The 72,089-nt window shown below is 34.0% G+C and overlaps 2 protein-coding genes and 1 pseudogene across 2 annotated transcripts; 1 reads left to right on the forward strand and 2 right to left on the reverse strand.

The window, feature by feature from the left end:
- Window positions 1–30,272: 30,272 nt before the first annotated feature.
- LOC105780699 (uncharacterized) lies at window positions 30,273–33,672 on the forward strand. The gene is made up of 5 exons (XM_012605178.2): window positions 30,273–30,482; window positions 30,586–30,670; window positions 31,482–31,647; window positions 32,637–32,910; window positions 33,042–33,672. The coding sequence occupies exons 1-5, from the start codon at window positions 30,426–30,428 to the stop codon at window positions 33,234–33,236; spliced, it is 777 nt and encodes a 258-aa protein (XP_012460632.1). The 5' UTR covers window positions 30,273–30,425; the 3' UTR covers window positions 33,237–33,672.
- An 824-nt stretch (window positions 33,673–34,496) lies between these two features.
- Window positions 34,497–36,072, reverse strand: LOC105780511 (hypothetical protein). The gene is made up of 3 exons (XM_012604893.2): window positions 35,746–36,072; window positions 35,034–35,371; window positions 34,497–34,956 (listed from the first exon to the last, which is right to left on the reverse strand). The coding sequence occupies exons 1-3, from the start codon at window positions 36,016–36,018 to the stop codon at window positions 34,797–34,799; spliced, it is 771 nt and encodes a 256-aa protein (XP_012460347.1). The 5' UTR covers window positions 36,019–36,072; the 3' UTR covers window positions 34,497–34,796.
- A 2,609-nt stretch (window positions 36,073–38,681) lies between these two features.
- LOC105780675 (probable mannose-1-phosphate guanylyltransferase 3) lies at window positions 38,682–42,073 on the reverse strand (annotated as a pseudogene).
- Window positions 42,074–72,089: the final 30,016 nt, after the last annotated feature.

Below are 72,089 nucleotides of genomic sequence, written 5' to 3' on the forward strand. Positions count from 1 at the left end.
ATATGTCTGCTTCAGTGGTTATGTGTTCTAGGAGTGTCTAAGAAGTCTTGGGTTCAAGCCTTGACTTGGGCAGAATTTTTTTGTTTAAATTAAATAAAGCCTTAACTGGGTTCAAGAGGCTTATATTTTAAAGTTTGTAAATTTATATCAGAATGGGCCTATTGGTCTAGTGGTTAAGTAGAGTGTCAGTGTCTTGAGGGTCTTGATTCGAATACCCGTGCAAACACGGGGTGTTATTTTGCTACTTGTGTCGTGTGCGAGTTTGTGTTGGACTAAAATTCTAATAGTGGAGAGGTTGATGGAGATAATTAAGGAGATTTGGATGGGGGAGTTTTGGAGTGATTTTAGGAGAAAATTTGGGGTTGGACTAAAATTCGGATAGTAGAGAGGTTGTTGGAGATAATTAAAGAGATTTGGATGGCGAGTGTTGGAGTGATTTTAGGAGAAAATTTGGGATTGTGGAGTTATCCCGATTTGGTGGACTGAAGATTTCGGCTTTCTCTCCTCTCACTCTCCCATTTTCGGTCATTTTGGTATTGCCCTTTTCTTTCTTTTCAAATTTTTGCTGCCGCTCTTTCCTTCTGTGCACTCTGCCAAATTTTTTATTCCTTATTTCTCCTTCTGACTTTTTTCTTCATCCTTGCTGCCTTTTCTCCTCTGTTGCTTCTTTTTTTTCCATTCATTTTTCCCCTCCTTATTGTGCTGTAATCTATCTCTTCCTACTTCACTCTCTGTCGATTTCTTTTGTTTTCCCTTATGTCTCTTTCTTTTTGCTTCTGTGTTGAATACCAACTCCGTAGCTTCGTCCTTCCTTTTTGTTCTTGTGTTATCGGTAAGTTGGTGAGTTTTGACTTTATGGTTTTAAACGTTTTCTGATTAAGTGATTAAAGAGGGTTTTTTGCATTTGGTGCTAGGAATTAATCAAAGGGCTATTGATCGTACATCGATGTTCTAGTCATGCGAAATTCCTGTGCTTGTTCAAGGGTAAGATTTCTGTCGGCTAATGGTTGAATAACTCGTGGTAATTTTGTTTAAGGTCCATTAGTATCTCTAATCGGGCTTTGGTTTATCGATTTTAGGTTCGAGAGTACTTGTGGTGGAGTTAGCAGTGATATCGTATCAGGTGTGTAAACATAACTTTGGAAGCAGAAACTGGCGAAAAGCTGAAAATAAGTGATTGTCGATGCCACACCGATATACGGTCACCCATGTAAACGAACATAGGTGTGTGATCGACGAGGCTGACCGTGAGTAATTCATAGGCCGTGCGTGTGAGATTATTGGGCCAGGCCGTGTGATCCACCTAGCTAAGACCATTTTGGCCCTTGTGAGCCGCACTGGCGTGCGGGCCCACTTGGGCATACAACATGGGCTTATGGGCCCATTTTTACTATTTGATTGCTAAGGTTGCACGGGTCGCCCAAGTCGACTGTGAACCTATTTGTAGGGTCGGTAAGTTTATCTAGAACCCTTAATTGACTGAAAAGATGGAAAGCTTGTTGTATGCCATATGAGATAGATGTGTATGCCTGTATGTTGAGCATGATATTTATACTAGTTTGATTATGCATGGCACCATGACATGATTGTATGATGCATTACATTGGGTTGGGGATTGATATTGATTGGAGAAAGTGTACTGAAAGGCTTTTAGCCTAACTTACTAGCAGCTCAGCTGCAACTACTGTCTTGTGCCGTATTCGGTACTATTTGGAGTGTAGGGATGGGTGGGTTGATTATATCCCCACATGGAGTGTAGGGTTGGACAGAGTTGGAGCGTAGAGGCTGGCTGCGTAGGATTTCATACTGTATATCTATTACTGTACTGAATATTGATACTATAATGGGCCAAGGCCCAAAGGCATTCTTGTTTCTGTATTATAATAGGCTAAGGCCTAATTGAAACTGAAACTGTTACTGAAATGGGGTCAGGCCCAGATTGTGATTGCCTTCTGTCTGTTTGCTTTTTATGGGATTACACACTGAGTTTTCGTAATCTCACCCTTCAGATTTGACTCTACAGGTAATCCCCCTGACATTGGCAGATCGGTGCGACGGAGGACTCAGCGGTGGCCACATGATCTATTTAATTCGATTTAGTACTTGAATAAAATTTTTATTTAATTTGTAGGATATTTTATTGTAATTATGACCTCTTTGGATTTCTACTTTTAATTTGGGATTTTTATTGTTTGATTTACAACTGCTAGTCGTAGGAATATTCAAGTTTTCAAAACGAAACAAAAGTTTTAACAAAATACGCCCAAAAATGCAATATGTTTTAAAAGCTTCCACATAGAATAAACATTTTGAAAACTTTCAACTGGTTAATTAATACGACTTTAGAATTAACAAGTAAAAATGAAAAGTTACTAACTGAAAAATGTTTTAAAAAGGGTTACAGTTTTCCAACACAACCTACGGTTTTCAAACACACTACCATGTGACATCGTCAAATTCGGCCATAACGTCTAGGCTGAGTTTAAGGCGTTACATTTAGTGGTATCAGAGCCAGGTTGCAAAACTCGACTGTGGATTTGGGTTTTTGAGATTTGAATTTCTAAGAACTTATTTTTAAATAACGTGAAATGTTTTTACTAAATGTGTGGCACATTAAGTCTCTGGCACCGATCCTGTATGTCCTCTGAACTGATATCTGTTTAAAAACTGAAAGTGCTATAGATAATATATACTGAGACTACTATAGATGGCCTATACTGAAACCACTCAGGTTAGTGTATACTGATACTATAGTAAAATCGATAAACACTGGTAGACACTGCGTCGTACGAAAACAAACTCTGAACTACTGAAACTGTTTCCATAAAGCATATGCTAATAACTATTAAACTGTAAACTGATTCATAAAGCTTTTAATACAGATAAGCACGACTAGACGATGAGCGCACGAGGTACTCGCGAACAGGGTACTAAAGGCCAAGGTAGAGGCCGTAGAGGGGCTCGAGCTGAGTCCTCTTCACTGGGCAGTATGCCAAATCTAGACACTAGCGAGACGCCGGTATCGTCTGTCACGAAATGACTCCGGGCCAATAGAGCCAAGATTTGTAGAGGTATCATTAGTGTTGCCCCTAATGTGGCTGAGTACTGGATAAAGACAACAGAGAGAGTTATGGATGACCTCGACTGCACCCCCGAGCAAAAATTAAATGGGGCTGTATCGCTGCTACGTGACGAGGCATATCAGTGGTGGCTCACTGTGAAGGAAGGCACTCAGCCCGACCAACTGACCTGGGAATTCTTTAAGACCGCCTTCTAGGGGAAATATGTGAGGCCAGTTACGTGAATTCCCGTAGGAGAGATTTTTTTAATTTGACCCAAGGTGATAGATCAGTGGCTAAGTATGAGTCAGAGCCCTCGAGTTCCATTCAGTGGCCTAAGAAAAAGGCCACAGCTGATGGGTCGATTAGAGTTGGGGCCCCTATTGCTGCTACTGGACAGCCGCTGTGTATTGACTGTGGTGGACGCCATCAGGGAAACTGTTGGACTGGGGCTTGTTTGAGGTGTGGTTCTTTAGAGCACCGTATTAGAGATTGCCTGCGGAGGTCTAATTAGATACAAGCTTCTGGCATGGGTACTACACCACCGAGAGTAGTACAGCAGCCACCGAGAGGCCGTGGTCAGGTCAGAGTTGGTAATGGTTTGGGACATGGACAGGGAGTCCCGAGTAGAGGTGTTAATCAAACTAAGGTGAGACAGACGAATTTAGTTTATGCTGCACATCGTTGAGAGGATGAGGATGCTCCAGATGTCATCACGGGTACGTTCTTTATCCATAATGTACCTTATACTGCATTGATAGATATAGGATCCACCCATTCTTATGTTGCCTGTTCTGTTACTGAAAATTTGAGGATTCTAGTTGAGAATACATCGAGTGAAATTACTGTATTGAGTCCATTTGGGCAGTCCGTCTAGGTTCACAAGTTATTTAGAGATGTCCCTTTAGAGGTACAAGGGGTTATCTTTCTTGCTGATCTTATGGAACTGCCGTTTGGAGAATTTGATTTGATACTGGGCATGGACTGGCTAGTTAAACACCGAGTGAGCTTGGATTGTGCCACTAAATGAGTTGTACTGAGAATTGAGGAGGACAGCGAGGTAGTTGTAATTAGGGAATGTCAGAACTACTTATCGAATATGATTTCTGCATTGAGGGCTAAAAAGTTGGTTCATAAGGGATGTGAGGCGTACCTGGCTTACATCAGTAATTCAGATTTTGGGAATTCTTCTGTCATGGATATCAAAACGATTATAGAGTTTCCGGATGTTTTTTCTGAAGAGTTACCTGGGTTACCTCCGAATCGTGAAGTAGAGTTTGGGATTGAGCTCCTTCCTAGTACAGCTCCGGTGTCTATCACTACTTATAGAATGGCACCGAAAGAGCTTGTTGAGCTTAAGGCTCAAATTCAAGAGCTACTAGATTGTGGGTTCATCCGCCCTAGTGTGTCTCCGTAGGGAGCACCAGTTCTATTCGTAAAAAAGAAGGATGGATCCATACATATGTGTATTGACTACCGGCAACTGAATAAGTTCACCATTAAGGATAAGTACCCCCTACCGAGGATAGATGATCTGTTTGATCAGTTTCAAGGTACTTCAATTTTCTCTAAGATTGATCTACGGTCAGGGTATCACTAGGTAAGAGTTAAAGAGGCTGACGTGCATAAGATGGCATTTAGGACTCGCTATGGTCATTACGAGTTCCTAGTGATGCCGTTTGGACTGACGAATGCACTGGCAGCTTTTATGAATCTGATGAACTGAGTGTTCCAACCCTATCTAGATCAGTTCGTAGTGGTATTTATTGATGATATATTGGTGTAATCAAAAATTGAGGATGAACACAATGAACACCTCAGAGTGGTTCTACAGATTTTACAAGAGAAATAACTGTACGCCAAGTTCAGTAAATGTGAGTTCTAGTTACAGAAGGTAACATTTTTAGGCCATGTGGTTTCTGCTGAGGGGATTAGGGTCGATCCTCGAAAGATTGAGGCTGTGTTGGATTGGAAACAACCTAAGACTGTATCTGAGATTCGTAGTTTTCTAGGACTGGCAGGGTATTATCAATAATTTGTAGAGGTTTTCTCACTAATTGTAGCACCCTTAACTAAGCTGTTACGTAAGGGTATGCCGTTTAACTAGACTAATGCGTAGTAAGAGCACTTTGTGAAGCTTATAATTGTGTTGACTGAGGCCCCTGTTTTGATACAGTTAGAGTCTGGAAAAGAGTTTACTGTTTATAGCGATGCATAACATGTCGGTTTGGGATGTGTGTTGATGCAAGAGGGTAAGGTGGTAGCGTATGCATCTCATCAGCTTAATACTCATAAGGCGAACTATCGGACGCATGACTTGGAGTTGGCCGTAGTGGTATTCGCACTGAAAATCTGGAGACGTTACTCGTATGGTGAGAAGTGTACCATTTACACCAATCACAAGAGCTTCAAGTACCTCCTCACTCAGAAGAAGCTGAATCTTAGGCAGCGTAGATGGATTGAACCGCTTAAAGACTACGACTGTACTATTGAATACCACATTAGTAAGGCTAATGTAGTGGCCGACGCACTAAGCCATAGAGCTATGACTGACCTGAGGGCAATGTTTGCTCGTCTCAGTTTATTTGATGATGGTAGTCTATTGGCCAAACTTCAAGTTAAACCGACATGGATAGAGCAGATTAAGGGTAAACAGATAGAGGATGAGTCATTGGGTCTTCGTTTCTGACAGGTTGAGAGTGGGAATACCGAGGATTTTAGACTAAATAGCAAAGGGGTGCTCTATTTCCGTAAGAGAATTTGTGTACCGAAAGATACTAAATTGAGGCAGCCGATACTGAAAGAGGCACATAGTAGCCCTTATGCTATGCATCCTGGCAGAAACAAGATGTACTGAGACCTTCATGAGTTATACTGGTGGCCAGGTCTTAAGTGAGAGGTTACTAAATTTGTGGCTAAGTGTCTGACTTGCCAGCAGGTTAAGGCTGAGCATCAGCTACTTTCGGGTTTGTTGCAGCCAGTCAAGATTTCGCTTTGGAAGTAGGAGAGAGTGACTATGGACTTCATTAGCGGTTACCCCTCACACCTACTAAGAACGATTATGTATGGTTCATCGTGGATCGATTGACCAAGTTTGCCCATTTTATACCGGTTCGTACTAACTACCCTCTACAGAAGCTGGCTAAATTGTATGTGTCTGAGATAGTGAAAGTGCATGGGGTACCAATTTCGATAATATCTAATAGGGATCCTTGCTTCATATCTCGGTTCTGGAAGAAGCTACATGAAGCTGTGGGTACAAGATTGGACTTCAGTACTGCGATCCATCCTCAGACGGACGGTCAGCCAGAGAGCGTGATTCAGATAATAGAGGATATGTTGAGAAGTTGTGTGATTGATTTTCGAGGTAGTTGGGAGGATTACTTCCCACTAGCAGGATCTACTTATAACAATAGCTATCAGTCTAGCATTCAAATGGCATCTTACGAGGTTTTATATGATCGTAGGTGTCACACACTTTCATGTTGGACTGAGTTGGGCGAGCGGCGTGTTCTGGGGCCTTGAGCTAGTTTCTGATACCAAGGATAAAGTTAGGTTGATTCGAGACTGACTGAAATCCCTTAAATATTTATTTTTGTGTGTTATGACACAAATATATGTCTACTTTATTGGTTATGTGTTCTAGGAGTGTCTGAGAAGTCTTGGGTTCAAGCCTTGACTTGGGCAGAATTTTATTGTTTTAATTAAATAAAGCCTTAACTGGGTTCAAGAGGATTATATTTTAAAATTTGTACATTTATATCAGAATGGACCTATTAGTCTAGTGGTTAAGTGGAGTGTCAGTGTGTTGGGGGTCTTGAGTTCGAATACCTGTGCAAACAAGGGGTGTTATTTTACTTCTTGAACCATGTGTGAGTTTGAGTTGGACTAAAATTCCGATAGTGGAGAGGTTGATAGAGATAATTAAGGAGATTTGGATGGAGGAGTGTTGGAGTGATTTTAGGAGAAAATTTGGGGTTGGACTAAAATTCGGATAGTGGAAAGGTTGTTGGAGATAATTAAGGAGATTTGGATGGGGGAGTGTTGAAATGATTTTAGGAAAAAATTTGAAATTGTGGAGTCCTCTGGATTTGGTGGATTGAAGATTTCGGCTTTCTCTCCTCGCACTTTCCCATTTTCGTTCATTTTGGTATTGCTCTTTTCTTTCTTTTCAAAATTTTGCTGCCGCTCTCTCCTTCTGTGCCCTTTGCCAAATTTTTTATTCCTTATTTCTCCTTCTGACATTTCTTTTCTTCATCCTTGCTGCCTTTTCTCCTCTGTTGCTACCATTCTTTTCATTTGTTTTTCCCCCTCTTTATTGTGTTGTAATCTATCTCTTCCTACTCCACTCTCTTTCGATTTCTTTTGTTTTACTTTTCGTCTCCTTCTTTTTGCTTCTGTGTTGAATACCAACTTCGTAGCTTCGTCCTTCCTTTTTGTTCTTGTGTTATCGGTAAGTTGGTGAATTTCAGCCTTATGGTTTTAAATGTTTTCTGATTAAGTGATTAAAGAGGGTTTTTTTTGTTTTTGGTGCTAGGAATTAATTAAGGGGCTGTTGATCGTCCATCGATGTTCTAGGCGTATGAAATTCATGTGATTGTTCAAGGGTAAGATTTCTATTGACTAATGGTTGAATAACTCGTGGTAATTTCGTTTAAATTATTATCTCTAATCGGGCTTTGGTTTATCGATTTTAGGTTCTGGAGTACTTGTGGTAGAGTTAGCAGTGATATCGTATCCGGTGTGTAAACACAAATTTGGAAGCAGAAACTGGTGAAAAGTCGAAAAGAAGTGATTGTCGATGCCACACCGGCATGCGGCCACTCGTGTGAACGAACATGGGTGTGTGATCGATGGGGCTGGCCGTGAGCGATTCATGGGTCGAGCCGAAATGGACCCTGTGGGCCCCACACGGTGAACCGCACAGGCGTGTGAGATTATTGGGCCAGACCGTGTGATCCACCTAGCCAAGACCATTTCGGCCCGTGTGGGCCGCACTGGCGTGTGGGCCCACTTCGGCATACAACATAGGCCTATGGGCCCATTTTCACTGTTTGATTGCTAAGGTTGCACGAGTCGCCCAAGTCGACTGTGAACCTACTATAGGGTCGATAAGTTTACCTAGAACCCATAATTGACTGAAAGGATGGAAAGATTGTTGTATGCCATATGAGATAGATGTGTATGCCTGTATGTTGAGCATGATATATATACTAGTTTGATTATGCATGGTACCATGACATGATTGTATGATGCATTGCATTGGGTTGGGGATTGATATTGATTGGAGAAAGTGTACTGAAAGGCTTTTAGCCTAACTTACTAGCAGCTCAGCTGCAACTACTGTCTAGTGCCGTATTCGGTACTATTTGGAGTGTAGGGATGGGTGGGTGGATTATATCCCCACATGGAGTGTAGGGTTGGACGGAGTTGGAGTGTAGAGGCTGGCTGCGTAGGATTTGATACTGTATATCTATTATTGTACTGAATATTGATACTGTAATAGGCCAAGGCCCAAATGCATGATTGTTTCTGTATTGTAATGGGTTAAGGCCCTAATTGAAACTGAAATTGTTACTGAAATAGGGTCAGGCCCATATTGTGATTGCCTTCTGTCTGTTTGCTTTTTATGGGATTACAGACTGAGTTTTCGTAAACTCACCCTTTAGATTTGACTGTACAGGTAATCCCCTGACATAGGCAGATTGGTGCAACGGAGGACTCAGCGGTGGCCACACGATCTATTTAATTCGATTTAGTACTTAAATAAAATTTTTATTTAATTTGTAGGGTATTTTATTGTAATTGTGGCCTCTTTGGATTTGTACTTTTAATTTGGGATTTCTATTGTTTGATTTACAACTACTAGTCGTAGGAATATTCGAGTTTTCAAAACGAAACAAAAGTTTTAAAAAAATATGCCCAACTATGCAATTTGTTTTAAAAGCTTCCGCATAGAATAAATGTTTTGAAAACTTTCGACTGATTAATTAATACGACTTTAGAATTAACAAGTAAAAATGAAAAGTTACAAAGTGGAAACGATTTTTAAACACACTACCATGTGACATCGCCAGATTCGACCATAACATCTAGGTCGGGTTTGGGGCATTACATCGTACCTCTGATTATCGTTTCAAGGTTCTTGTACATAAACTGTGATTCTTGTCTTGGATAATTGTTTTTGAAACCTCGTCTTTTACCGTTTGTTTACGTTTCAGACTCATATTGAGCTCGCGTAGCTCATCCCCTTAGTTTCTCTCTTTCAATTAAATTTCTTGTTTGAAGATTTGAATTAATCAAATGAAGTATTTCATTTCATTTCTTAGTTTTATCAAGCTGTTTTGGGCTGTAAATGTTTTGTATGAACTATGGTATCAAATTGATTTATGTGTTGTATGCATCAAGCCAATAAGTTATAAATACTGTCCATTACAATTGGTTTTTAGTCAAAAGCTAAATATTTCTCATCTTTGAATTTTTGTATGTGCATATATGTTCCAATTACTCCACCACAACGCACAAAGATGAGTGAATCCTCAAAGAAAGTGGGAATATATATTTATTACAAGTCTCATTGTATTATTAGTTGTTTTGAATGTATTGGAGATTCAATTATGACATGATCTCGTAATTATGAAAATATATAATATTCTTTTGTGTTGGATGCAATAACTTTTAGATATATTATCAAACCGATAGTTCATAAAAGATTTAATTTATGTCTAATGGTTGTTGTTACAACCTTTATGAATTACTCTATAGTGAAGTTTATGTTAAAATCCTTGAATGATTTAGAATGCTAGAAGCATATTTAAATTATCGGAAATTGTTCATTTATATGAATTGAAATAATTGAGCATATGTGGTAAATTTGACTTAGTCAATAGTAGTTGAAAGAGGATTATAAAAGTTACAAAATACCTATTTGTATTTTTATAGAGTGATCATATTATGCGTATTATAGATATGTGTACTCTTTTTCCTTCACTAGAATTTTTTTCCCATGTGGTTTTTATCATGGTAAGGTTTTAACGAAACACATTATTTACCAATAGACATCCAAGGGAAGTGTTATGAATATTTTATTATTAAGTGGATGTTCATCAAGATCAAGATAAGTTTTGATGTACTTTAAATTATAATAGTCATTAGAATTAGATCTCTACTTCATTTATACTTCTTATGCCTATAAATAGAGACTTTGGGGAAGTTTTGTAAATATTATGATTGATCAATAAAATACGTTCTCTTTTGCTCTCCCATTTTCTTTGTTCTTTACTCTCTGTCTATTTATTTTATAATAAAAATAAAGTTTTGGTTGAGAGGTAAATTTAAGGTTTTCCTAATGCAATTAGTATGGATTCAAATCTCATCATATGTATATTATTATTATTTTTAAAATAAAAATACTAAAATACCCTCGAATAATATAACTTATTTTAAATATGAAAGGACATTTTAATAAATTTCCTAACCGAGTGGGTGTCCGGTTAACTTCTGACACCAACTCAGTTAGGGGTTTAAATAATAGTATAGATTATTATTTGTTTTATTGTATTTTCATTGATTAAGCCAATGTCACTTGACTCGTGATACTTAGTCAAACACATTATTATTTGTATAGATTAGAATTCGTCTTACCCACAATATAGGTGAAAAAAATAATATTTTATTTTTTATTTAAAAAATAATTGAATTATTGAGTTTCTTGTGAAGTCTGACTTAGAGAGTAATCCCTTTTTGTCAAGCCCTAAAATATAGAGGGTTAATTGAAATAATTAACCATTAAATGAATTAGGCTTGATAGTTAAGTAGTTAGTGCACTACCTAGAGGTCTTAGATTCAAGCCACTCATCTCCCATTTTTTTTCCTTTTATTTTCAACAAATTAGGATGAAAACCACATTAAAACAAATATGGTATGGAGTAAAAACTAAACAAGAACTAGACCTTAGGCCTAATGGTTAACATGCTTGCCCCTTTGCTTACCCAAGTTTGAGTCACCCCTTACCCAATTGCAATTTTATTATTTCGGTAGAATTGGGTAAACTACCATGCCACCCCTAGGGTGTCCAAAACCTAGGTATTTAGTCCCCCTTTTCCTAAATACATTTGAATTTTTGCTTTCTTTTCCAATCCAAACAAAATTTTGCCTTTTTTCCCTATTTCTTCTTCTTCTTTTTTTGTCATCTTCTTCTTTGCATAATATTTTCTTTCCATTGCTGAAATTATTTTTGCTTCCCGAATCAAAACTAGTCCCCGCACAAATCGTTTTTCCTACTGATTTTTTATTTCACCATAGAATAAATCGTTTTGCATCTGTTTCTCTTCTTCCAAGATCGGTAAGTACACCTTGTTTCAATGATCGAATCCCATAATTTTTGTAGTAGTAATGAACGAAATAAATCTTTTGTTTGATCAAATGATCTTTTGCGACTCATACCGAAATCTTCCATTAATCTTGATTGAATCTTGATACCCAATGTTAACTTATATATAAATAACATTTGAATGAAACATTTTAGGTGCATTGAACCAAATTTGATCGTAAGGGACATCGCTTGGCCTTTTGGTGAAAGGTTTGTGTTCTTTTATGAGTGATTCAGGGTAAACCGGGTCTAGGTTTAGGGCCACACGGTCTTTCACACAGGCGTGTGGACCATACAGCCTCCCACACGACCATGTGCCCTGCAAACCCTAGGCTAGTTTGTGAACCACACGGCCAAGACCCTTCCACACAGTCTGCCACATAGCCGTGTCTCCCCTATAGGTTAATTTAACGTTTACTACACAACTATAGCCTAGTCATACGGTCGTGTAAACCCTCCACACGGCCTATGACATCCCATATGGTCGTGTGACCTATATTTTACAATTTTTCCCATAATTTCATTAATTGTTTAGTTTAGTCCCTAAATAGTCCCCAAACTATTTTTAGTATTTTATTTTATTTTATTGAGTATGAATAATGTTGGAATCCATGATCTGATTGACTGAATTGTTACTGTTTATACATGATATGTAATTGTTACATTCCTATGGTTACTATATTTCTGATGAACTAACAATGTTATTCATACCACAGTGATACTGATTTCATATTATACATGCTTACTACTACCGTTAAACCAAATACATGTAAATAGCATGATTATTGCTACCATAATGATTTGCTATAAGCATAATAATTGCTACTATATTTGTAACACCCCAAACCCAGCCTAGACATTATGGTCGAATCTGGTGAGGTCACATGGTAGTGTGTTTAAAAATCATAGCTTCTGTTGGATAAATCGTAACTTCACTTAATTCATTTTTCGTTTAGAGTTTAACTTTTATTAATTCTAAAATCGTGATTTTTAGCTAATCGTTAGTTTTCAGGATATTATACGTTGCGAAAGTTTTTCTTTTAAATAAAAAATCCAAATTTTAAGCGAAAGTCCATAGAGACCCTTATTACAGTAAAATACCCACAATAAAAGTTTAAAAACTTAATTAAATACGAAACAGTAAAAAGGGGTTGTGTGGCCACCGTTGAGTCCACTACTGCTCCGATCCGCCTAAGTCTGAGGATCACCTATACCGAAAAACAGAAGGGTGAGTTTATGAAAACTCAGTGTGTAATCTCCATATAAACAAGCAGTTAGACATAGTCTGGGCCTAAGCCCATTTCAGTTTCAATTTCAGTTAGGGCCTTAGCCCATTATAGTATCAATATTCAGTACAGTGACAGTTATGCAGTATCAATTCCTACCCAGCCAGCCTCTACACTCCAACTCCATCCAACCCCACACTCCATGTGGGGATATAATCAACCCACCCATCCTTACACTCCAAAAAGTACCGGATGGGGCACTAGACAGTAGGTTGCAGCTGAGCTGCCAGTAAAATAGGCTCGAGGCCTTTCATTACACTTCCTTCGAACATTAAAATCCCCCAACCCAATGCAATGCAATATACAAATATGACATGCTATACATAATATCATGCATGTAAACTGGGCATACAATATCAAATCAATGGGACATCATCATGCTTAATCATATCATTCATACAATCATTTTAGTCAATTAGGGGTCTAGGTAAACTTACCGACCCTACAGTAGGTCTACAGCCGACTCGGGTGACCCGTGCAACCTTAGCAATAAAACAGTAAAAATAGGCCTACAGGCCCATGATGTTTGGCCGTGTGGCCCACATGACCAAAATTGGCCTTGGCCGTGTAGATCCCATGGCCTGGCCCAAAAATCCCGCACACCCATGTACTTCACCCGTGTGGGCCCACACGCCCGGGTGACCCACACAGCCCAATTCGATCTAGCCCATGAATCACACAAGGCCAGCCTCGTCGATTACACGGCCTACCACACAAACGGCCACGCGTCCGTGCAAAATCGACAGCCTCACTTTTTCAGCTTTTTGTCATTTTTTGTTTATAGTGTTACGGTTACACACCTGTAGTTTTTTCGATACCTAAGCCCTCCTAAGTACTTCAATACCTACAATTGACCAATCCAACACCATAATTAATCCTTCTTTATGACTAAACAACAAGTCCCCAAACCAACAGACCTCTACCGCTCCGTTGAGTCCTCTACCGCTCCGATCCGCCTAAGTCTAGGGATCACCTATACAGAAAAATAGAAGGGTGAGTTTACGAAAACTCAGTGTGTAATCCCCATATGAGTGTAATCCCCATATAAACAAGCAGTTAGAATGCAATCATAGTCTGGGCCTAAGCCCATTTCAGTAACAGTTTCAATTTTAGTTAGGGCCTTAACCCATTATAGTATCAATATTCAGTACAGTAACAGTTATGTAGTATCAATTCCTACCTAGCCAGCCTCTACACTCTAACTCCATCCAACCCCACACTCATGTGGGGATATAATCAACCCACCCATCCCTACACTCCAAAAAGTACCTGATGTGGCACTAGACAGTAGGTTGCAGCTGAGCTGCCAGTAAATTAGGATCGATGCCTTACAGTACACTTTCTCCGAACATTATAATCCCCCAACCCAATGGAATGCAATATACAAATATGACATGCTATACATAATATCATGCATGTAAACCGTGCATACAGTATCAAATTAATGGGACATCATCATGCTTAATCATATCATTCATACAATCATTTCAGTCAATTAAGGGTTTAGGTAAGCTTACCGACACTACAGTAGGTCCACAGTCGACTCGGGTGACCCGTGCAACCTTAGCAATAAAACAGTGAAAATGGGCCTACAACCCATGACGTTTGCCCGTGTGGCCCACATGACCCAAATTGGTCTTGGCCGTGCAGATCACATAGCCTGGCCCAAAAATCCTGCACGCTCATGTAGTTCACCCTGTGGGCCCACAAGCCCGTATGACCCACACGGCCCAATTCGATTCGGCCCATGTATCACACACTCCCAGCCTCATCGATTACACGGCCTACCACACAGACGGCCACGCGCCCATGTCGCGTCAACAGCCTCATTTTTTGACTTTTTGTCATTTTTTGTTTACAGTGTTACGGTTATACACCTATAGTCTTTTGGATACCTAAGCCCTCTTAAGCACTTCAATACCTACAATTGACCAATCTAACACCATAATCAATCCTTCTTTACAATTAAACAATAAATCCCCAAACCAACAGACTTATCTAAAAAGCAATGAACACTTACTACAAGGTTTCAATTGGACTTGCTAAGAAACAGTACAAAGGGGACTCAATCCACATGATATGCTGCCACTAGAACCCCATAGTTGGTTTACTGAAAATTACTCAATCAAAAAAATGTTAACAATTTACCACTTACCGCACGAGTGGCTAACGTTTGCACAAAAGAGAAGAATGAAATGCACTCAGGAGTAAAGGAAGAGAAACGGCAGCAAGTGGAGAATTTCAGCTGCAAACAACAACAAAAAGACGGATAGGGAAAAATAATCAACAGAAAGTCGAATAGCAAAAATTGACACCAAAGAACTAAGAATTGTCGATCGAAAATTAAGAGAAACAAAAGCCAGAACCGAAATTGGACTTACCGCGTCTGTAAGACTCAATGTCGCGTCGAAGAACTATATGAATAAAGAGAACGAAAGGGAGAGTGGTACAAGAAGAACAAAAATTCGGCAGCAAGGTAGGGAATAAAGAAAATACAGATCAAAATGGAAAGAAATTCACAATATTTCGGCAAGGAGAAGGTAGAATAGCCGTCAGAAGAAAGAGGAATACTTTGGGGATTTTCGAAATAGCAAAAAAAAATGAAATCAGATTTGGATAATCCCCAACCTCCCCTAATTCGCTCCTAAAAACTCTCCTACTATCCCTCTACAAACCGTCCACTTCCCACTACACCTCAAATTCCTTATTTTCCTCCACCAATTCCACAACTACCGAAACCCCCCATTATCCTCCTAAAAAATTAGCCACAACATCCCCACACTACTCAAATACTCAGAATTTCGATCAAACTACAACACTCATACGACTCAAACAATAAAAATAAATCCCCTTAATCATGGTGAGATTCGAACCTCAAACCTCTAGTCACTTAACACTCCACCTAACCACCAGACAAGCAGGCCCATTCTGACATACTTTACCAACATTTATTTATAAGCCTACTAATTAGCAATAGGGCTTTGTTCAGAAAAATACAAAAATTTTCCCAAGACAATGCTTGAACTCAAGACCTCTCACACACACCCAAAGCACTTAACCAGTGAAGCAGATACACATTGTGTCATAAATACACGGGAACAAATATACAAACTTTGGGGCATTACATTATCGACTTGTTATAAGCATGTTGTTGTTATTGTATTGATCTATTGTAAGCATGTCATGTTGCATTTCACGGGGCGGGACGATATGAATGATGGAAGTAGTCGGTAGTTTATCTTCACGACCAGTGGTTCATCCACAACGTATTTTAGTTGGCAGTCTATCTACATGACCAATGGTTCGTCCATAATGTATTTTAGTCAGTAGTTTGTCGTGCCCAATGGTTCATTCACAACGTATTTCCCCATTATGGTGTGTAGCAGCGGGATAGGATCTGTTCAAATAAATTAAAATTGCATCACCATTCATGAGCATGTGCATACATAAATTGTGGATTCTGAAATATTATGGTATTGATGTGTTGATCTAAAGAATTGATAATTTGAATTGTTATATGAGTGTGATTGTTCTGAAACTTGCTATTTTGTATGAGTCATCTATTGTTTGTACTGATTTTACTTGTGATTTAACTCACACTGAGCTTCATAAGCTCAACCCCCCTTTAATTTCACTCTTCATAGTTAACCCACCAGGTTAGGACGTGGACATGACATCCGACAGACCTCAACTTGGGTTCGTTTTTATATAAAAAAATTTTAGATTTATCATTTGAAATTTCAATTATTCAAATATTGTATTGTTTTATTTTTAAACTGTGGCATGGGACTTAAGCTTTGGGTTATATGGCATGCATGACATTTAATTTAATTTAATTTTAAGATATTGTGAAAGCTCGATGAAGGAAACCGAAAATGCCAAGAGGGGGTGAATTGGCCTTTAAAAATTTTGGTGAAAGCAAGGGCAAGAATGAAATAAAGAACACAAAACATTTAGAGTGGTTCGGCCCCATTGCCTATCTCCACTACTTTAGCTTTCCACCACTAAGGATTTATCCCAAATTCACTAATTTGTTCAACCTTTGAGGACAAGGTTTAACCTTACAACTCCTTAAGATTTCTACCCCAAATCTTAAGTTTCAAAACCTCTCAAAGAGATACAAATGAGCAAATAAAGAAACAATCCTTACAAGATTTTGTTTTCAAATTAAGGCACAAATACAATGAAATACACTTGAGCAAAATAAAGGAGATAAAGCTCTCAAGTGTATGTAAGAAGAATATGAAAATTTAAGCTCTAAGATTGTTTGATTGATGATTTTTGCTTGAAGTATTTTTCTTGGATGTTGTAGGACTTTAAAAGATGGTATTTATACTCCCTAATAGATTTCCAGCTGTTGAGGATGTTGGAGAAGTTAATATGGCCGTTGGGGATGTAAAACCAGACCATTTATTTCACCTGCAACTTCAAGTATCGATACCTCCAAAAAGGGTATCGATATTTTTTGTCATAAATGCTAATTCAGTGATAGTTGGAATGAAAAATCGATACTTCAAAAATATTTTATCGATACTTCCTGATATAGGTATCGATACCGGATCGATACCTTGTAGGGTTTATGAGAAACAGAATACAAGTTTGATATTGTTTTTAAGAAAGGTATCGATTATTTTCCAAAAGTACCGATACCGAAAACATGGTATCGATAATTTTTAGGGTTTTGACAAAATACCTTTTTGGTCTCGATTTTACTAAGGGTATCGATTATTTTCAAAAATTATCAATACTTAGCCAAATGGTATTGATACTTTTTGGCCTGGAGCAATTCTGACTTGTTTGAAAATCAAATTTAAAAATTATTAAAAATTTTAACTTAATTGAGAAGTATTAAAAATTTTATTTCTTAAAATTCAAATTTAAAAATTATTTTGTCATTTTTAGCTTATATTCAAAAACACTTTTAATTTGTTACATCAAATTTTATTAAATAAATCTTAGTTTAACATGTTGAAATATGGATTTTAATTATTTATGCATGAATTATGATTTTTATTAAAACTATGATTAGGTATCACTTTTTGGCTGCTTTGAAAAAGATACACATATATTTATATATCTAGTATCCAACTTTTACAAGGTCAACTAATTTTTTAAACTAAATCATAATATTTTAGGAAACACGCTAAGTTTAATTTAGAAGTTAAAGCAAATGGTTTAATCAACTATTTTTAAACTCCGATGGTTCTGCAAGGTCATTTTAGAGGCCAACGTAATCTTTCGAATTCAGGCTTAACGTCTAAGTCAGGTTTGGGAGGTTAAAATTATATTTTCATGGTACAATAGATTATTTAAGTTCAACCTTACTCATGCTCATTATATCCCCATTCCCATACAATTATAATGGAGAAACTTTCCACTAAAGTATTTCCTAATGAAAGCTCAACACAAACTGTTACAATAGTTTTCTTGCAAATAAATTATAATCGATATGTTCCTCTTATGAACAAAATTGAGTTATACTAATTCTACACTTAAAACCATAAGTTTTGTCTACAATATAAATATATGTAATTCTTGTAAACTAAGCTAGTGGGATTAGGATAGGCTTCTTTCACCTCAATTAAATCATATAATATGAAATAGAATAATGTAGAAATATTTATTCATCAAACCACACAATCGCGTATCTCATAAATAAGGTAAGATAATCACATTAAGCTCTTTCGAGTTTTCTTACTTAACAAAAAGTCATTCTCAATTATACCACAAATTTTGCTACACAAGATTCCTTAAAAAGTTGCATAAAATAGTAAAAAAAAAAGCCAACAAAAACTAAACAAGACTCAATACCTCAATTGTTAAAGTGAGTTACAACTAATTATTACAATTTGTTGCACCAGATAGCTTCTTCTTTTTTATCCGAGAAGTGAATAATAGTGAGTTTTTCTTTAGACTATTAGAGAGATAGTTCTTAGGAGTGAATAAATTTAAAGAATATTTTATAAATATTTTAAATAAGATAATTATCATTATATTCTTTTTATTTTAGTTTAATGACTTAGTTTTTTCATATTTTTATCAACTGAGTTGCACTATAAGAAAAACGGGTATTACCAATGTTAAAAGGTGTTACTAAATGTTGTATTGTTGTTGTTAAAATTTTATTGTAATGGCAAAAAGTCGTTGCGAGGTCATTGCGTATACCTCCGTTGAATAAAATATACATAACAACTTTGCAAATTAAAAAAGTCGTTTTAATTATAAATATTGCAACAACTTTTGTTGTTTTCAAATATAATTCTTTTAGCAATGACTTAATTTATTTGTGTAAAATGTTTTAGTTACAATAAAATTGGTTATGAAATCTATAATTCAGCAATAGTATTTCAGTTACAAAAATTATCACGTAAAAACAATATATTGGTTGCAAAATAGAATTCATAACAAAGTAAATTTAGATGCTAAATCTTTTACATGACAATAATATAGTGGTTGTCAAATAATATTTTGTGACGTCATTTTAGTTGGTTGTGTATTATGTTATGCAACAATTAAATGTCATTTCTAAAAAATATGTTTTAACAACCATGAAATATGGCTTCCAAATTGTTTACATAACAATAATACTATTGGTTGCCAAATATTATATTTTTGCAACGATATTTTTATTAGTTGTGTATCACATTACACAACAACAGTATGTTATTGCCAAAATTTTATTTTAACAACTATAGAATGTGGTTGTCAAATACTTTACTTAATAATAATATGTTTGTTAATATTTTTACATAATGAGACTTATATAGCTGTGGAATATTAATTTTCAATGATATAATAATTAGATACCTTTTATGTTACACAACGACATTTAGTCATTGTGTAAAGTTAATTTAGCAACAATAATATTTGGTTTCAAAAGTTTATACGTAATGATATTATTATGGTTGTTTAGTTTTATTTTGTAGTAAAATATAATCTAGTTGGTAATAAAAATAGGCATTGGTAATCTTAAAGATACTAGTTATTTATTTAGAAACAATATTATTTAGTTGCAATTAAATTAAAATAACAATCTAATAAAATTAAAGAAATTTATAAGAAATGTTGTAATAAAAATAGTTTCATAACTAAAATTGATATGACCTGTAAAAAGTATGAAAATTGTAAACTCATATATATTGTATCATAATAATAATATAACAAAAGTTTATATAAATCGTTACTAAAATCATTATCAAGTAACGTATGAGTACAAATTGATGATGCAAAATTAAAAGTTTACATCACCTAAACAATAACAAAGTTTGAAATTTGAAGTAATGAATATGCAAATACCTTTGTCCATAGTTAAACTTTATCTTGCAATTGACAAATTATACAATAAAGTATAGAATTTCCATAAATGTTATATTGTTTTTTATAATAAATATTAGGTTTTTAAATTTTAATATGAAGTTATAAATATAACTAAAAATTAATCTTATTAAAGGAATATTTACCACTAATTTTTTTTTTACCTAGACACAAATTAACATAAGCATTAGATCATTGTCATAAGAAACAACCAAAACATCATTGACTTTATACATTTAATTAATAACAAAGTACTATGTTAAATATCATCACTTTTAACTAAGTTGCAACCTTTTTCTTAAGGGACAAGCTGAGGCATATCTATTTGAAGGCTATTGGAAGCACATATGGAGCATTATAAAATTTTACAAACCAAATAAGAAATGCATAAAGAGACTAACCATTGGACATAAAAAAGTACTTTACTTACCTATGGAGCCATGTAGAAATAATGTTAAAATTGCATCATTAAACTGAATTTTTCACTTAAAATAATGAATATGTGGGCTAATTTTCACAACCTAACATGAAGTTTATATCAATATATACTTTGGTAACATCTTCTGTAATAATGATTCTCCAATTTATATATAAGCAATAGAGAAAAAAAGAAGAAGGAAAGACCATTTATTAAAATAAAATAAACCTATATCCAGAGCATTGATTTCAAACAAGTCATTTGATAAGTTGTATTCATCTTCTTCAATTTCCCAAGTATCATCTAGTGGTTGAGTTTCATCTTCACCAACAAGAGTCCTTTCTATAAAATTCCTTCTAGATATGTGATTTCTTCTTGAAAAATCATCATGAACCCCTTGAAATTTACCTTTTCCTCTACCTCGACTGGCCATCCTATACAATAACATAAAAAATACAAAAGTAATAGTGTATATAAATTCGTTATAATCTTAACAGATACCTATATTTTAATATAACTTTCTCCTTCATAAAGAAAAAAAAGAAAAAGAAAAGACAATTAAGAGAATAAACTTGCAAAACAATTTACAACACTTCTTTACAAAAGGGTTTTAACTTAGTGGTGAAAATTTTTTGTGCCAAAGTGGTATGCAATTGCCTCCAATTTCCCACATCAAATTTTCAAAAAGTTTTTAAATTTTGGGTTAACTCATAAAAGGAAGGAACAATGTAAGGTAATTATTAAAACCTTACCTATTTTATTTTAAAGTTTATGGAATTTACTAGGGTTAATAAAATCAAATATAATGTTTTCTTTTCACAAATTACTAATTCTTGTCAATTATAAAATCCTAATAATTAAATCTACCCTAAGAAGATAGAAAAGGTTAAGTTAAATATGACATTATTAAACCCATTGTAACACCAAAAGTAATCCCCAATGGTCTATATGACTTTCAAAATCATATAGGTAAAAAAAAACCTTTCAATTTTACAAACTTCGTCTTTGTGATTAGTATTTTAAAAACTAAATTTAGCAAAGATATCTACAAACCGTTGGAAATATTCCAATTTTACTCAACAACATTTAATGTCATTATATTACATAATGACAGAATGTCATGGCAAAATTTGGTTGCTAATGCCTATTTTTTCAACCCGACATAGACGTTAGACCCAAATCTGAAAAACTACATCAGCCACCGAGATGGCCTAATACGACCGAAGATTTTAAAATGGTCAAATTAAAACATTTTTTTAATTTAGAAGAAAACTTAGTGAGATTTTCAAAAAAAAACTCACGAGTTAATAAAAATCAGTTTAGATAAGTTTCCATTTTGAAGACTTAATTAATTACCAATTTATTTATTACTAAAAAACTCTATTTATAGTTTAGCATGGGAAAAGTGATATAGATTTATGTTTTTGATGAAAACCGGGGGTTCATGCATAACTAATTAATATTCATAATTTGATATCCTAAAGTCAAATTAATAGCATGCAAGCTACATAAATAAAAACTCAAATCCTATGTCCCATGTCACTTTTCAAAATAAAATAATATAGTCTCTAAATAATAAAAATATCAAATAATGGACCTAAAATATTTTAGATTAAAACCGAGCTGAGACCCTCTGGATGTCGCGTTCACGTCCTAACCTGATGGGTTATCTATAGATATGGAAATAAAAGGAGAGTGAGCTATGAAGCTCAGTGTGAATTCAATACAAGAAAACTAGTGCAAACAGTAGACAAGTCATTCGAAATCTTAACTCATAGAATAAATCACAATTGAATAGTAATGCAAAATATTGATAATTCATATCAATTTATCAATACAATATCTTGGTGTTCATATCCATGTCTATGCTCATGAATGCAATTCAAATTCAATTTATTAGCAAATGTCCTACCTCACCGCTACACTCCACAATATGAGTTCCCCAGAACTCCTCTACCTTTACACCACGTTGTGGATAAACCACTCATCATTGTGGATGAACCACTTGTTGTGGATAAACCACTAGTAATAAAAAAAAGGTGGATGAACCACCAGGGTTTTGTTTTTTAATAAAAAGTTTTTACAAACAAGTTGTTAGTAGATTGTGGATGTACAACATATTTGTAGATAAAAGCTGCTAGTACAGTGTGGATAAACCACTTAATGGTGCAGATAAACTACTCACACTTCCTCCATTCATATCGTGCCACCCCATGTAATGCAACATGACATGCTTACAACAGATCAATACAGTAGCAATAACATGCTTATAACAAATTGATATAGTAACAGTATTCATGCTTATAACGAATCATCACAGTAGCAATAAACTTGCTTAACATGAGTTCGATTTAACGGTAATAGTAGGCATGTATGTCATACAATAGTAACATAGTGGTATAGAAAATAGTATCAATTCATCAAAATTACAATGACAGTAAACATGTAATATTTTCATATCATGTGTATACAGTAATAATTTAGTCAATCAAATCATGGATTCAAGCATTATTCATATTATCAGGGACTCAATTGAATGAAATAAAGCACTAAAAATAGTTCGGGGACTATTCTAGGACTATACTAAACAATTCAAAGAATTCCAGGCAAAACTGTAAATCAAGGGTCACACAGTCGTGTGGCCAAGCCATGTAACAGGCTGTGGCCATGTGGCAAATTGCAAAAATTAACCTACAATAGGGACACACAGCCATGTGGCAGGCCGTGTGGTTCACATACTACCCTAGGGTTTCTAGGGCACATAGTCGTGTAAGGGGCCGTGTGGTCCACATGCCCGTGTAAAAGGTTATGTAGTCCTAAACCTAAGCTCAGTTTGCCCTAATTCACTTGTAAAAGAACACACACATTTCATAGGAAACTCGATTGATGTCCCTTGTGAACAAGTCTGATCCAATGCACCTAAAACGGTTCCTTCAAACAATATTTACACAAGAATTAATGGTTGGTTTCAAGATAAATCAAGATTTTCAAAAGATCTATAACACCCTAAAACTGACCTAGACGTTTTGATCAGATTTTGATGGTCACATTGACCACCGAAGTGGCCCAAAACCAAAACACTATTCGAAATTTTTAGAAAACTTTTTCAAAAACCATTTTTGCTCATATTTCACCGACCAATAGTGGACTACACCTAGGTTTTGTAAACATTAGTTTATTGTTGCCAAAATTAGTTTAAGGCCTAAATTTTATTACTTCCTTAATAATTTTTCAAACATTTCAGGTTAGCAATTTGTTAACCAAAATTTCAAAACATGTGTTGCAGTGGAAAATCTAACATTTTATTTTAAGTGAAAATCCATAAGTTGAAAATTAACACTTGGTCAATTATTAAAGAAAATAGTTTAGTTGACTAATGTCCACGCATGAAATCTCTAAACTGTCCCAAAATAGAAAACCTATATCACAGTTCTCATAAAATACTTACAAATCTGATTGAATATAAATTAATAAATCTTAAGAAAACTTTGTTCAAATCAAAATGAAATGAGAAACTTGAGACCTCCGATTGCTGAGTCCAAGACCTAACCTCACGGATTACCTGAAAAAGGTAAACTAAGGATGTGAGCTACGAAGCTTAGTGTGAGTCAGAAAAAATGTAAGCAATGCAGTAATAATCAGACAACCAAACATGCAATAACCATAATCAAAACATAACCAATAGATACATCATATTAGAGTATCATATTACTTTATCACTGCAACATATATGCATGACATGCTCAAACGTATGACAGAACAAAAATCCTACACATCTAACCACTACACACCAACTTCGTCCATCCAAAACACACTAAATATAGGGTAATGGTAGACTCATCCATCCACTGCACACCAATTAGGATTATAGTAGACCTATCCATCCAACACACACCAAATAAGTAGTCGTATGCCACTCAAATGTCATGTAGTCGATCTGCCAAAAATATTGTGGAGTTATTGCCAAATATAGTCAATGCAGTTTAACTGCCAAATCAAACTTCCTTCACTTCATGTCCATATCCCAACCCCAACACTAATGCAAATAATTTAATAAATTCAAACTTATCAAATCAAACATGCTCATATTCAATTCTCAGTAAAGCATAAACATACTTGCAACCAACACCAATAACAGAATCAAAAGTGCATATATATATTCAGTCAATATTATATCAATCACTATTATTCAGTATTCAGTAATAATATCTTAATCATACCTACAGAAACTCTAACATGCAAAGGATCACTCAGGGCAAAAAACGAATCAAGCTGTAAAAAAGTGGTAAAAATAGTAAAATATGAAAACATTACTGTGTGGAATGGTTCAAATTGTGTTATAAGGATACACATTTGTATGGATAAGGTACACGGCCATGTGGCCGAGGTACATGGTCGTGTGGACAAATCTTGTAACTCTTTGTGCCCGTGTGGCAATCTCAACATAAACTTGTAGGAGAGACATGGCCGTGTCTCAAGCTGTGTGAAGGGCTCTCGGCCGTGTCAAAATTTTTAGTTTCCCCAACAATGGTCACATGGCCATGTGACTCGCCCTGGGTCGTGTATTCAAGAAGTAACCCTAACACCTATAATGGCACACAGTTGTGTAAACCACCCGTGTGTGGCACACGCCCGTGTTAGATGACCGTGTGGTCCAAAAATCACACTCAATTTTGCTGCAAATCACAAGGTTAAAGCACAGAAACATCCACCGATTGCAAGTGTTTATGACACTCACCTAGAAACACGATTCTACAACACTAACAATCGACCAGTTCACCTCTACTATATGAATCTGAAACTTAATTACACAAACACACCAGAACTAAAAGGGTTTCAAACACAACAGAATAAAAGAATTGAAGAAAACTTATTAAAACTCAGAAACAATAGCACTCACACCTCACCTGCTTCGAATCTGTGTTGAACGAAGATGCGAAAGAAGAAAATTAAACTTTTGAGGAATAGCAACATCAAAGGCGTACGCATAGGAAGAGACGACACAAGATTGCTAGAATTTTAGTGTATAATAAACAGCATAGTAAAGAAAAAAATTAAAGAAGCAAAAAAGAAATAATGGAGAAAATGGCAACAAAAAAAGGGGTTACAATAAAAAAATGAAACAAAATCGAAATTGGAAAAGTGGAGGAGAGAAGGACAGTACTAGAAGTAATTTTAGGGGATAATGTTTCAAATTTTGAAAATTTAACACGATAAAAATCTCACCTATTCAGTTTTTGGTTACTAATTCTATCAATTAACTTGAAGTTTGAATTAGACCAAAAATCTGACAACATGGGCGGCACAGACTGAGGGAGTAGCAAAAATATTTTTACTTTGCACGTATAAGGATTCAAACATGAGACCTCTAGGTAAGCTAAAGCGTTACCACTAAACCAATAGGCTCATTCTTGTCCCTGAAATGCAATGAAAAAACTTAAAATTCTAATAGTGACCACTGACTTGGTTCGTAAACCCTGATTCTACTAACCCCATTTTTTAGATGTGAGAATATCTTTGGCAAGAATCGTGAAAGATCATTTAATCTATCATAATATTAGTATTGGATAGAAATTCTATAAAGATTTGAGATCAAACATCAGAATTGAGACGTACTTACCACTTCTTGGCAAAGATGAGGAATGTTTCTAATGACAATTATGAATTGAGTTGAAAAACAACTTGAATTGGGAATAGATTTTAATTCAGGAAACAGAAATAATTTCAGCAATGGTAAGAAAATTTTTTATGCAAAGAAGTGAATGAAAAAGGAAGATGGGAAGAAATGGGGAAAGAAAATAAAACTTTGATCGGGGTTTAAAAAGAAAGAAAAATCCTTATCTAATTGGGAAAATTGGACTAAATAGCTAGGGTTTTCAAATCTTAAAAGGTTGCATGGTAATTTCCCCTAGTCTACCGAAAATAAAATGAAAAAGACTTGGGTGGCTCAAACCTGGTTATGTAAGGGGCAAAAACAAGCGTATTACTATTAGGCCAACGTTTATTTCTTGTTTAATTTTTACTCCAAATAATATTTGATTTAGTGTGGTTTTGTCCTAATTTGTTGAAATTAAAAAGAAAAGAAATGAGAGAAGAGTGGCTTAAACCTAGGGTCTCTAAATAATGCACTAACTACTTAACCATCAAGCATATTCAATTTCTTGATTATTTATTTCAATTAACCCTCTATATTTTGAGGCATGACACTTGTAGTGTTAGTGTCACTTAGAGGTGCTAATGGGCAGGGCCGGGTTCGGGTCGGGACCAGAAAAAAATTCGGCCCGCATCCTAGGCCTAGGCGGCCCTTGACCCGAAATATGGGCACGATATTTTATCCAGCCCAAATGAAAAATTCCTAAGCAGAGAGCCTGGCCATGCCCATTTTTTAATAAAACACTAAAAATTTATTTTAAAAATAAAAAATTTTAAAAAAAAGTATTTTAAATTTATTTTAAAATTAAAAAAATAAAAAATATATATAATTATTATATTCGGGTAGGGCCCGGGCCAAAAAAGTGGTGCCCGAGGCTCAGCCCGTTTTCTAAACGGGCCTCATCTTTTGCCCAATGGGCCTCTTTTTTTGCTCAAGTCCATATTTCCCTATATTTTTACCCAAACCCTCTCATATTTCGGGTGGGTCATCTGGCCGGGCCGGGCCACCCGGCCCATGAGCACCTCTAGTGTCACTTGGCTCGTAATCCATGCAATTAGAAACTTTATATATAGTATAGATAGACATAGATTTAAAATTTTGTGTTTTGTCTGTTTCTTTAATTGAGTTTATCACACTTGACTTGTAACCCAATCAAAAGCTTCTTCTTTTTTTTAATGTGTACACAATCAAAAGCTTTAATTAACTAAAAATTAGGACATTTGTTTTTATATTTCAATATTGTAAAAATGTTAATGGAGTACTAAAATAGGAATTCGTAAAAGTAATTTCTCATAATATTTTTTTTAAGTATAAGAGTAATTATCTTATATAAATTTTGAGAGTTCTAGAGGAGTGGTTTTTGATTTTTTTCTTCTTTTGCAAACTTGAATGTATATACGAATGTCATAGTTAGTTCTTATCCCTTCCTAACCATGGGCGTTCCCTTTTAAATGAAGGGCCTCCTCTGACCAAAGGCTTTCTAGTCTGCGAGCGAGGGATCCCCTGGTGTGCTAACGTAGGGCCCCCTTATGTGTAGGGGAGTAGCCCCTTTGGTGTGCTAGCAAATGGCTCCCCTAGTGTGCTAGTGAAGGGACCATTAGTATGCAAACGAGTAACCCTTGGGTGTTGCAAAAAGGCTTCCTATTAGCCCCATGTTAACCCTCTCTTAGGAGTATAAGTAGTACTTTTTTTGATGTATTTGAAGGAAATATTTGCATTGCCCCCTTAAGTTAAAAACTTCAAGAAACTCAAATTAGACAACAACTTCAAGAGACCCCACACTACTAAAAGCTTCAAGAGATGCATAAGTGGAGAAAGATAAAAAGCTTGAGGGAATTAAGCCATGGATTCTTACTCATGGAAGAAACATGATCTGTTGCTTAGTTCCCACATATGACACCAACTATTATTACACAAAATTTGAGAACATTCGCAATGGTGGTTCATACTGCATTTGGTGCGAAAAGCCACTTAAGTTAGTGATTTTGAAGGGTCCCATGAGCTTGGAGAGATTAGGAATGCTTTGGCATATATCTTGGAACCTCTCTTCTTTTTCTTTTTCTTTTTTTTTTATGATAAAGAGAACTTTTATAGAGGAAGAGTTTTGATGTGGTTCCCACTGAAATGATATCCTAATATATAAGGTGGTTGTATGGGCATCAGAGTTTCATTAGAATGTGAGTCACCCCATCATTCTAATGAAGCACTCATACTCGTAGTCACCAGATATCATTTCATTGGGACCCATACCAAAATTCCTCTATAAAATCTATCTCCATCACAAGAGAAAAAGAATACGTGACAATACTTTATCTAATCTCTCTCAAAAATCTCTTCAAATGAGACCCTCAAAAGCCACCAACTCCAATGGCTCTCCGCACTACACATGATGTGAACCATAGTAACAAATTATCCCCAATGATTGTGTTATTATATAATACTTTTTTATAGAACTTTTAAACTATACATAATCTCTAAAACCTTAAAATAAAATGTTATTATGCAATTCGTCATACTTAAACTTACAACCTACAAATTATTATAACAACACAACTATATTTTTAAACACACAATATTTACATACACAAATTGAGGGGATACTGTTAAGTGTTAACAATGAATTCCTATATAAACCTAGCAATCTTTGAAGTTGTTACAATCCTAGATTCAAAACGGAAACTCTTCATTAATATTTTATATCATGAGAAATTCCAAGTTCGTGGCTGCTCATTCTGCTCTTGTTTTATTTGCTTTGGCTTTCCTTGTATTGGTTGTAGAAGGTAAGTCGACCAATTAATCATTTCCATTATTGATTTAAAATTTCAGCTCATTTCATAATGTATTGGAGAAAAGTTGTAATTTAATTTTTGAAAGTGTTTAAGTATTAAATAGTTTTTATTTAATATAAAATTCGAAAATCATGGTTTGTTGAATGGAGTTAATAAGTACATAGGATAAAATATATTTAGATAGTTTTATTTAAATTTATATGTTTGAACTAAGAAAGGAAATTATTTTTTTAAGTTTTATCCAAAATTATTTTGAATATATTATTATGATATAAAAGTAAATTTATAAACTAAATATTTCTTTTAAGGAATAAACTAAATGTTTTAATACTTAATACTTAATTTTTTAATTTTATTAAAGATAGTATTTTAAAAATTTTGATATACTATCAAGAGAGTTTTTAACTTCAGAACTAGAGTCAATAAATTGATAAGTCTCCTGTAAGAATATAGTAAAATATTTATATATATATAAGAGACTTGTGATAATATTTTTTAAAAATTTTGTAGAATAAAAAAAAATATGCTGTGAATATATCAAATATTAAATACCATATTTATTTTATTTTATTTTGTGTAAAAACAGGTAAGAGATTGCTTAATGCGAACATTAACCTTTGAATGTAGCCCTCAAGTTAACTGTTGGTGCTGCATGGGCGACCCCAGAAAGCAATGTTGGTTGTATAAATCCGATTGCCTGGCCTATTGCTAATGAATCTGGGAGAAAAGAAAAGTCCAAATTTATATGTCAAGTGATTCACGTTCTTCTAAAGATATCATTCACATAAATCTAAGTAATTCATAAGAAATTAATTCAACTCCATGATTCTGAGTTTGAATATCGTTGGCATTGTTGAAAATGTAAATTCTAATTAAGGAGACTTTTTGTGTGAATTTTAGGTACATGCATCAAGTCATTTAACATAAACGAAGACAAGTTGATTAAGTTATAACTTAGTTAAGATCAGTGTAATTGCAACAATTAAAAGAACATAAATTCAATGGCATTTAAATGCACATTTTTTCAATCTAAGATTTTTAAAAGAATTTTACGAGTAAAGTAGTGAAATACAAGTATTTTTATTTGAAATATAACAAATGGAAATGCTATTTTAATAATAAAATTTTATTTAATATTGTTAGAATAATAAAAATAAGGTATTCATTCATAGGGGTTGAACCCAAACCATCCCATGAATACATGAGCCGTCAATTAAAGTAAAAAAACTGGAGCCAGGTAGACCCATCAATAATCCAAAAGTGAAAGACTAATCATGTGAACGTAGCTGGAAAAATTAAAAAGGCAAGGAAGCGCGTGAAACGCAGCGCTTATAAATGGCGCGTCCCAAGAAAGTTAGAGCTATAAGTAGTTGACGGTTTAGTCAAAGTATTTCTTTCCCTCGTCGTCTCCGTTGCTTCTAAACTACGGCAAGGAAAACTCATCGGAACTTTTCTCCTTTTAACTAATTTCCACTTTCCAAAAGAAAAACCAAATCTCTTTTTTGTTAAACTCTTAGTTCGATCTCTTACTTTCAATGGATGAATCTTCGTATTGGAATCTTCCTTCTAGTCATTTACTGGGCTCAGTCCCCGTAAGCTTCTTAATTTTCTTTCTTTTGAATTAATTTATCAAGATCGGCATTCTTATGTAAATTAGTTTAGAATGTTATTTGAAAATTGTTATTCGAATCCTAGGCTGTTGTTAATGAAGAAAGTGAAGCCTCGTATGGCAGAAGAGGAGGTGGTGGCCGAGGTTATCAAACTCTTGGACCTCCGACCGGTATATATTTTTTTTCTTTTAATTAATTTTCTTGCCCTATACGAAAAAGAAAATTAGTTAAATGTATCAATCTTTCATTTTTGGTACTCTGAAACGTGATTTTTCCTCCTTTTTTTTTAAAAAAAAATCCTTATATATCTTTTATTTGATTTCCTTGCCCTATAAGAAATAACTTAAATTTATCTCTGATTTTTTTTTCCATATTTGAAATAACTAATGTCTTAAGAGAGTTGTTTAGTTTTATTATTTCCCAAATGGAAAATAACTGGGGAGAGGAACTTTCAATAATCATGATATCTAGAGTTGAGACATGGAAGATTTGGCGTTGAATTGAGTGGTTTTCTTATTTAAAGTTAGGGTAATTTAGTGAGGAAGAATGAAACTTCCGATGCCGTTTATGTTTGAAAGAATAGACTATAGCGCTAACTGTTATGTTTGTATTTGCATTCTGGAGTAGTTACCTGTTATTTTCGTAATCACAAATTTCTTTACATAGAAGGGAGGTGCCCAATTAAAATCCTTTATTTGATGCATATATCCTTTTCGTGGTTCTGTTAATATTTTTTAACTTCCCTGGAGCATTTCTTTTTTTATTTTATTTTTTTGTGTATGACTCTTCAAACTAAGGAATTTAGAGTGTAGACTACTGATTTTGCTTCCATGTTCTAAAATTCAAAGGCTATAGCAGCTAAAGTACTGCCTTACTGGTGTTATAGTTAGATGTCACTCACTGATGGTAATATGTAACGCTTTTATTTAGTGCTACTGAGGCACCTTAGAGTTTAACGATCCCTTTGTCTATCATATGCAGAAGGATTTGAACAACAATCACAAAACAACTGGAAGGGAGTGTTTAGTATCTCATCATACACACAGTATTTTGATGTAGATACAGATGTTGTCGTAAACAGATTGATAAGTTCCTTTTATCCTGCCGGTGGAGACTTTTTCAACAAGATTGGCGCTAACCCTGATCTGTGAGTCTGCCGCTCTTTTCCCCTTACTCTTTTATGTGGATGTAAAAACTGCTTTTGAAGCCTAATCTTGGGATGAAAAGTGATCCTCTGGAAGAGAAGATTAAGTGTGAAGGAGTATTAGAAGTATAGGAAATCATATGAGTATTATCTGTAGTCAATATAAATTGGGATGAAAAGTAGGATTGAAAGCAATAAAAGCATCCATTGGCCTAGGCATTCTTTCATTTCCAAGAAACATGCTTTTTGGAATTCAGGACCAGAACTCACTAATCTTGTTCCTAAATTTAGTAAATTAGAAAGTTTAGTTAGTTGGCTCTTCATTTCGACATGAATTGTACCTAGTAGGGAAAACTGTGAGAAGCACTAAAAGAAAGATATTAATGACAAGAGCACGCCATGTGGCTGTTATCAAAATGTAATAATGACAGCAGCAATAAAGAAGTTATCAGCACACATCAATGCATGTTTATTGCATCATTACCAATAATACTCTTATTTGCATGTATGGTCATCTTTGCAAGTAGATCGATGGAAAGAAGTCATGTATTAAGAAAAGAAAAAACAGGAGACAACTAGAAAAGAGATAGAATCCTTCCATCTGATTGGTTTTATGGAAGTTGAAGTACACTAGGATCTTATAATTAGTTTGTATTTGTAGCTTTTTATTTGTCTCAATCCAGAGACTCTTCTGTTTGAAAAAGAGGTCATGGATGACCTGCCTTAAATCAAAGGATCTTTTCTGGTAAACTGATCAGTGTAATTTTTATGTATAATGCCAGGATAAAACTCATAAATCCTTATTTCATGGCTTTCTGTATAATCCATACTTTTTTCTCATTTAGAAAATCGAATTCCTTGCAACTATGATGTGGTGAATCATACATCTGATGGTGTAAAAACCTTGACCATAGCTGTAACAATCTGCAGTAGTAATGTTCATGATTATCCGTTAAATTAATTTATTGGTCTTGATTTCTGCCATTTGTTAGGTATGGGCTTATCTGGATCACAACTACATTGGTCTTTATGCTTGCGGCCTTTGGAAACTGTGCCACATACCTTATTCAAAAGCGCACTGATCGAACTACTACTTGGAGCTTTGATGTTGGCTATGTAAATGCAGCAGCTTGTGGAATCTATGGTTATTCACTCGTGGTGCCAGTGGCATTTTACTTCTTGCTTCGATATCTGGGTTCAAATGCTAGCCTTATACGATTTTGGTGCATGTGGGGTTATTCACTTTCCATTTTCATTCCAACTGCAGTAAGTTTTTCTCTTTAAAGGAAGAAAATGATCCTGGTTTTAAATTTTATTCAAGTCCAAAAATTTCAATTTTTTAGTTATTCATTGTTTATTTGCAATCAGCTGAGTTGTAGTATATGGCATATTTGCAGTTTCTACTGCTTATTCCAGTTGAGATTCTCCGATGGATCATCATACTTGTTGCCGGTACGGCCTCATCATGCTTTGTTACCTTGAATTTAACATCCTATATTGGTGGCAGTAATGATCTTAGAATGATGATGATTGCTGCGTTCTTGCTGCAAATGGCCCTTGCAATCTTTATCAAGGTTTGGTTCTTTCCATAAACCTTACAAAGTCATCCTATGCGGGCTATCTGAGCACCTAAAATCCGAACTCTGTTGTGTTTACTCTGTTCCGGGGAAATATGAAAAAGGAGAACAGTTTGAGCAAAAGGCCTCTTGAAGAAAAGCTTGTGTATGTTTTTGGATTCCTTGTAGTTTAGTGGTAAATTTGAAACACGCAACGGATGTGTGTCATAGGAGTAGAGATGTTTTTGATGAGGTGCAGCAACGCGCTACTAATTGCGTTTCTTTGGAGTGGGTTAATCGAATTGACTTGGTGCTGTTGGCCTACAACTTTTAATAGACCAACAAAATGAGAGAAACTAGAAGCTTCTGTGTATATACGGGTTTTCATGGTCTTTTTGCCAGTCTGTAATTGTTACTTCACATCTAAAAGCAGACTTTTGTATCAAAAAATAGGTTCTCTTTAAACCCTAAACTATCTTTGGCTTTAAAGTTACTAGGTAAGTAGGATGTCTATCTCATTTGCAAATGAGATACCCTTATTCAGCTTTCATCTTTTGATTTTAATTTCATATTGCGATAATCAGAATTTGAACTTAAGATCGAGTATAACTATTAAAATTAAGTAATTGAACTAGGTTTTTTACTAGAAACAAGCTTAATTGAACTTTTTTACCGGATAAACACCTCTAGCAAAGGTGTTTTAAATTCGGATACTAAATATTAACCTATTGCACTATGGCCATATATTTGACACATGAAAAGTTTTAAATTCGGTTGCTAAATATTAGCTCTCTTTTTTTATTATTACAAAGAATTAAGCTTCATGTCCTACCAAATATCTTAATGCTGGTAATACAGAAAGTGAAGAAACGAGTCGTTCGAAAACACATCAAAATTTTAAAAATTTATCCAACATTTTTAGACTTTAAATTAATACTCAAATTTCTAACAAAAATGTTACAACTTTTTGTTTGAGCTACCAGCCCTAAGTTAGAGGGTGTGTAATATCGTAAAGCTTTTGGAAAGGACCAGACCTCAAGCGTCTCGTCGTCAAGGTTCAGTTTTTTCTGTTCCTTCCCTCTTCAAGCATTGGTTCAATTTTGATGAGTAAGATTGAAATGGGTTAATTTGGTTTCAAAGCTTATTTTTTTAAAAATTAGATTTTTAATGGGTTTTATGATGATTTTAATGGAGGAGTTTTTGGTTACTAAGAAAGTTGTGAAACTGAAAAGAAAAAGAAAAGGAAAAAAAGAGAGGTTCTGATATAATCTCTACTTTGAACAAAAGAAAACATACTTCTCTGAACTCTACTTTTGTTGATAAAATCTTTTTCCTGATGGGGTGAATATGTTTAAATCACATAAATGATACCAATGACTTTGAGATGGCTAAAAATCAAATAAAAACAAGTCTATAGTTTATTTTTTAGATCTTCCCTCCCAACCCTCCAATACATATTTTCACTATTCACTCACAAATATAATTTAATGGATGGATTCTTCACCATGTGAATGATAATGAAGAATGTGTACCGGAAATGGACCGAATTCTAACCCAAAAAGACGACCTAATCTCTTCAAAAATAGGTAAAACTATTCATTCTTCAATGAACTTCTTGAGGTTCTTCAACCACAGAATATACTCCCGGCCATCCTTATTAATCATGTACTCGTGCAAGTAATTTGTGGTGCTCGGTTTGATTCCTCGGATCTCCAAATACTTGTGAAAAGCCTTCTGCAGGTTCTCATCCAAATCACTGCAAAACAAGAACATTAGTAATCGCATTCCATGCAAATCAATATTCCAATTTCACAATGTATCGAATAGGCTTACTAGAAATCTGGGCCTTCATAGGCGAGTTCATCCTCGGAGTTGGGATTTCGAACGGACAAACTATCTATGGTAATCTCATCAGGGTAAGCGGTACAGTTGAACTCTAAACTCGGACCATCTTTTTTTGAGACATTAACAACCAATGGGACATTTGATTTACTAGGCTTTTCAGTGTCATCATCATTGTCATCATCCGCTTCGCCTTCACCAGTGACAAGATCAGGCATGTGAACATTAACTTTGACGAGTTCACCATCATACTCTCGTGTTAATGTTATGGTTTGAAGCCCAGGAGTGTCTTCGATTTTGAAAGGGAATTCACTTGGAGTTCCTTCAGCCTGTGAAGAAACAATTTTTTTTTAAATGATTAAAAGACAATTTAAAATAAAGCATTGTTTTCAGCTTGAAAACTTAACATCAATACTAGCTATTAAGCAATTGTTCTGTTCTTTTTCCCCACAAATTGTCTCAATAACCATATTGTAAACGACTAAAAGCAGCTTCTAATTATGTTTCTCAGGTCGGATATAAGTGCTACAATGAGTGTTACCATGTTCCAAGACAGCTCTTGAATTCAATCCCTACAAGTCTTCAGTTGACACGATTTTGATTGTAAAACACCCAAAATCCAACTTCTATTTTTCCACTTACTTTCGTACAAACCCTAAATGATAAAGAAAATGGGGAAAAGAAAAACTAATTAATTACTCACCTGATCATATTCATCACTCTCCTCGGCACACTGAATCTCAGACTCAATAACTCGGAGAAGAGACTCATCAGAAGCGGATTTTTGAGAATCAACAGCCGTTGAGAAATGTAGGGTGTTTGGGTAAAAACGGTTCACAGTAGGTTGCTGAGGCTGGAATCCATGGTTCAAGGCCGTGAAGATGCAAGAGTGGTAATTTCTCTGGACTCGGGTGAGTCGAATAGCGAGTGGTGCTAAGGAGTTAGCTGTTTTCCGGAGAATGGAAGTGAAAGCCATGGGGCAGAAAGGTTGCTAGGGTTTTGGGAACAGCTAGATTGTAGTACGTGAAGAGGGTTTTAGGTTATTTTAAAGGCAGCATTGATGTTGAGGTACTGATGGGCTATATTCAAAAGCTTCCCCTGTTGGGCCTAATTTGGTCTGGGATTGGGCAGTTACCCATAATTTCTCTAAATCTAACTTTATCCACTCGGGTTTAGCCTATTCTACAATGTCCCAACTGGATTATATGATGTTAACTCTAGGTATGGGGTCTTAACGAGCCGTTTTATTTCATTTGATCACTTATGTTTATTTGAAAGCATTGTTGTTTTTAGCATCTGGATTGATTATTCATTCCATGGAAACTATTGTTAGATATTCTTTAGAGAAAAGTCGAAATATAATTTTTATGGGTAAAAAAGCACGTGTCCATTACGATTTTAATCAAACAAATTATTAAAAATTTCAAACTTCACTAATTTCGAAAAATTTGATCCAATTTCAACCAACCTTAATTTTATATTTACAATTTTTTAATATTTAAATTTATTTATTATTCATGTTATTATCTATGTGTCAAAATCTAAATATAAAAATGAAGGGTTGCATAAAAGGTTGAATTTATGTTAATCGAAACAGAGAATCTTAATAAGAAAACCAGACATTTTTAAAAAGAAAATCAATGAAACCTCAATTCTTTTATGTAATTTCTCTTTGGATAAATTAGCAAGGTGATGATCCAACTTTTAGGTATGTTCCATTTTGATCACCCAATTTAAAAAACTTTCAATTTTATCATCAATGTTTTTAAATTTTAAAATTTTAGTCACCCTCTTAAATACTTAATAGAAAGCTGATATGGGTGGTTTTTTATTGGTCTAATAATAAATTTAACTCTCCAATATTTATACATTTTATCAAATTGATCCTAAATCTAGCCATTTAGCCCTCAATATTTACAAAATTTCACAAACTTCAGTAATTTTCACAACAATGATCCTGTATTCTCTCTACTAGCAAATCGGTGAATTGCTTCCCTCTCAGCTTCTCTCCTTTCTTTTTAATTGTTTTATTTTTCTTTTCTATCTCTGCAATTTTGTGCTTTGCTTTGAAAGTTATTCAATTTTTGCACAAGAATGAAGAGAAGAAAACCCCAAAGGTAAAAATAAGAAAAAAAAGATGGAAAAGACCTATGCGCCCAAACGTGTTCCTTACCCAACCAGGCCTAGTTAATTATGGAGAAGCAAGAGTCTGAAGTCTGAACTCTGTGTGTGTGTGTGTGTGTGTCTTTTAATGGGTTTCCCCTGTAATTTAGATAGTTGCTTCTTTTAGATATTGTTTTTCGCTACTTCAATTGATAGTTTCGTTGGTTAATTTAGTTCTTTTTGACTTATTTCTTATTGGGTTTTTTTTCTCCGATTTCCTTATGCCTGTGAAACTATCTGCACAAGTGTTTCAATTTCCCTTGAAGGGCTTGATCGTTCCACTTTTGGCTTGTTTATAAATATATGCCATCACCTCACACTGAAGAAGCCAAATTGGAACAAATTATCACTGATTTCTTGTAAGAGTCTTTTAGAATTAAATCGAATTTTTTTTGTAAATGTAATAAATTTTTTAAAATTAGAACTAAATGATAAATTTTGTAAGCGTTGAGGGTTAAATTTGTTAAAATTTTAAATTTAAGGTTTAATTGATAAAATGTACAAATATTGAAAATTTTAATTTGTTATTAGGCCAATAAAAAAATTCACTAAACTTTCCATTAAGTATTTAAGTGCCGATGACTAAAATTTTAAATTTAAAAAATATTGGTGATGAAATTGAAAGTTTTTAAAGTTAAGTGATCAAATTAAAACCTACCCAAAAGTTGGGTGACCACCAGGTAGTTTAATCTCTCTCTCTCTTCTTTACAAAAGAAGCAGAAATACAGCAATACTAAAATCTAAGCTTCCCATGCCTAAGGGCGTCAGCATGCAGTGAAGGGAGAAGACCGTCAGGCGGATTAGGCAAACGGACGAGCCCATTCGTGCCTTCATGCGCCAGGTTAGCGAGATGATCAGCATAATGGTTTCCTTCCCGGAAAATATGCCGAACCTCCATCACCCATCCCTCTCGTATCAAGTCCAAGCAATCACCAATATACATATTTAATAGATGCTGATGCTCATAAGATCGAGACAGCAGCTAAACTACCCATAACTCGTCTAACTCAACAATCTAACGAGCTACCCTGAACTCCTTGGCTAACCGCAAATCATCTTGAACACCCCCACAGCTCCGGTGGAAGGCTGTCCGTACGTCCGGTCTTTAGCATGAACCCATGCACCCAATTTCCATCTGCACTGCACAGCAAGCCACTAGCAGTCACTAAGGCCCGAACAAGAACACACCGCCCCATCCGTTTTCAAGTTTTCTAATAACAGGGTACCATTTGAAGATTTGACCATTCCTTGTCCCCTTCAGGTCAACTTGGAACCCCTGCGACAATCTTTTATTAGATAAATTAGTTAGTCTAATGAGTTTGATCTTTTCTCGAATTAAGCGCTAATGGAGTTCGAAAACATAAAATTCAAATTTAGTTCGAGCTCGCTTGAAGAAACCAATTCATCTAAAATGTTCAAGTAAAATATAAAAATTAAAAAGAAAACATTTTCCGACAACAATAAATTAAAGGATCATTCTTGAATTTAACTTGGTTGATTCCAAGATCTACAAACCTTTCTTTATTCGATAAACCAACTGGTAATTTATTTGTATACACATACACTAAAATAACATATTTCACATAAATGATCAAACAACAGAAAAAAATTACCCCTGAACCGTCTAAACACACATCACTCAGACTTGGAGAACTGTGTTGGATGGCAAAAGAAAAGAAAACTGAAAGAACAAAAGCATTATCTGGAAAATTGAACTCTGTCACATGACAATCTCAGGCTTCAAAATGCTGGATTTGATCTCTTTGTGAGGCAAAATGACGCCACCGCTGCTATATATTTCATCCCATACATGCACATCTTCTCCAAGTACAGTCATGTTCTCTACTCGAGCCCATTGGCCGACAGTGGAGTGCCATCCAATGATGCTGCTTGATATGCAAGCATGCTTCTTGATGCGAACTCCACGCATCACGGTGCAGCGAGAGAGTCTGACTCCAGCCTCGACCACACATCCTGGACCAACAACTACATCTGGTCCAATCAAACATCCTTCCCCGATTTTAGCACTCTCATGAACTAAAACATTTCCCACTATGTGGTGACCACTGGCTAACTTAGTTGAAGATTTCTTTCGCGGGGAGTCTAGATAAAGCCTGAGTCCAGCAATGTAATCCTTTGGCTGACCAATGTCCATCCAAAACCCTGGTAGGACAATTGCATACAGTTTTTTCTCTGCTGCAATCTTCGGGAAGATTGCCTTCTCAATGGAGGTAGGTCTCAATTCAATTCTATCAAGAACAGATGGGTTCAGAAGATAAATTCCAGCATTAATTTTGTTTCCAACAAACAGTTTCGGTTTTTCCACAAATTTGTCCACTTTCCCTGTTGTTTCCTCCATAACCACAACACCGCATTTTGAAGGCTCATCCACCTAGTTGATTATTATTTAAGTATTGCGATCTCTCTGAATATAAAATTTGAAATTGAAAATGAAGATAAAATTTAGAACTGAATTATCACCTTGGTTACCACAATGGAAGCTTCCCCGCCGTGTGCTTTGTGGAATTCAATCATTTCTTTGAAAGGGTACTCACTGATAACATCACTGTTAAGGACAAAAATGGCTCACCGGAACCATCAATGAGCTTATCCCTAGCCAAAGCAAGAGGACCAGCTGCCCGAGTAGCTCTGTCTCTTGAGAGCATGAGATTGTGATCCCAAGTTTAGCTTCAAACTCCTTCAAGAAGTTCAACATCACCTGAAAAATAAAGTGTCCACTGGTCAGCCCATGAACACATAGCCATTAACCTTGCTGGCCAATGTATTAGTTTTACATATCTTATGCTTTGAAACACCTCACATACCTCAGGTTGGTAGTTAATAGCCAAAACAACTTCAGTTACACCAACAGCCTTGAGAGCCTCGATCTGCAAATATAAAAAAATACATCATTCTGTAAAATCAACAAGCTTATCTTGAGAAACAATAGCCGCTAAACTGAAAAGCAATGCTTCCAAGTTTCAGAAAAACAAAGGCCATAATGCAGAAACATACCTGATGCAGGATCATGGGTTTGTTTGCAAATTCAACAAGTGGCTTAGGAATACTGAGGGTCAAAGGCCTCAATCGTGTTCCAAATCCTCCAACAAGAATAAGTGCTTTCATTGTGATACACGTTCCGATTTGCCTGTAGATACTAGAGTCCATATCTTAAGGCTAGTTTGGCAATGCTTTTGAAAAGTGTTTTTCTTCCAAAAGTGCTTTTGGAGCCAGAAGTGCTTCTTTTAAGCACTGCAGAATAGGCCCTTAATCAGAAATCAAATTCCGGAAATAAACTTATATGATTCACAAAATGAATCCCATAAATTCTTCTACATAAAGATGACAAAGAAACAAGAGATTGACCTATGCAGAACTCCGCATTGACATTCGTAGATCAATAATAACAATCACAGAGACGAGCAAATCATAACAGGTAAACATGAATTCCAAACTGAAATGATTTTACTACAGTGAAGGAGAAGAAAACCAGACAAACTTAAAGAAAGCAAATTGGGAAACACAAAACATTCAAACAAGAGCTATAAGCCAAAAACATAATGCTAAAACCTAAAAAACACTACTGAAAATCCATCCAGAAATGGTTTAACTGATTTTGTGACACAAATTTCAGCTATACCAGAGGCTGCCATCTTTCATGAGACCAATAAATCTATTACATGGAACCTAAAACAAGAGCTAGCTGCAATGTAACCCCTAGGTTACCCGGACTTTTCTTCTTTCTCAAAAATATTCCTGTCCAACGCATATAGTAACAGGGATAACATGCATCCTATAAATTATATCAAATAACTTTAAAAGATTGAACACCCCCATATCTCGTTTAACAGAGTATAATTCTTTTTTCAAGTAATGAATCCCGTCTTGCTTTCACTCTACAATGGAGCCGTGAAATACAGGAAATCGCCAAAAAAATCACACCTAGAAAGATCAAATAAACACAATTTTCCGACTATAAGCAATTTTATTGATAATTCCAAGTAAGTTTATCAAAATGTAAGCCTAGAAAACAGACATAGTCAGCTAAGTCAGATATGCGGACACGCAAAGTCTTGACCTTTGCAAATTATTTAACAACGAACGCAGGGAAAAAAACGAAAGCTTTGATTGAATCCATAATCAACATTAAAATCAGGATTACGAAAAACTAATTAACTTAAGATTTTTTGGCTAAAACAAGAGCGAAACTAAGTAAATTAACTAAAATTTATATTTCTTCTTTCGTTCTTGAATAGATTTTATGCATTATTAACCATGTAAAATGCCAGACCTAACAAACATAACATTGGAAATCAACTTAAACCTCAAAATTCAACAGAATTGAAACAAAGAAATGGCGCAAAAAAAAATAAACACCGAGCGGAAATCCCATTGTCAGCTAAATTAAACATTCAAGCTAGATTATTAACTAGAGCTCGAAAATACCAGAACTGGGCAATTACCTTTAAGGATTACGAGATCCAAAACCCAAGTTGAGTTAGAACCAGAAACTCGAGCCCGGTTCGAGGCAAATATATATTGAAAGGGCGGGAAAACGAGTGGAATCAGACGAGTTTGGCTTGCTTGGTTTATTTGTTTTTTAGCAACGGTTTTCTCCCGACAGAAGCAGAGGTGGAAGCGGGGCATTGTTTGGGAGAAAGGAAGGAAATAGAGCGGTATTTATACAAAGGCAAGAAAGTAAATGAAGGCAAAGTACTGGGCTGATTCCAGATTAGAAATTAGATTCAATTTTGGAAGCAGTTTTTGGCGACGGAACGGAAATTGTAGGCGATGTTTCTGGGTGGTTTCGGTTACGGGTCATGGATATATCCGAACTTTTAGTGACGAAAGTGTTGTAAAAGAAAATTATAGAAAAAGGACAGTGAAGATCGACTTTTATTTTTAGTTTCATAAATAGAAATATAATCGTTATTGGTAATTTAAAAGTTAATATAAAATTATCAAAAGATAAAAGTAGATAAAAGTAAATGTTGATTTTTAAAAAATTATTTGTTTTTAATTTTAATATTGAAAGATTAATATGTTAATTTTTTAATATCTCATTTCAAAAAGAACAATTTATTTCAATTTTTAATAAAATTAAATGCTTTTCTTTTCTTTTATTTTATTTTATTTTACTTTACAATTATAAATCCAAAAAAATGTTGTGGTCCATTACATCAACCAAAGGAAAAGTGATAATAATGATAATAATAATAAATCATAAGTGAAGGAACAAGTAGATTTAGGGAAAAACATAGAACCAACTACAAATGGGATCCGTGGGGAATGCATCCCAACTCAGAAAAATAATGCAATAACTTGAGCTTTTCCCCTGTACACGGACCGACCTTTGGAGCAAATCTTTCCATCTGAAGTTCCGAAATTGTGTGTTAACAATAGAGTTAAACAATCAAGCCAACTTTACTATCCCTTCTTGAAATTCCAAAAAAAAAAAAAAAAAAGGGGGTAAAACTTTGACAGAAAATAACATAAAAATACTTGTGATGGACGCCCTTTGGACTCAATATACAGCACTTTTCTTTGTGTGTTAGCACTTGCAAATTAGGGTTTGCTCTCTTTTTGGTCCGCCACTGATCAACTTCAGTTATTGAGCCTACACACAAATTGAAGAAGCATTGCAGGTTACATAATTGTAGTCCCCCTACCTAGCTTTTTAAAAGAAATAGGGTAAAATACACTAATAGCCCTTAAAAATTTTAAATTTATATTTTTATCACTTAACTTTTAAAAATTATGTAACATTATCGAATTATTACATTTTTAACTTTCGTCGAGGGATGATGCGGCACATTAATTCAAAAAATTAATAACTAATTTAGCCCCTAAACCAATTCTATTTTGGGGCAAGAAGCTTTCCTAGGCAACTGTAGCACCTGCTCTCTTTTGGGAAAAGTCGAAAAAGAGAACAATGAAGCAGGCTTCGTTTTGTAATAAAAAATAAGAAGAAGAAGAAAACGTTGAAAAAAATCCACGAACTCTTCAATCCTCATGGTAGCAGATTCTTTAAAATCATTATTACCTTCCCAAATATTGAATTCCTCCATCTCTATAGATATTAGATGCAATTCAATTATCTCTCCACTCCACTCCAATTTTTACTAATTATTGATATGATTTTCAATTTTTTAGAAACAAACAAAAATTTAAGCATCAAACATCCTCAAACTATAAACCTCATTCCATATTGATCCCTAAACTTCAAATCATTCTAATTACATCCCGAGACTATCAAGGATATATCAATTAGGTTCTTCCGTTACTAAACTTGTTAATTTAACCTTTAAATGGCATCTCGATTTTATGTGCCATAATTTAAAAGGAAAATTTTAAGAGAAATTAATATTATAAAATAGATGGTTTGAAAACCTTAGTTTTCGAAACTTCTATAGAAGTTTAATTGTTCGCTCTCTCTTTTTTTCGATTTTACGTTAGTTTTAGTTTTAATTTTAAGTTATACGGAAATGTTCTATTTTTAAATTTGGTATAATTTTAAAAGAAAATGTATTTAAGTATTGATTGACAAAAGAGGAATAAAGATTAAATTGACAAAAGATGAAAACATTAATGGTTAAAGTAATCATCAGTTGCTCCTCATAGTTCATGCCATAACATTTAGATGTTTGAGAAATTCTGTTACAGGTACTTGAGAAGTAAGGCTAAAAGAGATGCGTTATGCAAGGCAAGGAAACACTAATTTTAGCGATTTACCTTACACAACGTTAGAATCAATGAGTATTAACTATGAATAATTCTTTTTGCTATTTCCCCATACAGTTTGACAACATTGCCAGAAAAGTTGGTTATGGTTATGCTATGATTCAACTTGGGCCAAAACAATTTTCTTATTGTATTGATATGTTTTAGAATAATTCCTAGAGGAGAGGGACGACGGTGGGGGGAGGGGAAATTTCTTTAAATATTAATATAAATTATAAAATCAGAAAAATAACACATGAGTGTCGATTGGTCAATGTTTTTTTAATGGTGTTAAGATTTGGGGTGATTTGTGTAATAGAAGAATAGTTTAAGTACCACTTCTAACAAAAAAATTCAAAAAGTACCAAATTCGGAAAAGTGGTATAATTTAGGGTGCAACTTGTTAATAAGCCATTATAAAACGGCCCTTTTTAAGGTATGACCCGAGTTGGATCCGCACATATCAGGGCAGGCCGAGGATTATGGAAGGTCTATAAGTACTTAGTACCTAATAGCCTAAAAACTCTCCTTTTCGGGCCTTACTTCTAAAAAGTTTAAAGCAGTTTGAATAACTTAGTTTAAGCCCATATAAAATCAAAACAAAAACCCTAAAAATTTCCCCTATAAATAGCCTTCATAAGTATCTTCACTCAGCCATCTGCAACTAAATGCTCTGTTCATCCTGGTTCTGCCTTCATTCATTGAAAAGTTTTCGTTTTTGTCATTTTTTATCCTTGAGGTGGGCAATTAGCCAGTCACATGTCTAGCCAATTGGCTATTTTTCTTCTTTGTGTGAATGGTCAGTATCCCACCAAAATCAGCTCTTTTTGTTGTTGGCTTTTCAACTTTGTGTGAAATTGGAAACTTTGGGTTTTCGTTTTTCACTCTTTCAAGGCCATTAACTACATTGATTTCATGAAGAAAACTGGGTTTGGGGGGGCTTGTTTTGATGGGTTTAGCTTTGTTTGGTTAAATGTTTTGCGTCATATACTGATTACCATCGCTCTTTTACATAACTGTGAGCGCTTGTGTATGAGCTGACGCCATAGTTTCTCTCCCTTTCTGCTCAACCAATTTGGTAGCCAATGGCTACTTCACTGCAGATAAGGGGAAATCTATTGCTATTTGTCTTTAGATATGCTGATGAATTTGATATTAGGATATAGTTATAATATTTATGGATGGTGAGATTACTCTCCTGATGATAGATTGATTACCAGAAAAAAATCTTTTTAAGTACAAAGTTAAAATAATATGTATGTCATAATAAGCGAATAGTTAAAAGTTAATTCGGTAACGACAATCGACCAAAAATTTGGTAATTAATTAAAATGATGGTTAGCAAATAATATTTTTATTTATAGCAAATGATAATGTATTCAAAATAATGGACACAGCATAAATTCATATTTAAAAGGGTAAATTCTTGGTCATACGATTGTTAAAAGTTTTTTAATTTGGTCACTTATTTTCAATTTTATCACTTAATTTTAGGATTTTTCATTTTAATGTGTTAAATTTTTTAAATAATAAAATTTTCATATTTTACGTGTTTATTGCATGCCAAAATTTTCAATATTTGAAACTAGTGTTAGCTTTGATTATATGGATAAAATTTTTGTAATTAATTAATTTTATTTTTCACACAAAACAAAATTCAAAATTATGAAATATCAGTTATTTGAGATTATTTTGTTAAAAGGATAGTTTAGAAATATAAAATAAAAATTAAAAATATAGAATTTAATTAATTAATTATAAAATAAATTTTAAAAATTTAAAATCAATAATTTATTTAAAGGTGAATTACCTAGTTCTTTTAGGGCGATTTCATTTTGATTATTCAAAATGAAATTTTTGCAATTTTGTCATTCAACTTTTAAGGTATTTTTATTTTTAACTATAATTAATTGTGAACATCATGTATACACTTTGATTTTTGCCACCAAAAACATACTTTTTTGAAGTATTGGTCAGGGTAAAAAAGTTAAAATTTAAGTGAATAAAAGGAAGAAACAAAAATAATGCCTTAAAATGTACTTGTTTACCTCATTGAAAATTCTAATTTTTTTCAATTTTTTTCAATATTGAAATAACCTAATTTGTTACTATAGCATTGAAATTAATTAATTTAATTTCCTAAAATTTTAAATTTTATTTTATGTTTTCAAGTTAAAATCAACTGAATAATTCATTTTTAATAATTGTTTATGGAACTCAAATTTCTTTTAATTATATGATCTTGAATATTCCATACTAAGCTAAAAGCAAAGGAAAATCCTTGTGAAGATAAAATTAGTTTAATTTAATTAAAGGTAAATTATACCCACAATCACTCAATTTTGTTGCAGTTGACAAAATAGTCACTTTGATTTTAATTTAGTCACTTAACTTTCAAAAAACAACAAATTAGTCACTAACTATTGAAAAGTGATAAATCATTCACCCATTAACATTTTTCGTTACAGGCCTACCGGGACAGGTGACGTGGTCAGTTAACTTGCCACATTGGATGAGGCAAAGTTTCAATTCAGTCACTCAACTTTCAAAAAATAACAAATCAATCACTAACGTTATCAAAAAGTGACAAATCAGTCATATATTAACATCATTATCGAAAAGTTACAAATTAGTTACTTATTAATATTTTTCGTTACAGGCCTAACGAGAGAGGTGACGTGGCCAGTAAACTAGCTAATGTGGCCAGTTAACTTCCCACGTTAGACGAGGCAAAGTTGAGTGACTTTTTTTTCGTCATCCCTTTTCTATTTTTTTAATAAATGGCCAATATTTTTTACTTTTTGTGTAAATGACCCAATATGTTTATACTTTTTCTTCTTCATCCCAACAATCTTGTCGTCACTGTCTCCACCATAACCATTTTTGGAGTCACCATCATTGACTTCCAAACCACCACCCTATCTTTTTTTTTCTTTTTCAACCTGTCCAATAGAGGAGCCACAATAGTTGGGATTTGACTGTCTTTTTCTGCTGCCCAAAGCCATTAACTCTGAAAAAACCAGATCGAAACAAGATTGGAGACAATTTTGGGTCAAACTATTAGTACCCACAACCAAATCGGTGAGGAGAAAATACTCTAAAGCAACATTCAAACGATTCAAGATCCAAAATGACTTGAATTTGTCGAGATCTTCATAGGATATGATGATATAAACGAAAGGGCTGTTGATTAAGCTAAACAACACTAACTCCATTTCCAACATTATCAAGTTGCATAAAACAAAATCAAAATCAAAATAAGGGGAACATCCAGACAAACCAAATAATCTATTTAACCCATGATTTTCGACAACAAAGGAAGTGGTTCCTCCAAAGGGACAACCAAATGTCGGCAAGTGAAATTCTGGGTCGAGTCAATGATTAGCAATATCCTAAAGTCAAAATCGAACTGGATATTGTAGCAAAGGTGGATGAGAAATGGATCAGAAGAAGAGCGGCGAAAATGATCAACAACGAAAGTTAGGGTTGAGGTGAGGTAAGCCCAATCCTTGGAAAGGGATTTGAATTGAATCACGAACCTAAAGGGTAATCTAGAAAGGATATCGAAAAGGGTATTTTGGGGTAATGGCAATGAGGAAGCCATGGTTCTCAACTTTCTTCCTGAACAAGAAGAATTTATTCAAGGGTTTTATTTGTTCTTCTTTTTGAGTGTTTGGTTTTTTGAAAGTTAGTAGGACTGATTTGTTATTTTTTGAAAGTTGAGTGACTGAATTGAAAGTTGAGTGACTGTTTTGTCATTGAGACCAAAGTTAAGTGACCATTTTATCATTGAGATCAAAGTTGAGTAATTTGGGGTAATGGCAATAAGGAAGCCATGGTTCTCAACTTTCTTCTTGAACAAGAAGAATTCATTCAAGGGTTTTATTTGTTCTTCTTTTTGGGTGTTTGGTTTTTTGAAAGTTAGTAGGACTAATTTGTTATTTTTTGAAAGTTGAGTGACTGAATTGAAAGTCGAGTGACTGTTTTGTCATTGAGACCAAAGTTGAGTGACCGTTTTATCATTGAGATCAAAGTTGAGTAATTATTGGTGTAATTTACCCTTATATATATTTTGGGTTCAAAATAACGTGATGGCCAGATAAATGCCAAGTCACTTTTCTATTACGTCTGTAAAGGAAAATGGTTAGTAAGATTGATTTGCTATTTTTTGAAAGTTGAGTGACTGAATTGAAATCAGAATGACTATTTGTTAGCTGCATCAAAGTTGAGTGACTATTGGTGTAATTTACCCTTTAATTATTTGGAAAAAAATTTCCTTTTGCTTTTAATTAGCATGCCGTATGTTCAAGAAAGAAAAATCACTTTTTAAGCTTCAAGCATTCAGTCACTATTTGGTAAGTAATTCTAGGTCTTTTTATTGTAATTTTTATATTTTTGAGGTCATGGGAGCTTGATTTAGCTACCACATGTATCAATTTGTTAAAAAAATTTTATAATTGTAATTGTTGATTTCTTGAAGAAATCGGTGTTGAATTGATAAACTTTTAAGCTTAGATTATAAAAAAGAACTAAATTATAAAGTTTAATTGTTAGTTTTGCACATAGGGACTAAAGTGAACAAAATATGAAATTGATGTGAAATTTCAGTATAAATATATAGTAGAGAGTCCCTAAGGGATGCAATCAAAGTTGATTTTCAAACTAGGCTTAAAATTGAAAGATATTGTTATTTCAATTTTAAAGACTAAATTGAATAAAATGTAAAATTTTATGGTATAAAATGTAATTATATAGGTTCATATATATCATGGAATAATATAAAAATGTTTGGTATGGATGAATTGTCTAAAATAATTGTTTAGATCAAGAATTGGATCAAACCGGAGATAAATAAGGAAAAACTAAAGTTGTCGAATAGTCCCGAAGATTCAATTTGTTTGTTTCTTTGACTAGGTAAGTTCATATGGTAATTATAATTTATATTGTATGTATTTGAATTATATTTATGTATGTTTGATTGTAAATTAAATTGTTTTTGAAATGGTACAAATGGTGAGAATTGGACTAAATTGAAAAGTGATGATTATATGTGCAATAGATGCTCTTGTGAACTTAGTAAATGTTAGAATATGACTGACATGCCAAAAAGGGTTTTATGCACATTTATATGAGATTAAGTAGAGATATTATCGAGATCTAGCATTTGTTGCGACTCACAATGTAATGGCCTAAATTTAAGGTTATCGGAATAATGGTTTCGTAACCACAAATTCGATTTAAAGAGAAATTTATTTTAATATTTTTGCATGAATATTGATATGATAGGAAAATCGTATGAAAATATCGATAGAAAAATTTTACCAATTTAGTGGTTAGTTAGAAAAAGAAATTATTGAAGAAATTGGGTAAAAACAAGGTATCGAGACCTCGATCTCGTAAAATCGAGTCAAAATTATTTTTATAAACATTTATGGAGTGTTAGTAATATGGTATTAAAATTTCGTTAGAAAATTTCTACGTTTGGGTAGTTAATTAAGTGAAAAGGACTAAATTGAAAAGGGTGTAAAAGTTACTAGAAGGGTTAAATAGCTCAATTGTTAAATGAGGCGGGACATAAATTGCAAATAAGCCCAAGAGGAGATGTTTTGGGCGGCATAAGTTGAGAAAAATTAGGAGAATTGGTGAAATAAGGGCAAAATGGGAAAATAACAAAATTTACTAAAATAAAAATGAGACCAACTTGTAATATCTAGAATTCTCTTCATATTTTCTTCATTTTCATCGGCCAAAAATGTCCTAAGGGTTTATTCAAGCTGGTATTTCATAATTTTTTCACCAAGTGAGTTAATCCTTGCCTTTTTCTTGTAATTTTTGTGTTTCTAAGACTTTTACAACTAGGTCCTATTACTAAATTCATTAGTTTTTGATTTCATGGATGAAATTGAAAGTCACCATGGTTGAGTGCTTTAATTTTATGATGAAATAGCATGAAATTGAAGCTTTAATTTGTTTATGAGATGATTTTATTAGGTAATTTCAATAGAAATTGATTTGTAGGACCTAATTGTAAAAAAGTTTGGAATCAAAGTCTAGTGCTAAAATTATGATTTCCAAAGGTTATAAAGTAGTTTAAAGTGATATAATAAAGTGTTAATTGAGAACAATCATCTCAATTGAGAGGTTAATTGAGCAAGGACGAAATTATCATTTATTGAAAGCTTAGGGGAAAAATGGTAATTAACATTATGCACTAAAACAGTTTTGGACAGCAGCAGTATGTTAACTTTAAAAAATCACCATAAATTGTGGAAATTTAATTAGAGGTTGAATAAAATATTAAATTAAAGAAACGGTGTAAGCAACAGAATTGTAAATCATGAGATATAATAGGTTTTGTGAGATAAGGTCAGAATGATTTCAGGTTCCCCTGTTCTGACTTTGGAAAATCATCAAAAATTGGAGAAAAATAATTAGGGGATTAAACTTATATGTTTAAAATCCTTAATGAATCTATTTTCAAAAGAAACAAACAAGAACATCATTCGAATCCTGTACGAGGAGATAATTAATTTTTAGTGAAGAAGGGTTAAAACTGTCAAACAGAAAAATGGGGATGACTTTAAAGAATAAAATGTACTTATTGGATAAACCAAAAATTCTGAAAATTTTATGGTAAGAATATATGTGAGTCTAGTTTCGGGAAAAATTAGCGGATCTTAATTTGGAGTTCCATAGCTCAAGATATAAATAATTTAGTGACTATGACTCAAGGAGACAGCTCTGAATGAACTATAAATAATAATGGGATTATAGAGAATGTTACATATGAACATGAAATGTATTAGATTAATGATTAAATTTATTTATTTAAATCTAGAAAATTCAAATACGAAGCTAGATCGAGGAAAATAAAAAGTTCAGGATTAGTAGATTTTTGTTTACAAACAAGTATCGAGGTTAGTCCGTATAACTTGAATTATATTCTTAAATGCTTGAAATGTTTGTTATTGATGTGAATATGATTTGAATGTTAATTGTATGAAATTGATGAAACATTGATATATTTGATAAAAAGGGAAAGAAATCTCGGTTGAATGGAAGGAAAATTCGATGGATCTCTGAAAAGGAGTTGATGGTAAAAAGGATCTAGCCCAGACGGGTGATCCTATCCTGATATAGCCCTCTAGAAGAATATGTGGAAAATGGATTTAGCCCGGACGGGTAATCCAAATTAGGGTCTGAATTTAGCCTGGATTGGTAATTCAAATCCAAGCTCATTAGAGTAATTGTCATTGCAGGGGATTTAGCCTAGACTGGTAATCCCGACAATACTCTATGAGTTTATATTACAAGGGATTTAGCCTGGACTGGTAATTCCACTGTAAGGATGAGGTTCGCGGAAGTGTGCTCTCTGAAATGGAAATATGCGCACATGAATATGAATTGACGGACCCGGATTTGTACACTTAGGTGTACCCCTGAAAATCCATCGAAATTCTGAGAAATTCACCAGGATAAATATGGAAAAATAACAAGGAAATGGAAATCATGGTATTGATGAGCTTATCAATCATGGTATATTTATTATTGATACATGAAAATTATTGAACTAACTTGAATGTTGAGTTTTTGCATGTTAAGGGAATAATGCATTGAATGGATGTATGGATGTTTATTGCATTGTATTGAAAATATTAGGTAAGTATAATTCTTGTTACATGAGCTTACTAAGCACAAAGTGCTTACCCTGTTTCCTTTTCCTCTGTGTTGTAGTGTTAAGAGCTCGGAGGTTGGATTTGGTCGGAGACGTATCACACTATCAACCTCAAGATCTCGGTATATAAAGAAACTTTATTTTGGAAATCAATGGCATGTATAAGCTAGTAAAGTAAATGTTAATGTGAAATGAATGTATGGTTAGCCATTGGTATGGCTAACAAATTTTGGTTTTGGTAAGTGATGAGGTTATCTTATGAATATGTTAAATCTATCTTGAAAATATGTTAAAATGGATTGGTTGTGTTGGATTGGTCTCAGTTTAAAATTGCAGGGAATATTAGATATTTATATAGGGTTTATATTGAGTTCATTAAAAAAAACTTTGGGATTTTGCGAAAAATTTCTTATGGTTCCGATTTAATCCCGGTTTGGTCTCGATGTATGTTTTGGGCTTCGGAGGCCCATCCAAGGGACGTCATGACATGTTTCGATAAATGAATAGTATTTAACTCGTAATATCGAAAAATTTATTTGGTAAAATCTAGTAATGCCTCATACCCTATTTCGACGACGAATACGGGTAGGGGGTATTACACACAAATACATATGACATAAGTTTAGCTTGGACGAGTAACTTGATGTCATTTTAAAGGTTTAGACCGGACGGGTAGCCTAACATGTATATATTCAGCTTGGATAAGAAATCATATGTGTCGTTATAAAATTTTAGCTATGTATCTGAGTAGTTTACTAAAGTTCAACGAGCGAAATAATTTATATGAAATGAGAAATTTGAAATGAAAATTATTGATCTTGATGTTCACTTGAAGAAATGTTGAATTGAACTTGAATAAAGTATTGGAAAAATGTCTTGAATATGATTACATTATCCCTTGATTGAATGAATTTGATATTTGTTATACAAAATGACATGAATTGGTATGATAAATGATTGAGTTGCCGTATGGTTTGATTACATGTTAATACTCACCTTATTAATGCTTTGTTTTGCCATGTTTAGCCAAACTATGTCAAGTTAAACTTGTTTATTGTATTTAGATAAAAGATAATGTAAGTTTTATTTAATGCCTATGAACTTACTAAGCATCCTATATGCTTACTTAGTTGCTTTCCTTTTTCCATGTAGATCGTCACCTTGCGAAACACGTCAAGTCGGATCGTCTCAAAACTCACACTATTCTCATTTTGGTAGCTATTTGGTTATCTTGTGTCAAGGAATTATGATATGTATATAAGTGTTTTGGTATATATTTTGATGTATAAGATGTCTTGATGAGTTTGGTAACTTGTGATGATTTGGTGTTTTGATTCATATATGAAGATTAATATGTATTCATTTCATGCTTAATAATGTGATGGTCTATGGTTAAGTGTGTGGCATATGGAATGACATTGAATGAGATTGAAATTGGTATTTTGTTTGATAGGTGAATGGGATAGAAATGTTTTAGAACATAATTAACTTGAAGTATGCTTGAAACTGTGGCCTAATATGGCTAGTGATAGTTATGTTTAACGTCTCTAAGTTATGGACATGTATATGTGTTCATAAGTAGTTATAATGAAATTGAAATGGTATGTTTCAAGATGGTATTGAATTGTTTAGGTTTAAATGGTGTATAAATAGTGATTGACTTGATAAGAACTTGTACATAGATGCTTGAACTATTTGGCAAGTTTTTGGTATGTTTTGATTCAATTGAAATTTGTATTTGTTGAACATGTTGATAGGTTTGGTTGGAAACTCTGAAATAGGTACCAAATGGTTCGTTTTTGTCAAAACATGGTCCACTTCTTGACGACCAAATTATCTCGTCGCAACATCAACCGATAATGAGTCACATCACGATGTTGAGTGGCCTGAGGTCATGACATGACAAACTGTTTAGCGGCGACACAACGTGGAGGTGATGACGTTGCGGCACCAACCTTGAATTTCTAAAACTTTACAATTTGGTCTTATTTCGTGCTCGAGTTAACAAAAGAGCTTTCGTAAGCTCGATTAAGACTAAAAATTGTTTATTAAGCCTAAGATGAATGTGGTTGACATTACATTGTATGTGCAATTGATTATTTTGCTGTGAACTTGACTGTAGTTATTCCGACAACAAATGTAGCATTTCGTAACTCGGACCCGACGATCGGGTTGGGCGAGGGGTGTTACATTTTGTTTCTACCGCTTTTCACTTTAATCATTGATTTTTTTTACCGCAATCAATACTTAAACAAATAATAATTTTTGGGTGACCAAAATGAAAGTGCAAACATGATGTGACGTGTACAATTAACCGCCATTAGGGATTTAACGCTTGGGTGACTAAAATGAAAGTGCCCTAAAAGTTGGGTGACCAACTAGGTAGTATACCCTTTATTTTATTGATTTTGATGTTTTGAAATTTAAATTTCAATATTGAATTTTTTTAAGAATTTTCTACAATGGGATAAACAAGTACAATTTAACAAATTTTTTAATTTATTATTTTAGTTTCTATAGCTTTTTCATTTTAATTCTTAATTATCTTTACACAGATCAAGAATTAAAAAAATATTATTTTCGGTGACCAAAATGAAAATGTAAACATGATGCGGACATGATTTCGCGTGTACAGTTAATCGTCATTAAAGAATTAATGCTTAGGTGACTAAAATAAAAGTGCCCTAAAAGTTAGGTGACGAAATTGTAAAAATTTTCTTGAGTGACCAAAATAAAAACACCTTAAAAATTGGATGACCAATTGAGCAGTTTACCTTATTTAAAATGCGTTGTAAAACTTTTATGTTTAAATATTAAAAGGATAAAATATAAAATGCATTATAATTTTTTATGTTTTATGTTTAAATATTTTAAGAGTAATATTTAAAAGAGTTAATTGCATTAGACATCGTTAAACTATGAGGTTCATGTTAAATTGGTCCCTAAACTTTAAAACATTCTAATTATATTTTTAAACTATCGATGTTATATTAATCATGTCCTTTCGTTACTAAAACTATTAATTTAATCGCCAAATGACACGCCAAATCTTATGAAGCTAACTTTAAAATGAAATATATATATGAGATAATGATAAATTTAGGTGTCAACATTTACATCTTTTGTCAATTTGACCCATATTCTTTTTTTGAACTAAATTTGATCATTAACTTTTCAAAACCAATCAAATTGTTTTTTTAAAAGGAAATGTTGACTAAAACTATAAATTTTTAACGATGTTGGTGTGGCAATCGACATGGCAGTCTATGTGTACTTTATGTGGGCATGACATTGTTTGTCTTATATGTCACATTGGCAAATAATTTAAAAACTATAAAAAATTCAAAATCCAAAAATAAAAAAAATTATAAAAGGTTCATTAAAATAAAAAAAATAGCATGAAGTATATCTAGAATGTCATACAAGCTACCATGCTAAAAAATTTAACATTTTGGTCAACATTTCTGTTTTAGAAACAACAGTTCAACTCTTTTTTGAAGATTGATGGTCAAATTTGACTCTTTTTAAAAGGTTGAGAGCCAAATTTAACTCAAAAGAAGAATAAGGGTCAAATTGACAAAAGGTGAAAATATTAATGGCTAAAATTATCATTATACCAAAATTTAAAAATAGAACGTTGTCGTATAACTTAAAATTAAAAACTAACACTAAAGAAAAATTGAAAAAAAAAAGAAAGAAAGAATGAACAATTAAACTTCTATAGAAGTTTCAAAAACTTCAAAAATTAAGTTTTGCAAACCATCCATTTTTATAATTGTCGAAACCATTTTTAGGTTTTGAAAAATGGGGATCGACTTTTAAAATGGAAGTGGAGTCGCCACCAATCTTTTATTGTGGTGTGATCGGATCACCTTGAAAATAATTTTAGGTTTTCGAATTTTGAGAAAACAGGTTCGGGAGTCGGTTAGGCACGAGGAATAGTTAGCACCCTCATGACGCCCAAAATTGGTACCGAATTGATTGTTTAATGCCTTAATGTCGAAATTTTGAAAAGATTTTAAAATGCGATCCTTGGAAAAGAAAATTTGAATAAAATAAATTGGATGATGAAACTCACTTATTTCCAAGAAATAAATTGACACACTCAGTAAGTTAGAGTGTAACATTTTAGATCCTCGAAATTAAGTTTATCTTTTGATTTTTTTTAATATCTATGCATTTGAGAATGATATCCGACTTGGGTCAAATGAAGAAAAATCAAAACCCAGTAAGTTAGGGTTCGATTTCACCAAATTCCTAAATATCGAATATTGCCTTTATTTTTATTCGTTAGAAAAATCCTCATCTCGAGAACAATATGTCATATCCAATACGCTAGGACACAATGCATCAAATTCCCGAGAATGAGTTTTTTATTTGAAATTTGTGAATTTATTGCAAAATGAATACTTGGCTTTCTAAATTCATCGAAAAATAATCGCAATCCAGTAGGTTAGGACACGATCTCTCTCGAGAATCATGAATGTCAAATATTTTGAAAATTTATAAAATATGATGATTTTAATGCTTTGACGAAACCCAAAATGTATATTTTCTAAAAGGTATGCTAAAAAATTAATGTATAACATGAAACAAATACTTTAATCTAAATCATGTATATATATGTATTTACAAAAATATATATAAGCACATACAAGTAAATTTAGAAATATGTGTGTGCATACATTTAGCACCCATATAAATATACATATAAAAGATGGAACATGTAAAACAAAAACTTATAAATATTTTAAAAATATGTATGAATATTATAAAAATACATGTATATGTACATGTGAAAATCAATAAAATAAATATATAAAATTATGTATATATATATCTAAAAATACGTAAGTATGAATAAAATATAAAGCACGTGAAAATTTAAAAATAAATAAACAAATAAACAAAACCATATAAAAGAAATTTTAAAATGTGCAAATGAAATATATGCATGCATTTATAAAAGTTTTTTTAAAATATGTATATGTATTATTTTAAAACATGCGTATGTATATAATAATAATAATAATAATAATAATAATAATAATAATAATAATAATAATAATAATAAAATCATAGTATAACATAATTAAAAAATGAATAAAATAGTTAAAAAAGGGTTAAATTGAACTAAAAAAGAAAAAAAGCTAAATTCGAAGTAAATTTAAAATCAGGATCACATTGAATGCGCGAGCAAGAGTGGAGGACCAAAAGGGAAATTAGTCCCACCCTTCCCAAAACGCTGCGCAGCGATGGGCCAAATTGAAACAGAGAAGAAATATTTGGCTCAATTTACAAAAGCCAAAATCGGTTTGATTGCAGTGCACCACAAAAAAGCAGGGGCTAAATGCGCAATTATACCATTAAAAGCCAGAACGCGCGGATCCTTCCCTCGGGTCGGGTCACCGCGCGGGTCAAGGCCATCTAAACGGCGTCATTTTATTGCGTTATTTAAATGAAAAAAATCTTAAAAAAAAATAGACATTTGCAGTTTTTTTAAAGAAAAACAAGTGCTGCCCCTTTTTTGCTTTGCTAGGGTCTCGACCCTAGCATCCTTGCGCCACCGTTCGCCTGGCCAGCGCTCCGACCGCGACGGAGATGGCCACCATTCGGCGTCTTCGACGAAAGAGGTAAGATCCCCTCCGTCATTTCGTTTTTATTTCTCTTCTTCGTGTGAAAGAATAAAAGAAAACAGTAAAGAAATGCCGAAGAAAAAAAATGGCGAATTCACCTTTTCGAATCTCTCTTCTTCTTTTTTTTTCTTTTTTGTTTCTTGTATTCAATATATGCGTGTAATGTTTACAGTGTTTGTGTAGGATTTTTATATCCCGATTTACAGAGAATAAAAAGCAAAAATGAAAAAATAAAAATCTCCCCTATTCTGTTCTTTTTTTCCTCTTTTCTGTTGTTTTTGTTTCTTTCTTTTTGTTGTTTCTTTGTGCTGTGTTGTCTTTGTTTCATTTGCAGTCTGTTGTCTGGCTGCTTGTGTGTGGAGGCGTGGTAAATGCAGTTCTTCATGGCGCTAGGAGTTTCTGGAAACCCTAGGAGTTTTCGGTTTCTGATTTTTCTTGTTGGGCTGCTTCGTGATTGGGCCAGGGCTGGTGTTTGGGTTTAGGTTAGTTTGGGCTTCTGATTTGGGCCTGTAATGGGACTTTTGGACATTCAATTTCTGCTTTTATGTTGGTTTTATTTTATTAACGGGCCGGGCAAATTGAGTCTGTTACAATAATATTATTTTTTCTTAAAGTTTTCCTTTTAAATTATGTCACATAAGATCTAACATGCTATTTAAAATTTAAATTAACAATTTTAGTAATGGAAGAACCTAATTGATATATCCTTGATAGTTTGGGAATGTAATTAGAATGATTTGCAATTTAGGGACCAATATAGAATGAGGTTCATAGTTTGGGGATGTTTGATGCAATTAACTCTATTTAAAATTTTGTTTGTTTCTAAAAAAATGAAGATAATATCAATAATTAGTAAAAAATGGAGTGGAGTGGAGTGGAGAGAGAATCTAATTGTATCTAATATCTACTGAGATGGAGGAATTCAAGATCATTTTAAAGAATTTGCTAACATGAAGGTTGAAGAGTTTGTGGATTTTGTCAACATCCATTCCGTTCGGCTTTCACTGAGATTAGCCTGGAAACATTAGATTGGGATGTAGATGAAGGATGAAAAAATTAATCGGTTCATGTGATAATCAGATTCAGTTTATATGGGCCTTCCTATGTGGATTAGTCAACAACTTTTCAGTAAGATACGGGAAAATGATGTGTATATCTTGAAAGCAAGTGATGGTTTGGGTTTTTGAGATACAGAGTCTTCTAATAAATGCCTGTTAACAAAACAAGTATGGCGGTTAGTCTCAAATCAGAAGTCTTTTTGTTGCAAATTACTTTGAAGCAAATATTTGCTCAATGCTGATGTTTGGGCATGCGAGGAGAAAGCATCCCACTATGTTGTTTAGAAAGATCTACTCGAGATTCGGTCGATTGTTTGGGGTGGTATAAACTAGAGGGTGATGAGGAGAGTGTAAAGTTCTTTGATGGCTTCGAGAATTATGTAGGCTGGTCTGCTTCTTCAGATGATCCGAACATTCTCACAAGCTTGAAGAACAAGGGCTTGGACATTACATTCTTGCTGCTTTGGATGCAAGAGTTGCAGAACTTTTGTGGAAATTGAAATTACCTAGGTTTTTTTTTTTTTATGGGGCTGGGGCTGTTTTGTCTTTCCAAGAGATTTAATCCACAGGATTATTACCTTCTTCCCAAAAGACATGTTTGATAGAATGTGTGATGTACCCACTTAGACACCATAACATCCTTCCTCTTTGATGTAGTATTAATGCACTGTCTACTGTTTAGAGTGCTTGGTGTTACCCAATCTCTTGATACCCTTGTCACAATTGGTCTACTTGATCTATCCCACTCGTTGTTGCTTTTGAAGGTTTCAAGAGTTGGATCAATCGTAACAGATTTAAGTAAACCTAATTTACTCAAATGGCCGCATTAGACTATTCTGGGCCTTGATCATGGGACTTTGTTGACTCAGAGGGTGAGGTCCATCACTTTCCGCATTATCTTAGGGAGCAGGATGCGCGCTTTTGTTGACTCACGCTTTAATTTCGTTACATAGGTCCATCATGTTAGCTACAAAGAAATCTTTCAGTTTGCATGAGAGCTCCAACATGTTGGAGGTGATAGGCAATGATGTATTTAGTATCAAGCTTGGACACGTACTAGACGAGATAAAATCTTTATTTATTTATTTTGAGGCTATTCTATTTAAACATGTTCTGAGAAAGGAATCAACTCGTTGGCCAAGATGGTTACTATAGGCACTCGCTGTAACTAACCTTGTAGTTGTTTAGTCCTTATGTCTTAATAATAACTACCACACGCTTTGTCTTTAAAAAATATAAATAGATATATGTGTCAAAATTCATATAAATAAACTTAAAATATATATTAAGTTGAAAACTTATGGCAACAGAAAAATAACCTCAACATAATAGCAAGAGTAATTTTGTCATTTATCAACGTTGTTTAGACAAATGTATTAACATGTCAAAATCTACATGAAAGTTTCAACACTTATATAATTATATATCTTAAATTCAATTAAAATACAAATAAATGAGAGATAATTTTTATATATTACTATAAATGATAGAAATATTATATTAGAGATAAATTATAAACTAAAAGGAAAATTTAGCCAAGAACATATAAATTTAAATTTCCTATTTTTAAAAATTCAAAATTTTGATTTGGACTAAAAATTCAATTTTAAGTCCTAATCCATCCATATTTTCGGATCGACTGCTAAATAAATTGACAGTAATTCCTTTAATAAAATTTAAAATGGATAATATATTTGAATGTAGATGGTATAATATAAAAAGAATTATTATTGTTACCAATAAAATATAAAATTTTCATGACAAGTGTCCCTAGCTTTTAAATCTACTTAAAAACTTCTCATCATTAATATTGTGCTTAAATTGAGGTTAGGAGATGGAAAGGAACAGGAAGGAAGGGAAAAGAAGAACCTTTCCTTGGATTGGTATTTTTACTTAAGGATAATATCATATTTCATACTTGAATTTTAATAAATCTTTTAATATAGCATTTGAACTTTCAAAAATTTTGATTTTAGCTGGTAAAATACTAATAAAAACCCTTTTTTTTAAATTACTGAAATGGGCCCGGTAAAAAATTAATTATCGAAATGACCTAATTCCCCGAAAACGTGTCCACGTCAGCGCATTGTCAGGTGACAAAGCAGGAAAACGCTTCCCAGTGTAGCTACAATACCAACGGTCAAAAAAATAGCCGTTGGTACCCCCCAACGGTAAAAAAAAAAAAAACTATAAAACCTCCCCTTTCATTTTTACACACTTAAATCATTTCTTTCAAATTCTCTCATATTTCTAACCAATATTCTCTCATATTTCTCTCAAATTCCTCTTAAAGCTCTCTTTAATTATTTTAAATAAAGCTCTAATTTTATTTTTTTGAATTTTTTTAAATCATAAAAATTTGATCGTGTTAGCAATGGCCGGAGAATTAATTCGTCTCGATAACAAGTACATTCGAACAAACGAAAATGGTAAGTGTTAAATTTAATTTTTAAATATTATTTAAGATTTTTTTCATTTATGTAATTTTAAATAATTTTTATTTTATTATTTCTTATAAAAGTCTGTAGATCGGATATTGCAATGCTATATCCTTAATATGCATGGTCCTCCATCACCGTTGATAGAGAATTACCTGTAGGAATAAGATTTTTGGCACGTGGTGACGGTAGGCCGGGGATGCAAGTTGGACCCGAAACTCATTCGTGCATTGATAGAGAGGTGGAGACCCGAGACGCACACATTCCATCTTCCATGTAGAGAGTGGACTATCACGTTGGAAGACGTAAATTTGCAATTGGGATTGCCGGTGGACGAGTACGCAGTCACCGGGTCTGTTCAATCTGGTGATTGGGGAGCGGTATGCTACGAGCTTTTGGGTGCTATTCCGGAGAATATTAACGGAGGTCGGATCGAGATGGGCTGGTTACGAGACATATTCCCAGAGCCAGATGATGATTCTACCGAACTAGAAAGAATCTGATATGCTCGGGCTTACATTCTTGAGATCATTGGAGGTTATCTGATGCCGGACTTGTCACGGAACCTTGTACATCTGAGATGACTGCTGAAACTCGTTGATTTTAGAGCAGCTGGTGAATTTAGTTGGGGGCCTGCCATGTTGGCAACATTGTACAGGGAGATGTGAAGGACGACGCGGCCGAATAAAGCGAAAATCGGAGGTTGCCTATCACTACTGCAGTCATGGGCACGGTTTTGCTTTCTATTTTTACATCATCGAGTGGACCACCCATAAACATTCCCACTCATAACGAGGTAAATTTTATATTAGATTTTACAATTATTATGTAGATTTAAAATATAATCGTATGCTAAAAATTTATTTAATTAGGTGGAACCATTCGACAAGTTATGCTCGATTACCTACCTCTCTTGAAGATATACGGCTTCTATTAGACCAACAGCCGGAAGCACAAGTAAGTATTAAATAAAATAGATATACATAACGAGATAGTCGATTCGTATTTAGTATTTAGTATTATGTATATAACTAATATTTCCATCATGTTCATATAGTTTCAATGGACACCATACGAGGATCCGGCAATTCGGGCAGTAATTCCGGATAAAAACTTCCAAAATTCGAATGTTTGGCATATGAAAGTCCCATTGGTCAACTTTGCAATCGTGGAGATGCACCAGTCAGACAGAGTATTACGACAATTTGGATTCCGACAATTGATTCCCGTGGCACCTAAGGTGTTGGATGATCATCACAGAATCGACTTACGGCAATTGCATACGGATTGGCTGAGATTTTGGTCACACTATATCCAATTGTGGGAAGATTGGTATGATCATATACCTACTCGAGAACCGATCATCGTTTCAGAGTTAGCGTACGTGCCGGAATACATGCCATGGTTTAGGATCCATGGCAAGCCGTATTTATTGTCGGAAGAGGAGAGGCAGCGACAATTGCGTGTCCAAAGGGAACGATGTGGCCCTTTAAATCCAAGAAGAAGGGATGACGATGCAATCCCATCAACAGCGCCCACACAATCACCAGGCCCAGCAACAGCACCGACACAGTCACCCGACCCAACACTTCAACCGACGACACCCACAGCACAACCTTTTCAAATGATGCCAGGTGCGTATCATAGCCCTTTTATGTATCCTAACTCTTTTATGTTTCCTTTTTCTAGTCCTATGGCAGGTTGGAGTCAATGGCCCGGTTCATCTCCATTTTCGATTACGCCAAGTGGACCGCCAATCTATAGGCCACTGTCGCACGAGGGGCTGTCGAAGAGCTCTTCTTTTTAAAAATCCCCATCACCTTACGGCTTTCAAACACATTTGCCGTTAGTGATGCAAACACCTCCACAATCACTATTCTATCAAAGTGGGTCATCCTCCCAACACCGACAACCAGATCCCCTACTGGAGGAACCAGAATCCCCCCGGAGCAACCACAGCCCCCGTCAGAAGTTGGACAAAGGAGGAATCCAGCATGTAACCGTCGACGACAGCCATGTGGCACTGAATCCGGCGGGCACGGAGATTGATTTTTATTTTAATATATTTGTACAAACATTTTGAATATTTTTATATTATTTCATGTAATAAAATAGAAATTCTTTTATATTATTTCATGTAATTTACTTTTGTATTTTTAATAAAATAGAAATTCTTTTAAATAAGACAATATTTTGAATATTTCTATATTATTTCATTTAATAAAATAAAATGTTGTTTTGAATAAAGTAATTGTAATTTACTTTAATATTTTTAATAAAATAGAATTTTTTAAAATAAGGCAATATTTTGAATATTTCTATATTATTTCATTTAAAAAATATAAATAATACAATATAGTTTTTTTACAATAAAATTCAACTATTACGATTTGGACATGATCTACTTGTATGGCCTGGGTTCTTACACCATCCACATAACTTCTGTTGATTGGCTGTTTCTCGGATATCCATATTGTTACGTATTCTAGTGGAGCAAGGTTGACCCTTTGGTTTGCGACGTAATTTTCTATCCGGTAACAACTTAAAGGGAGCAAGCGATACAGACGATCACTTACGTTCATCTGGTACTAATGGGAATACGTGTCTCCAAACGTTGTACATGTTTTGTAAGTTGTACACTTCGTCAACATAGCTCATCGGATCCAGACGAAGATTCTGACAAGCTGTAATTACATGAGCGCATGGATAACGAAGTGCGTCAAACATCCCACGTGGGAGCTTCTTTCAGTACTTTTGCTAACAATGCATCAAACATCCCACGTGGACGCGTTTTCTGTCTATGTGGACAAAGCGCTTCATTGAGGAAGCGTTTTCTTGCTTTGTCACATGACAACGCTCTAACGTGGACGCGTTTTCGGGGAAATAGGCCCATTCCGGTAATTAATTTGTTACCTGGCTATTTTAGTAATTTTTAAAAAAAGAGGCTTTTATTGGTATTTTGCCCGATTTTAGCATCTAAACTTTAATGTCGTCTATTAATATTTTACTTCTAACTAATCATGTTCATTTTTGACTAATCAAAACACGTGACTCAATCATAAAGTGTCAAAGTGATTTGTCGAATTTTTATTTTAAATAATACACCAAGAACATAAGATTAATTAATAACAAATTTCTTTTAAAATCTTCATTGTTTTTATCTTTTATCTTAAAATTAATTATTTTTATTAAAATAAATTTTAAAAATGAAAATTAAATTTTCTTTTACTTTGAGAAACTAGAAAATGTTTTTCTTTTCCCACTTAAAAGCACATTAGTTTCCTTTTTCTTTTAAGTTTCTTAAAATTCATCTTTCACATTCTTTACATCTAATCCAAGCTTTAATTTCATGAACTATTTTTTAACATTCCTTTTGAGAAGAGCATTTCTAACCTTTAACAACATACCCTACGCTATTAACTTTCAAGTCTTAAAACTAACTTCTTCAATCATTGACAACCTCCAATTCCAGGACAGCTAAACCTATGTACTAAAATAAAAGCAAGAAAAATTACAAAACTCATCAATCCATTAAAATACAAAACCCAAAAAATTTATATCTTTTGACTACCAATGGTTTTTTTTTGTCTGCACAATCATAATTGATATGCAACTTGTAATTAACCTAATTTGATCATCTAACACAAACACTATAAATGTTAGCTCTTAGAACCTAATTAGAGAGTTCAGTTTATCATTCAAACTTTACATTTTTGTTCTTAGTTAGAGTTTAGTTGCATTTTCAATTTGTTTTCAATTGTTAAATAGTTATTTCGATTTCAATATTATTTTCGTTGTTATTTTCTTTTCATTATTTTTTTGTTACCGAATTCAACAATCAACAACCAATCGAAGGTTCAAGATCCAACTGCAAATCAAGATTTTCAGATTTTGAGCATCTTTTCTCTCTTCTCTTTATCTTTACAACTATTCGAATGTTTAATAAATTGATAAGAAAATTTGCATCTAGAATGACCTAAAACTAAAACCCTAGAAATGTTGATGATCTGAAGTGGGATTAATTAGTTTAGATTAAAGGTTTCACATTTAGTTAATTGGATTAGATTAACCAGAATAAACCCTAGATTGACGGTTCTAGGAAGTCACTTAGGTAGATGGGGCCGAAAGGATAGTCTGTTTGGAATAAACTTAATCTAACCTGATTTAATTTATCAAGTCAAAAGATAATTAAATTAAGTGTTGGGGATAAACCTGATTAAGCAAAGAACAAGTAAAATACAAAGAAATTGAAAATATCAAACACAAATATTTTACATGGAGAAACCCCTCCGAAGAGGATAAAAAAAATCATAAACAAAGATAAATTCACTATAACGACAAAAACACAAAGAGTACAAAGATAGAGATAAAATTAAGCCCAGAAACCCAAAAGTAAGAACCCTTAAAACGTAAACACAAAATTCTCTGAAAACTTATAAAAACTAATACCTAAATGTGTTATGGGTTACCTTTCTAAGGTGGAAAAAAAGGCCTATTTATAGGCTAAATTCATAGGTCTAATAATATTAAAGTAACCTACACTAATCAGAGTTTAAGTGGGAAACTAATATTAAAATAACCTACACTAATCAGAGTTTAAGTGGAAAACTAAAAATAGAGTTTAACTGAGATAAAAAAGCCGAAAAATGAGAGGCATAACTCCACAAATCTCCATATTGACTCGTATTTCCACAATGCCTTATTTGCTAAAGCTCGCCACGAACTTATCTCAAACTATGCAAGATATTAACTGAGTTGACGTTGTGCTTAGAAGTTGGAAGTCTTCTAATCTTTAACTTGTGCACTGCCAAATCAAAACTGACTCGAGTCTGATTTTCACGAACGCAGTGCCCTACCTTTTCAAAATATGCACCCAAAAGAGAACCTCTCTTATACGAAGTGCTCATACTTTTTTCCTTCTTATGACTAAGTTGCCTTCGCTTTAAACGAGTCAACTTCGACTCCTTAACGAACAAGGGATGTCTAATTTCACTGATTTTCATTGATCCTTCCAGAATATAAAGACTGTCAATCTTTTTACCTTTCATCAAAACAAGAGTCCCACAGGATACCTTAATGCCAGTTGACTCGTTGTTAATTCTACAACCCTTCGAGTCCAAATTTCCCAAGGAGATGAGATTTTTCTTTAATTAAAACACATGTCTGACATTTGACAATGTTCTAATTGTCTCATCGTGCATCCTAATCTGAACAGTACCAATATAGATTACCTTACTAGGTGAACCATTCTCTATGCATACAACTCCACCTTCAACTAAACTGTATGTGAAAAACCAGTCCCTGTTGGGACACATGTGGAAAGAACACCCCGAATCTAGGATCCATTTGGACGTAAGGTCGCTTTCACTTGTTGACACCAACAAGAAATCATCACCCTTTTAATTTTCCAAATTAGCAGCAAATAAATCTTCCTCGTTTCTCTCAACAGTCCTTTTATTTCACAGTTTGTAAAAATCTGCCTTGGCATGACCTCGGTTCTTACAATTACGACATATCTTGTCTCGCTTCCGTGATGCTACCAAAATCGAGGCTTGCCTATCTAACTTATTATCCGAACCAAACTCACTGTCGAGTTTGTCTTTGCTTAACAAATTACCCTTCACATGCTCGAATGAGAGATTATCTCTGCCATAAATCAAGGTTTCCTTGAAAGACTTGTATGAAGGGGTAAAGAGCACAATAATAGCATTGCCTGATCTTTATCGTCAATCTGAGCCTCAACATTCTTTAAATCATTCAAAAGAGTAATAAATTGACTAATGTGATCTCTAAGATACTCACATTTGCTCATGTAGAATGTGTACAATCGTTGTTTCAACACTGATCGGTTAGCTAGAGATTTTGTCGCGTAGAGGGTTTCTAACTTTTTCCATAAGATGTATGTCATTTTCTCTATCAACACCTTCTGTAATACATTATTCATGAGGCATAATTGTATTAATGATAGAGCATTTTTATCTAATATGTCACATTCTAGTTTTTCCATGTCTGCAGGCTTCTTCTCTGTAAGGACCTTCTCAAGATCTCCTTAAATTAGAATTGTCATCATCCGAACTTGCCACAAATTGAAATTTGTGATGTCATCGAACTTATCAACATCAAACATTATTGCAACCATCTCTAAATGGGTTAATTACGGAAATAGACCAAGCTCTAAAACTAGTTTCTTGGGGATAAACTCGATTAAACAATGAACAAGTAAAATAATAAAGAAATTGAAATTATCAAACACAAATATTTTATGTGAAAAAACCCCTTTGAATGCGATAAAAAAACCACAGGCAAAGATAAATTTACTATAACAACAAAACACGAAGAGTATAAAGATAGAGATAAAATTAAACCCCGAACCCAAAAATAAGTACCTTCAAAAAAATTCTTTGAAAGCTTGTAAAAGCTAATGTGTTATGAGTTATCTTTTTAGGGTGGAAAAAGAGCCTATTTATAGGCTAAATACATAGGTCAAATAATATTAAAATAACCTATACTAATCAGAGTTTAAGTGGAAAACTAAAAACAAAATTTAACTAGAAGAAGAAAAGCCAAAAAATGTGAGGCATAATTCCACATTAAGTCAATAAATTAATTTAGTTATAAGCCGAAAGATGTTAATTAAGGTTAGTTGTTAGCTAATTAGTGAAAACCCTAAATCTAAGTTAATCATGGACATAGAAGTGAGTCACCCTTCTGCTTGCTTACATTGATTTTAATTTTAGTATTATTTTGTTATTTTATTCTATACATCATCTTGCTTTGATTATGCCGTAATATGATCTGGACGTAAGTATTATTTAAACCTAGTTAGCATGTTAATTCTCACTTACAATTTAATTTAAATAAACCTCCCTTGGGTACGATCCTTGTAATACTTCCAAAGTATTTCATTGTAAATAACAAAAATATATTACAATTTGACTTCTACACTTACAAACACCGCACATAATTTCACATCTAATTGCATAATTTCAAGCCTTGACATACACATGCTGGGGTGCCATCATCTCTTTAATTCTCAAATCTAAAATATCTTAATCTTGCCTTTAAAGAACTTGATTAACTATAACCTAGAGAGGATCGAGAGTGAAGGCAATGAGTGCTTGTTTAAGATGTCTATCAAGACAAAGAACACAAAAAAGTTTGGTCATGGCTTGAAAATGTCTTGCCAAATCCCTTTCGTTATAAAAACATTTTCTTCTAAAGAATTCTATTCTTTTAAGAGTTAATAGATTATCAAAATTTTCAATAAAATAATTATATAGAACCCTTATAGCTTATAATAAATATGTTAACAATAAAAGTTGCATCTAGTCTACTTGGCTAATCTCATTCCACCAATATTTTTTGTGAATCTGGAAACAAATTCCATTAAGATGTTGTAGTTACCTTTTTTTTTAAGTTTGCTAATTTCTAACCAAGCATGAAATTCTTGTAATCTTTCTAGCCACGTTGACATTGCATATATCATCAATAGTATGTTAATTTTCATCTTACAGTGGTTCTAAGAACTAATGTTCTTAGAATATTTGAAACATCTTCTTTACTTTCATTCAAATGTTCTTCCTTAATTTCTGCTTGGGCGACCATGATTGTTAAAGTTGTATGACCTGAATCCTTATTAAAATAAGGTTTTTCAACCTTTAAATAGATGTAGTTGAAACTCCTTTTGTATCATTTGATTTTCAACATTAGTGAATTTTCTTCTCTTTTGCTTGTGGTTCTTTTCCCGAAAAGGTTTCCACGTAAAATCTGTGTGTTTTATTTTTTTTCTTATTTCTTTATGATCGTTTTATATTGCCATTATTGATATTCAGTTTTAACAAACTGGTATTAAAGCTTTTTAGGTTTCTTGTCTCGATCACCGTAATTACAATAATGAAGTATGATATTCTGTTGTTGGATTGCAACACCAGATTCGCGTTGTGGTAGGTAATGTAGACAGTTCTTGTGCAAATAGATTTAGAGGATGCCTTGCTAGGGTTAGATAAGATGCATTTGACATTGATGGATGAAGAGAAGAAGCGTAAAGATTGAAAAGCTTTAACGCAATTACAACTGCAATTGACAGAACGTGTTGAAGGGGAAGATCAATGCTGCATTATGTGCAAAGTTGCAATAGCTAGGCATGTCAAAAACCCTAACTAGAAAGTTGCATATGAAGTAACGTCCTTATGCTCATGTTTGGAGGAAGGTGCGTTTGTGCACGAACACTTGACTGTGTTTAAAGAAATTTTTTCAGACTTAAAGGCCATGGAGGTTTAGTATGATAAAGAAGATTTCGGAGCTTTGGTATCAATGGACTATGATAAAAGTGTACGGTTTGAAGAACATTTACGTTATGATCTTTGAGTTTTGATAGCTGCTCAAAGGGAGTGAGTGTTTGCAGCCTTAGTTGACAAGGCGAAGATAGCGGAAGAGGTGAAGCGCACTAAGCGTGAGAGGAGAGACTGAGAGAGAGGTCAAAGTAAGATTAAGAAGGATTCAGGTCCCTCTTGTTCTGTTCAGCACCCTAAGAAATAAACGAGGTTTGATGGGCCTCTAAGGACCAATGCACCAGTTGTATCAACTGAGATTCAAGTCTGTAGCGACTGTGGAAGACTCTATCCGAGCGAGTGCTGGAGGAAGTTAGAGGCATGTCTTTGGTGCGGATCGATGGATCACCGTGTTCAAGACTTTCCCCATCGATCTGATTAGGTGCAAGCTTTTATACAAACTCTAGCTCCGAGTCTTGTTCAACCTCTGAGAGTAGCTCAGTAGCCACCTAGGGGCCGTGGTATGGCCAGGGTTGGTAACAGTGCTGGTCGAGGTCAGAGAGTACCAGGCAGATGTGCGGGCAAGACTGAGGCACGACAGCCTACTCTTGTGTATGTGGTGAGGCACCGTGAGGATAAAGACAACCCCAACGTTGTAGCGGGTGCGTTCTTTATTCATACTGGGTACGTTCTTTATTCATACTGTTCCATACTTTGCTCTGATTGATATTAAGTCTACACATTCTTATACATCTAGTATTGTATCTGTGAACTTGGGTATATCTGCTGAGAGTAATGCTAGAGAGATTTTTGTAATTAGCCCCTTAAGTTAATCGGTTCGAGTTGATAAGATATATAATAAATAGTCTTTTTTGTGCAATTCCAAATCTTTTTGTTAGGTTGTAATGTAAATAGTACAGGATGGAGCTCGAAGAGAAACATCCATTTTTCAGGGGCAAGGATCTAGGGTTAGTTAATGGAAATCAATAAGTTGGAACAATTTCGTAAGTCTATTTGTGATATAAAATATGATTTTTAGAGATCACAATTTCAGCACCACCCCCAACAATTTCAAAAGATTTAGGTAATTTTTGTATTAATCGTTAGCATTTTGCGTTTGTTTTAAGGATTTATCAAACCAACTAGATATTGGAAAAGTTTCGTTAGAAATTCAAGGCATTGTATTTTCAACTAACCTGATGGAATTGTCATTTGGTGAGTTCGATCTGATTCTAGGAACAGATTGGCTTGTAGAATAGTGGGTTAATTTAGATTGTGCTTATAAGCGAGTCACTCTGAGATCGGATGAGGATTGTGAAATCATTATGATCGGTGAGCACCAAGATTACCTTTCTAACGTGATATCCGCTCTTGTAGCTGAAAAGCTAGTTCGAAAAGGTTACGAGGCATACCTAGCCTTTGCATCTGATTCTGGTTCTGCAAAGCTTTTTATTAAGGATATTAGAATTGTGAGAGACTTCCAAGACGTTTTCCCTGAGGAGTTGCTGGGAGTACCTCTGGACAGGAAAATTGAATTTGGTAATGAACTGTTACCAGGTATTGCTCTGGTGTCTGTTGCTCCTTATCACATGGCATCAAAAGAGCTTATAGAATTGAAAGCCCAGCTTCAAGAACTTCTCAGTCGAGGGTTCATTCGACCGAGTGTGTACTCGTGGGGAGCATCGGCCCTGTTTGTCAAGAAAAAAGATGGCATGATGAGAATGTGTATGAATTATTGTCAGCTGAATAAATTGACAAAGAACAAGTATCCACTTCCGATGATCGACGATCTGTTCGATCAGTTCTGTGGGGCATCTATATTTTCTAAAATCGATCTTCGTTCTGGGTATCATTAACTCAAGGTTAAGGAGACTGATGTGTATAAGACTGCTTTCAAGACTCGTTATAGGCATTATGAGTTCCTGGTTATGTCTTTCAGTTAAAAGAATGCTTACTACAAGAAAATAGACCTACCACGATACTTTTTTTTATTTAAGACGACAAAAAAAGATTGGCATAGGTGTCGCTTCACTTCTCCCTACGCTTCTGAAAAGGTTGTCTTTAGTACGGTTGGCATAGGTGCCGCGACACTTTTGAAAAAGTGTTGGCAAAGACCTAGTCGAGGTCGACCTTTAAAAAAGGTTGGGATAGACCTTGTCTAAGGAAACCTTTTTAAAAACGGTTAGGATAGAGCTATCTAAGGAAACCTTAAAAAGGTTGGGATAGACCTTCTTATCTAAGGCAACCTTTAAAAAAGGTTGGGTAGACCTTGTCTAAGGAAACCTTAAAAAGGTTAGGATAGACCTTGTCTAAAGCAACCTTTAAAAAGGTTGGGATAGACCTTGTCTAAGGTAACCTTTAAAAAAAGGTTGGAATAGACCTTGTCTAAGGCATCCTATAAAAAAGGTTAGGATAGACCCGTTGAAGGCAACCTTAAAAGGTTAGGATAGACCTTGTCTCAAGCAACCTTTAAAAAAGGTTGGGATAGACTTGTCTAAGGCAATCTTTAAAAATGGTTGGGATAGACACGTCTAAGGCAACCTAAAAAAGGTTGGGGTAGACCCATCTAAGCCAAACTTAAAAAGCTTGGGATAGATCTTATCTTAGGTCCCATGTTTTTATGACATTTTTCCCCGACTTTAAAGAGCCTATTTTGGCAAAATATGTGTAAATTTGTATGTGTTGGGTTTGGAAAAGTTTTAGACGATATTAATTGAATAGTTAATTAATATAAATTGATCATATAAATAAAAAATTACCATTGAATAATAGAGTTATTAGTTTATATACATCTAGAGCCTATACAACCTCAGTAGATGAATCTGAGTTGTGGCATAGGAGAATGGATCATGTTAACTACAATTTGTTATCTCAGTTGTATTAGGATAAGTTGGTTGAGAACCTATCAAGAATGGTTGAACATGAAGATGTCTGTGAATTATGTTAGTTGGGAAAGTAAAGTAGGTTGTCGTTTCCTGTGAACAAGGCTTTGAGGGCCTCTGAAAAGCTTCACTTAGTTCACACTGATGTGTATGGACCTGTGAGAACTTAATCATTAAGTGCCAGTAGGTATTTTTTTTTGTTTAT

Source organism: Gossypium raimondii, chromosome 4, assembly GCF_025698545.1.
Source record: "Gossypium raimondii isolate GPD5lz chromosome 4, ASM2569854v1, whole genome shotgun sequence".
NCBI classification, from domain to species: domain Eukaryota; kingdom Viridiplantae; phylum Streptophyta; class Magnoliopsida; order Malvales; family Malvaceae; genus Gossypium; species Gossypium raimondii.

Excerpts from the sequence above, each read along its gene's own strand:
- LOC105780699 (XM_012605178.2), top strand. The coding sequence starts at position 30,426 with ATGGATGAATCTTCGTATTGGAATCTTCCTTCTAGTCATTTACTGGGC. Across the intron at positions 31,648-32,636 it reads ATTGGCGCTAACCCTGATCT|GTATGGGCTTATCTGGATCA; the intron begins GTGAGTCTGCCG and ends GCCATTTGTTAG. Across the intron at positions 32,911-33,041 it reads CCATTTTCATTCCAACTGCA|TTTCTACTGCTTATTCCAGT; the intron begins GTAAGTTTTTCT and ends GCATATTTGCAG.
- LOC105780511 (XM_012604893.2), bottom strand. The coding sequence starts at position 36,018 with ATGGCTTTCACTTCCATTCTCCGGAAAACAGCTAACTCCTTAGCACCA. Across the intron at positions 35,372-35,745 it reads AGAGTGATGAATATGATCAG|GCTGAAGGAACTCCAAGTGA; the intron begins GTGAGTAATTAA and ends GTTTCTTCACAG. Across the intron at positions 34,957-35,033 it reads TATGAAGGCCCAGATTTCTA|TGATTTGGATGAGAACCTGC; the intron begins GTAAGCCTATTC and ends CTTGTTTTGCAG.